Source organism: Cataglyphis hispanica, chromosome 10, assembly GCF_021464435.1.
Source record: "Cataglyphis hispanica isolate Lineage 1 chromosome 10, ULB_Chis1_1.0, whole genome shotgun sequence".
Classification (NCBI taxonomy): domain Eukaryota; kingdom Metazoa; phylum Arthropoda; class Insecta; order Hymenoptera; family Formicidae; genus Cataglyphis; species Cataglyphis hispanica.
Window position 1 is genome coordinate 1,041,814 of NC_065963.1, and position 72,089 is coordinate 1,113,902.

At 40.6% G+C, this 72,089-nt stretch overlaps 3 protein-coding genes, 1 long non-coding RNA gene and 1 pseudogene across 4 annotated transcripts; 4 read left to right on the forward strand and 1 right to left on the reverse strand.

Annotated features, from left to right (window-relative positions):
* The first annotated feature begins 7,844 nt into the window (after positions 1-7,844).
* On the forward strand, positions 7,845-8,990 carry LOC126852475 (uncharacterized). Its single transcript, XM_050597314.1, has one exon. The coding sequence runs from the start codon at positions 7,845-7,847 to the stop codon at positions 8,988-8,990; it is 1,146 nt and encodes a 381-aa protein (XP_050453271.1).
* Positions 8,991-17,621: 8,631 nt separating this feature from the next.
* Positions 17,622-18,922, forward strand: LOC126852476 (uncharacterized; annotated as a pseudogene).
* A 2,158-nt stretch (positions 18,923-21,080) lies between these two features.
* On the reverse strand, positions 21,081-21,991 carry LOC126852477 (uncharacterized). The gene is made up of 2 exons (XM_050597316.1): positions 21,812-21,991; positions 21,081-21,713 (listed from the first exon to the last, which is right to left on the reverse strand). Exons 1-2 carry the CDS (start codon positions 21,989-21,991, stop codon positions 21,081-21,083), a joined length of 813 nt encoding a protein of 270 aa, XP_050453273.1.
* Positions 21,992-24,250: 2,259 nt separating this feature from the next.
* On the forward strand, positions 24,251-25,294 carry LOC126852478 (uncharacterized). The gene has a single exon (XM_050597317.1). It carries the CDS (start codon positions 24,251-24,253, stop codon positions 25,292-25,294), a length of 1,044 nt encoding a protein of 347 aa, XP_050453274.1.
* Positions 25,295-57,055: 31,761 nt separating this feature from the next.
* On the forward strand, positions 57,056-57,683 carry LOC126852309 (uncharacterized). The gene is made up of 3 exons (XR_007687812.1): positions 57,056-57,193; positions 57,299-57,460; positions 57,557-57,683. It is a non-coding gene; the product is annotated as an uncharacterized LOC126852309 (long non-coding RNA).
* Positions 57,684-72,089: the final 14,406 nt, after the last annotated feature.

Below are 72,089 nucleotides of genomic sequence, written 5' to 3' on the forward strand. Positions count from 1 at the left end.
ATCAACAATTTTCTTTTAGCCTTCCAATTACCCTCTTTTGCCGCTACACGCCGTAAAATCGTTTTATGTTTGCCTAAATGCTTCTTATCGCTACAACGAAGCGGCACGTTGCCTTTGAGTGTATTGAAAATGCATTCTTGAATACACTTTACGAGATTAATATCGGCCGTACGTAAGAATGCTGTTCTTTGATTTTTTTTCAAATGACTCAAAGTTTTCAAAAGACATAAGTTTCTCTCACCGATAGAGCGTCTAGCATTCTTTATTGCTTTATCCGATGTCGAAGACGTCGAATTTTTATTACCCGCGTCTTTTTTCACCATTACGCTGCAATTACACGACTGACAAGCTGCGAACGCGAATATTGTCCTTTATACACCTCCTCCACTTCTATTATTCGATCTACGCGGAATGTAAGCGTAATGCAGAGTATCGTTGGGAAAGATACACGTGCGAAAACGATATTCGTCTGGAGTCGATTGTTTCAAATCGAGCAATAAATACCCGTGAGGTCTCGATGTAGCGTCGTAGTACGCTTCTTCCATAAATTTTGGATCATCGGGATATACTTGACGCGCTAGATGACGAATTTGTGCACGATCGCGTGGATTTTTAAAAACTACTATGTAATTCGCGTTCAGAGATATGTCGCGTTGTCCGCGTCCTTGATGAAAGAGATTTTGCGAGATGAGTATAACACTGAGATTCTTATGATGACTTCCTTTGGTAAATAGATCTACGATAGCGTCGCACGACGATGATTCTCTCATAAGATCGTCAATTATTATTAATTTTGGCGAGAGCGGATCGTTGGAATAATCTTCCGGACGCGGTAATCCTTCGCGAAATTCAATTATATTTTTCTTCGATTTTATCAAAACATTATTAACGTAATCCGTCTTTCGTGCTCTTTCCTCCACCTTTTCCTCCTCCTCCTCTTCTTTTGACGCACTTGCGGCGTACTGTAAACGCTGATACGCGTCTTGCCATTCTGCGTAATAAAATAAAATTCTCTCGAATCTAACATCGGACATGACGGATAAATATTGAAGAAACGTTTTTACGAAAATTGTTTTTCCACATCCCGTAGGACCGCAGACGATCGACGTCCACGGATGTTTCCACCGTACGTCCATTTTGCGAAATGAACGATTTGGCATTTGCGCGCGCTTTCATAAATATAAAAAAGTAGCCGATGATACTTAATGTTACGTAAAAAATATGTACATTCGAATATTGCTTTAATATTGCTCGTGTATGCGAGGAATAATAAGCTTATCCGCGCTCCGGGGGCCCACCGCGGCGGCCGCATGCTCGCGCTAGCGTTTCCGGTCGGCGAACGAGCGAAAAGTACCGCGGCCAATTAGCTGATAAGCAGCCGCGGAATCGACGCGAGTAAGCGTATTCGCGGAGGTGAGCTCGCGTCAGCGTTTTTTGAGCACCGCGGCTTACGAGCTTGTACGCGGTGCTCTATGCATGCTTATGCTAAAAATAAGATGTTCGTCTAACGCTCGGCTATCGCGCAATATTACTATGCGATAAAATTTTTTATGTTAATAGTAAAGAAGAGGGAGGAAGAGGGGAGAGGTGATTAATAGGAAAGAAGTGGGGTAAAAGAAAATATATTTAAGTTTTTAAGGTTAAAACATTCTATTTATTGAAAATAAAATTTTTCTTTTTTATAAAACTAACAATTGCGCTTTAGTAAAATTATACGTACAATTTCATTAAAACCTAGCGAAAGCAATTCTTCGAATACAATATTAAAATATACGTCTAAAAATGGTAAATTATTTATTTGTGTTCGTACATCACGCTCGATTTCTTCAAAATTACATCTAATTGTAAGTTTTATAATTTCACAATCTACGTAAGACGAGGGAAGTTTTAATTCTATTTCGTTAATCAGGTATTTGGAGCACTCGTTGACGGTGTCGGTAATGGGAATTAACCGTGCCAAATGAGCGTCCACACATCTTGCGATATCTTCCAGGCCGACAAAAGTAGTTTTCTGCATCACAATGGCGACGCTGTACGTTTTTTGCTTCTTCAACGGGGCTGCTCCTCCGTCTCGTTATTATTCGCCGGTTGTCCCGCATTTTCCTTATAACTCACTATCACTGCCCTTGTTCCGTAAGCGGTTGTGAAGCCGATGGAAATATTGTTGATAATAATCGGACTTGGTTTGGATTTTTGATTCTCGCACAAATACTGCTTCATCTGCTCCATGCTGATTTGAAATTGCTGCCAGGTGTCGGTGTCGAGACATATTCCATCTGCATAATTGCCTGTTAATTTTACAATCGGTACAAAGCAATTTTCGCTCGTCGCCTGCAATCCCACGTGAATCTTCTTAGTATACGATGCGTTAAGCCCGTACGTCGTCGATAATAATAAATATCGCTGATCGTTTCTTCTATCGAAGTCGGTCTTGAGGCCCGATTTGTTAATATCACAAACGTGAGTAGATTTAACAAAATCGGTTAGCTTTTCCGTTCACTGGATACTTTTTGCGCCGGCCATTTTATCACTTTTTTACCGAGAACTAGTTGAACACTGGTCACAACAACGACGAATACTTGTACCGAAGCCGAAATGAAGATTTCGAGCAAACTCAAATGAATAAAGTTCCGCGTTTTCTCGCCTTACTTATATACTGAAATATAAGGAAAAGAGGGGGAAAATATGCAGCTAAATAATTGAAAAAACAACGAATTCCCATATTTTCCATCCATTAAGAGTTAACATCTTTTTGTAAATGTTATAAATATTATATTTAAATGTAAGAAAATTGTACAAAACATTTCTGTAGCGTAAATAGAAATGTTAAATTTAATGTAAATATTAAAATATTAATTTTAAATATTACCTGAAAACGTTCAATTTTTTCCTTTTCTCTCCTTCCTTCTTTCCTTCCTAGACTCTGCGGCGCCATAGCTCTTTCAATCTCCGATAGCGTATCGCCTCCGATGACGACATCGCGTCTACCTGCGTTGCATGACTCGACCGGCGTGGACAATCATGTCCGATCATGAACGCTTCGTATTTCGTTTGTATACCTTGATATCAGATAATTCCGCACTAGACGATTTTTCTTTTTCAGCAAGAAGGAGAGACACGGGCGACGCGCTCGCTGCAGTTCGAAGTTTTTCCGTAAGGACGGTCGAAGGCGAGAGATGCCGTATGTCATGCGATATTTTTCGATTTTCCACAGGGCTGTGGAGAAGGAGGAGGAGGAGGAGGAGGAGGAGGAGGGGAATGCAATGGGACATCTCCGCTGTCTTCGGCGCCCGATATTTTACCGGCTGCTGACACCTCGGACATCTTGTCGACTTTCTCTCTCTCTCTCACTCTATTTTCTCTCTCGTTTTTCCAGCTCGTCGGAACCAATCAAACAGACGGCAACTATAGGACAAACCAATCGGAGCGCTCGGTCGCCGGGCCGGAGAGACCTACTCTTCGCTTAAATGCCCCATCTAACTCTCACTCTTGTAAGATTTCAGTTAGCCCACCGCACTAGGACCCCGACCAGAAAAGCAGAGGACCCAGGTTCCAGCCCGAGTATTTCCAGCCCAGGAAAAAATAAAAAATAAAAAAACTGCCTCGTGCACGTCCACGACTCCCCCCACTCTTAAAAAAATTTTATAATTAAAAATCGCCTCGTGGACGTCCACGAGTCCTCACTCTTTTTTTCTCTGGTACCTGCCCAGGGGGACAGGGGGGGAAGGGATCACAGCGGGGGGCTGGCGCCAAGGGGGAAAAGGGGGGACATTCCTGTCTCGCTATAGTTGCCCCTATACTACTATCATAATACAGTCATAATACAACAGTCAAAGGTAAGAACTAATTAAATTAAATAAAATTTAAGTAATACTTTTATATCATTACGTACTTATAACCTTTTTATTTTTTACAGGTTCAAAATTTTATAAAAATTAATTGGCTACTCTGATGCCGTATAGAGGCTACCGAAACCGCTGAAAATATTGGCTGCATTAGCGCTGAATATTGACTTGCTTTAAGCGCCCAATTAGAAATATTATCTATATCTGGGTTTATTAGATGTCCAAAGAAAAAATTAATCTGCTAGTATAGCATTGAATTTTATATATTATTATTAAAAATTAAAATTCATATATATATATAATATATATATATATATATATATATATATATATATATATATATATATACGTATAAAATATATTTAATATACGCATAGTATATAATAATATATAATATATATTAACATTAATTGTTTCTATTAAAAAGTCTATTAATAAATTTTTTAAAAGAATCATTATACATCTGTGTAACTGCTGCATCCTATATATATATATATATATATACATATATATATACAAGATGTCCCATTTTAAAAGTTCCACCCTCATAACTTTTCAAGACCAACGTTTGAAGGAAAAAGACTCGGATAAAACTTATAAGGAACAAAGGGGGCTATCTAATAATGACTTTGGATTTGACATGAAAGGTTATTTTCAAGGTCATTTGAAGGTCAACTTTCGTTTTTTAAATGGGAACCCCTATTTTTGATCCCGGATTCTGAAAGAGCGAAAAATTTTACATTAGAGTTGTAAGGAGTCAAATTGACTCTAGGGGTCATCTAAAGGTCAAATGTCTCTCCCGTATTTCCCAGACTATCTTGCCATGATAGCGATATATCGAAAGAATCATCTCCATAAAAATTGTCAAGGTCATCGGAAGCCACTACTTGGTGACCTTGAATTGTACCTTAACTCTCATTTTCAAAGTGTGAGAAAAATAAGACATTTGACAAAGATAATAACTCAGAATCCGGTTCAAAAAGTTACTAACTCAGAATACTCAGAAGTTTTCTTAAATTTTAATAATTTCTAGAAATGTTGAAAATTATTTGAAATTTATCATTAAAAATTTCTCAGTTCTTTTTCTCAATCAACTGATCATATTATTGATAGTTTATTGTACGTATGTATTGAAAATCTCTTTTATCTGTCACAGTGTGTACGTAACGTGAATTTATCTTTCTGAATTTCTCCAGGGAAACGTCTACGATATAATCGTTTTGTTGCACGATAATTATTACGACACTCTCCAAGAATTAATAGAATGTTAACAATCTCATTCCTGTGTAATCCAGCATGTTTACAAAGTACGGAGAAATTCAGAAAGATAAATTCATGTTACGTACACACTGTGACAGGTAGAAGAGATTTTCAATACATACATACAATAAATTATCAATATGATCACAATAAAAAAATTTCACAAAGGTAAAAAAAAGTACATAAAAAATATTCCTTGTACACAACAGAAAATTGAAAAGATACTTATCTCTAAAAAATAACTAAAAAAAAATTTTTTTTCTAAAAATAAAAAAACTCAATAAAATCAATAATTAACTGGCCAAATATTTACAAGTAATTCGGTTTGTAAAGATTTGTAATTTGAAATAGTAGATATCATAAAATCAATTTTTATAGAAGTGTTTTAAACAGATTTTCTCCTTAAAATTAAAACACATTTAATTTTTATTAACAAAATGATTTCCGAAATAAGTTCAATTTTAAATAGTGTTCGAGATTGCAGCAATCTCGAACTTCGCTTGTTGTTGCCGCGCGACCGCGTCATCGCCGCGCGCGCGATGCGACGCAGCGTTTCTGCGACCGAGCGAAAACGCGCGGCAACAACAAACATCGTCACCCTTCTCGAAGGATCTCAGATGAAATTGTGACAAACAAGTCACAGAAAAACTGTCGGCGGAAATGAGCGAATTTCGAGAACCTTCTGGATCCTTCGAAAAGGCGACGACTTGATAAAAGCGAGCCGATAACTGAGCTTGGGGCAATCCGCTAAAAGCAATGAACGCGTACACGCTATTCGAGTGATAATAGAAATTCGTTTTCGTGGAGAAATACTCGTATATTTCAATGACTACCGGAGTTATTCCGAGACAGACGATTTATCGCTATTCGTCCGCCGCGAATTATAGTTGTATGACACGTACAATTAATCTTATAAGCAGTGTACATAACATGTTCGTCATAGAATTAATCGCGTCTCGATACTCGCGGGTGTGTTTGTCCGTTGGCCGTCTTATTTCGCGCTTGTCTTTTCGGAGCATGCTCGCTCGCACGTTCACACATAACTTTCGCGCACATTTGCTTGTCCTTCGAGCCGGATCTCGCTGTCCGGTGCCTGTGGGTGTAGTGAGTGCAGTGCCTGTGGTGATTTTCGTCGGAGCTTCTTCGATCATCACATCCTAAAAGATAAAAAATGAGTAAAGACACGGTCTCAACCATACGGACACAATTGGAGCTGTACGGGCGTATTGCACGCTCGTACGAGAACTTGCGGAAGTCGGGGTCCGCCGATATTTCTATCGGGCTGGTGGAAGCACGACTCCAAGCCCTGGAAGCCAACTGGGCGAAATTCGAGTTCAACCACTATAAGCTCGACACATCCTGGGAGGCCTTACGCGAGACCGACTACGTCAAGAAGGACATGCTAGCGCTAACCGAGGAAGCTTACCTCACCCAGAAAGGCATGTTCCTGGATGCGCTCCGCCGTCTCAGATCCACGGAGAGAACCGAGGCTTCCGCTGCTGGCACACCAACATCACAGCCGCAAATGACCTTGCCGAGGATACAACTTCCTCAGTTCTCCGGGTTGTATGAGGTCTGGCCGTCGTTCCGAGATCTCTTTCATTCCCTCATTGGGAAGGATGCCTCGGCTACCAACGTCGAGAAACTTCACTACCTCAAAATGTGCCTGAAGGAAGAAGCGGAACTTCTTATCCGCAATCTGCCCACCACAGGCGAGAATTTTGATCGCGCATGGAAGGCTCTCACGGACTATTACGAATACAAGCGCCTGCTCGTGCAATTGTACATCGCGAGGTTCCTGGTGATTCAACGGGTAAAGGGTGAGTCGAGCACAGATTTGCGTAATTTTTACTACGGCGTCTTGAGCATCGGCTCCCTCGAGAGCATCGGTCGACCGATAACGAGCGGCGAGGACTTGATTGTCCATCTCGTTGTCGATCTCATGGACTCCCGATCCCGCCGAAAATGGGAGAATGCGATAGGTGATACAACGGATCCGCCGTCGTACGCGGAGTTGATTTAGTTCCTCGACCGACGGCTGCACATGGTCGAGTCGTTACTTTGTGCTTCCCGAGACAATTGAAGCACAACTGATGTCTCTCTACGTGCTGCCGTCGCTTCGATGCCGTCTTGGCCTTGTACGCGTCACAAAACATTATGTAATAATGTTTTCCGGCTTGGGCGAAACCGAGTGCCGCAAAACCGGGCGCGACTTCCGGACGTTCTTCGCGACTGCATCATGTGCGGAAACCGGAAAGCAATCGCGGCCGATGCTCCTTGTGTCACCAAGAACATTACATAATGTTTTGTGACGCGGACAAGGCCAAGACGGCATCGAAGCGACGGTAGCACGTAGAGACATCAGTTGTGCTTCAATTGTCTCGGGAAGCACAAAGTAAGTGACTGTTCGTCGAAGAAGACGTGCTCGATGTGCGATGCGCGTCATCACTCGACGCTTCACGACGCATGCAAGTCCACCGAAGTCGCCAAATCATCGCTTTCCGCGAACCGACTTGCGAAAGCCGTGTCGGCAGTGCTTCTCGCGACCACGCGCGTCCGCGTGACCGACAAGTTTGGCGTTCTTCACACCGCTCGAGCCCTCATCGACCAAAGATCCGAGGTATCAATCATCACCGAGTCATTGGTCCAGCGACTGCAATTGGCCCGGACTCCTGCCTCGACATCCATTGTCGGCATTGGCGGTCAACCTACAGGCGCACGGGAGTCGAGCTCGCGCTCATGCCGCTGCGCGACGGTCCGCCGTTGCGGGTTTCGGCGCTCATCCTCAGACACCTGACGCTCTACAATGGTGGCATCCGAGTGAGTCGCAACATGTGGCCGCACATCGACGGCATCGAACTCGCCGACCCGGACTTCTTCGCAGCCGACCCGGTAGAACTTCTCCTCGGTGCGGATGTGTGCGTAGCTATTTTGCAACCCGGTCTTCGACGTGGAAGACGTCGGCAACCTGTGGCCCAGAGGACAACGCTGGGTTGGATTTTGTCGAGTTCCATCGGCATTTCAGCCGCAACCCGATCTGCCCAAACTCACCACTGTTGCAGCGACGACGACCTTCACAGCTTGGTGCAGGAATTCTGGCGACAGGAGGAGGTCGTGGCCAAGACTATTCCACCCACCACGAACGAGCAGGAAGCTGAGGACCACTTCGTCCGAACACATTCGCGAGACGCCAGCGGCCGCTTTGTCGTGCGTCTGCCTCTCAGGCTGCCGCTCCCAGACCTCGCGGGAACGAAGCGCACCGCAGCCCGCCTGCTCGGGCACATGGAGCGCAGATTCGCCCGATATAATCAGTTGAAGCAGCTGTATAACGACTTCATGCGGAAGTATGAAGTCCTGGGGCACATGTCCCCTGCCCAGCCTAACGGCGCTGCAGGACTGGCCGATTGCTACCTGCCTCACCACGGCGTGATGCGCAAGGGGAGCTCGGCCAAGATTCGAGTCGTTTTTAATGGCTCGTCTACGGTTCCTTCAGGAGCCAGCTTCAACAGGCATCTCAAGATGGGCCCCAATCTGTTGCCCGTCTTGGAAGACGTTTTGCTGCGGTGGCGAGTCCATCACTTCGTGCTGGCGAGCGACATCGAGAAGATGTATCGCCAGATTCTCGTCGCCCCGGAGGATCGACATCTTCAGAGAATTCTGTGGCGCTACGAGGACCAGACTGCTCCGCAGACCTTGGAATTCAACACCGTGACGTACGGACTGGCCTGCGCTCCGTTCCTGGCGGTGCGCTCTCTGCGACAATTCGCCGACGACGAGGAGGCCCACTTCCCCCATGGATCAGCGGCGCTGCGCCGGGATGTCTACGTGGACGACATCCTCACGGGCGCACCCTCGAGGAAGCCATGGATCTCCAGCGGCAGCTAATGGAGCTGTGCACGGCGGGCGGGTTTCCGCTGAGGAAGTGGTCGGCCAACGATCCTCGCCTACTAGAGCGCATTGCGCCGGAGCATCGGACATAACGTGACTTGCTGTCATGGACGCCGCAGGAGAGTCACGCTACTTTCAGCCTCCACTGGCACCCGAGCGGGGACTGCTTTTTCTTCTCCACTCGGTCCACCAAGGTGTCAACTTACACGAAGCGGTCCGTCCTCTCGCCCGCCTCTTCAATCCACTGGGCTGGCTGGCTCCGACCATCATACGGGCAAAGATCCAGTTTCAGTCCACGTGGCTGCAAGGCTTGGACTGGGACACTCCATTGGACAAGGCCAACGCGCAACAATGGAGCAGGTTCCAAGCGGACCTCCCTCGTCTGGAGGAAATTCCAGCGACGCGTGCCCATCAGCGAAGCAGACGCCCGAGTCGAGCTGCATGGCTTTGCGGACGCATCCGAGCGGGCCTACGCCGCCGTTGTCTACGCGAGGACGGAAACCCGCCAAGGAGAAATCAAAGTTGTTCTTGTTTCAGCAAAGACTAAGGTAGCGCCGTTGAGGACGGTGTCACTACCTCGCTTGGAGCTCTGCGCGGTTTCGTTGCTCGCTAGGCTAGTGGCGCACCTCCACCAGGCTCTCGGCACAGGAGACGCGCCCATCCATCTGTGGACTGACTCGACGGTCGCATTAGGCTGGATCCGCGGCCACCCCTCACGCTGGAAGGTGTACGTCGCGAATCGCGTTGCCGAGATTCAGACGGCCTTGCCGGGAGCACACTGGCACCATCTCCCGGGGACGGAGAACCCCGCCGACTGTGCATCGCGGGGAATCTCCCCGAGCGAATTGGTCAGCCATTCACTCTGGTGGAGGGGTCCGCCCTGGCTTTCGAAGGACCCAACGTCGTGGCCGTCATCACGGGAGAAAGAGCCCATCGGTGACTAGCCGGAGGAGCGCGTCAGAGCGCACGCTGCCGCTGCGCCGTTGCCAGAGGTGACCGAACCGGAAGAGCTGAAGCGTTTCTCCTCGCTGAATCGCCTGTTGCGAGTGACCGCGTGGTGCCGGCGATAGAGGCGCGTGCTTCCGGCCAAGCATCCGCCGCCCATCGCAACTAGCCTGCTCTCGGCCAAGGACACCTGTCAGCCTCCGAATGCGACGACGCTCGCGTGGCATGGATTCGGGTGGTGCAGGCTGCAGCATACAAGGAGGAGTTAAGAACGCGGGGAGCGTCATTGCCGAGCAAAAACAGTTTCTTAAAGCTCACTCCGTTTACAGATCTCCTAGGCATCTTGAGGGTTGGCTGGCGGAGCACGCCCTCCTGGCGTATGATGAGAGGCACCCGATGATCCTGCCCAGCTCATCTCATTTCACGCAGCTCATCGTCGAGGGCGTGTCACCGGCGAATCATGCACGGAGGCGTGCAGCGCACCCTCGGGTCCATCAGGCAGCGCTACTGGATCCCTCGAGGACGGCAACTGGTGAAGGCCATGATCCAGCGGTGCGTCATCTGTATCCGCTGGCGGGCGGCCACGCAGCAGCAGCTCATGGGAGACCTACCACGGTTCCGCGTCACTCCTGCAAGCCGGCCATTCCTGCGCACCGGCGTAGATTACGCTGGCCCCATCCAGTTGCGCACGACGAAAGGTTGCGGACACCGCTCGTACAAGGCTTTTGTCGCGGTCTTTGTGTGCCTTAGCACGAAGGCCGTGCACCTCGAGGTTGTGTCCGACTACTCGGCCGACACCTTCCTGGCCGCATTGAGGAGGTTCACAGCGCGGCGCGGGCTGTATCGCAGTCTCCATAGCGACTGCGGCACAAACTTTGTCGGAGCCGACGCGCAGCTCCGAGTCTTTTTCGCCGCAAGCAACCCTGCGCAGCGCCAAATCGCCGATCAGCTGGCCAACGACCGCATCCAGTGGAACTTTAACTCACCTTCAGCTCCTCACTTTGGCGGCCTGTGGGAAGCAGCAGTGAAATCGCTCAAACATCACCTCCGGAGAATGCTGGGAGAGTCAACGCTCACCTATGAGGAGATGAGCACCCTCCTCACGCAGATTGAGGCCTGCATGAACTCGAGGCCGCTGCAAGCACTAACGGACACTCCGGACGACGTGGCGGCCTTGACTCCAGGACACTTCCTCGTGGGAGCCCTCAATGCCATCCCAGAGCCGCATCTCCTGGACGCTCCAATCGGCCGACTCTCGCGCTGGCAACTAATTCAAAAAATGCGCGATCATTTTTGGAGCAGATGGTCGCAGGAGTACCTCCACTCGCTCTCCCAGCGGACCAAATGGTTGGCCTCCAACAGCGAGATCCGCGTCGGGCGACTCATCCGGAGCGACAACACGCTGCCAACACGATGGCTTCTCACCCGGATCATCAGCGTGCACTCGGGAGACGACGGGAGAATCCGTGTGGTCACCATCTGCACTGCCACTTCAGAGCTGACGCGTCCTATCGCCAAAATCGTCCTCTTGCCGGAGAGCCGCTTCGACGAGCGAGAAGACAAACCCGCGCATCGCGGAAGCAATGCCTCTCTTGGCTAACCAAGGGCGCTCTTTCGCCGGAATCCCGGCGAGGCGGGCGGGATGTTCGAGATTGCAGCAATCTCGAACTTCGCATGTTGTTGCCGCGCGACCGCGTCATCGCCGCGCGCGCGATGCGAGGCGGCGTTTCTGCGACCGAGCGAAAACGCGCGCCAACAACAAACATCGTCGCCCTTCTCGAAGGATCTCAGATGAAGTTGTGACAAACAAGTCACAGAAAAACTGTCGGCGGAAATGAGCGAATTTCGAGAACCTTCTGGATCCTTCGAAAAGGCGATGACCTGATAAAAGCGAGCCGACAACCGAGCTCGGGGCAGTCCGCTAAAAACAATCGACGCGTACACGCTATTCGAGTGATAATAGAAATTCATTTTCGTGGAGAAATACTCGCATATTTCAATGACTACCGGAGTTATTTCGAGACAGACGATTTATCGCTGTTCGTCCGCCGCGAATTGTAGTTGTATGACACGTACAATTAATCTTATAAGCAGTGTACATAACATATTCGACGTAGAATTAATCGAGTCTCGATACTCGCGGGTGTGTTTGTCCGTCGGCCGTCTCATTTCGCGCTTGTCTTTTCGGAGCATGCTCGCTCGCACGTTCACACATAATTTTCGCGCACAAATAGTATATCACAAATTACATTACTTTAGAGTTTATTAAAGGTGTTATATACTATAATATCAAATCATATTGTTAATGTTAAGTGCAATTAGAATTCTTTTGATTTACAAAGTATATCTTACAGGATGTAAATTTGAAAGAAAATTTTTTTGTAAACTCTAAGTCGGGGCGCGCGTATAAAACAAACTTACATAAAATGTAAATAAATTACACAAAAATTTTTTTTCAAATTATATGTCTTGTAGGATATACTATGCAAAGAAATCTTAATCGTATTATGATATTGTAGCATATATATACATATACACACACACACACACACACACACACACACACACACACACACACACACACACACACATATATATATATATATATATATATATGTATATATATATATATATATACTGCGACGACTTTTCCCTCTGCGAATAGTCGAACGCTGCGCGCGTCTGCCGTCGCGATCTCTCCGTCGCGCGTGTGTTAGGTTGCGCCGACGAACGGGAGTAAAATTTGTCGTACGGGAGATGTGGGGAAAGGATCGTTGCCAAAAATACGGTGAGAGAGAAAAATATACGCGCGTCAACAAGGAATGGAAGGAGTTCCGCGCGTGCCGTGACAGAATCTTAGAATTCGCGACGATTTATTTTGGGCGCCTGATACAGTCTTTCACGTATCAAGTCGCTAGACTTGAAAGACGCGAAAGAAAGGAATAGATTTTGTCACTGGCGGACTAGCTCACCTAACGGTAGAGGGGCAGGGCATATGTTGAAATAACGCGATAATGAGGCAAGAGGCGACAAATACAAAGCGACGAACACGCAAAAAAAAATACTAGATATGTGTGATTAAACAAAAAGATAACAGATTTATTAATTTTGAATGCATGAGTGGATTGACATATGGATTGACAATAATGTACTATATGAATCACGCGAGTATTCGACGGTAAATTCGCGGAATCGAGACTGAGTAGCGATGCTTTTGCATCGCGGAAATGGTAAAGTTCGTAATTAATGATTGGTCAGGCCTTTGCCCGAGCGGAATTAGACAGAATCGATCATCGGACCCTCTCTGATCGAGAATATTTAGCTCCTTATTGTAACAAGCAGAACGCCACCCACATGTATCCAGTGCAACCACGAAGCATACGACTCGCAAATATAGCTCGCAATGCTGTAACGATACGACCATCATTACGCGGCCGTCCACCCGCCGGACGCCGCGAACCAACCGCCGTCCCACGCTCACCAGTCAAGGGACCATTTGAGCGAAGGCGCTACACGCCCTATTATATTTTAAAGCGGTGAGCGAAAATAAATATGTAATAATATTTGTTTACTTTTATAACCGGGTCGGCACACCGTACCGTCGACTCGCGCGCTCGGGAAACCGCTCCGACCGTTTCCGAAACTTCCCGAGCCGCGGTCGGGCTCAACCGAATTGTTGGATAAACAATTATCGCGCCGACGTGATACCGCCGACACCGGGTATAAAAAGGCGCTCCACCGGCTAAAAAGACAGAATCTCATCCGCGCTCTGAAGTCGACAAGACGCTCTGAGCAATCCAGAGACCTAGACGCTTACTCGCAAGATCGAGGTTGGGAGTACTCTGCCTCTGCTGGGCTTTCCCAGCATCTCGCCAAAAGTAAGCGCTCCTAACAAAATACCGAACGTCCGGCAACTACTCAAGCGGTGGGAAATTACCCGCCACCAACGGATATTCCCGTCGGCCGAACGCTCCTGATCCGCTGGAACCCATCCTTGCAAATCCGGAATAACTATCGCGAAGTATTTCGCGCGCCGGCATAAATCCGCCAGAGACTCGCCATTTATACGGCGACGGAATCCGCGCGCGTAGGGCCGTGAGACCGCCCTACGCACCGAATTTGGCAACACACGATTCGCTAAGACGCGAGGCTCCCGCCCCTCGCGTAGGCATTACCGCGCGCCATTACAATTACCCGGCCGACAGGTGCTACCACCCATCGACGCCGAGTATCGATAATCGCACGCGACCGTTCGATTTACCGCGTACGATCGCGCCGTTCACGAGTGCCCTACCGCGTGCACTCGAGCGCATCACGCACCGAAATCGCACCACCGCCGTGCATCCGCCGTTCCGCCTGACCGACGGACACGCACGCGCGCGTCACTCCCGGTCATCCGTAATATACACGCATCCATACGTTATATATTAGATACACATCCGACCCACATTGTATACGCGCACAACCATACGTCATCTATACGCACAGTCATACGCTATACCACATACACGCATCCGACACCCATTGCATACGTATACATTTATATTTTATACACGCCCACTCATACGTTGTACATACATTCATACGTCAATAAACACATTATTTATTTTACACCCGGCTACGGTACTTGCTATACCTTTCCGAGCCCTGATCCCGGCCGAGCTATCCAGAAACAGCGCTCGGGAAAATCCGACCGTTACAATGCCTTATACAATATTTCGTATAAATCGCGAGATCACGCTATCACTCACACATACAAAAGCATACAGTTCGATTAACAAAATAAAAACAAATATAGCGCGTAACACTCACACTCGACAGTGGACAAATCACGCATACATATCTTAGATGCTAAACGGGCGAAAATCTATGCGAACGCCGAATTAAGCCGTACTTGGAATCCCGAATTTCCAGAGGGACGATACATGCAGTATTAAACGCGAAATATTGTCTTAATCCACGGAAACCAATATTTTAGAAGCCTCGGGGCTCGAATCGCTTGTCGATGTGGCTGTGTCGCAATAGTAATTAAGCTAATGACGACGCTAAAAACACCAAAATTTCGAGCTTAGCACGAACGCGAAAATAACACGAAATCGCGGCCACGACGGCAGAACGACCGATTCCGATCGCGATCACGCGTGGCGATTATTTTGCGGGGTAATCTCACCGGTACGACAATGGCCTCTTGTCCTCAGGAATCGGAGAATAAAATCTCTCTCCGCCCAACCGCCCATTCAATAGATGTCGGTTATTCGCGGACAATACTAAATGTTTTATTCACTTGAATACCCATGCCGTCTGACCTGGGATCGTCGCGATCTAGAATCGGTAACGCAGGGCCAACCGGAAATGCGCACTCGGGGTGCGTTATTGCGATCAATCCCGTGATAACGCGCTAGGCAGCCATCGGGCGACATGCTCATGATTGCACCGGGGCGCATCTCCAGCATCGCGATCGATATTGTCTAATCTCGCTTAAAGGATCATCGTAGGATCTCGAACGGATGTCGCTCTCGAGATCACGGCTGCAGCCCTCTCCGGTCACTTTTTCGCTTGTCGCGCCTCGCGGCGACGGAGCTTGTCCTTGATCCTTCGGGGAGATGATTCCGCACGATCCTGCATTATGGCGCGAGGATCCCCTCGTCGTTTCGCACTCCTCGAAATTCGATTGTTGATTTACTTCCTCAAGCTCTCACGTTCTCTCGAAGGTCGCCTCTTCAGAGCTGTCTTAGATTGTTTTCTTCTCGGCCGCCTTCTCTCTCCTCCGGTAATGCTCCCATAGTATAACATCAAACGGAAAGAATATAAAATTAAAATAACGTAATTAAGTCAAACAATTAATAGCCTTCTGGAGATTTCAATATGGCTCTCGCGATTTTAGACTGGCGCGGTCACGCATCCTGCGCTCAGCGAAGATCAGGAAGAGTCCGGCGGACGCGCGCGGAGCGGCAACACAATACATATTGTAAAGAGTAGGAAATATAGGCCGCTTCTAGCCACTTGCTTCTTAAGAACCAGGTGAATAAGAGAGAAAGATATATGATAAAGTAAGATAGAAAGATATCTCAGGGGAGGAGTGACGGCACGGCGGAAGGACAGGGGGGGGTACGTATGGCAAGGGAGGCGTGGGGCGGCGGGGAGGCGTGCGCGCGGTCGTAGGCGTGGGGGCGCGGAGGGGCGAGGAGGGATTTTCGGAAGACGAGCCGCGGTTTCCTTATCGGCGCCGCTTAGAGCGCGATGCGTTAATAGCGTTTTTTTTATCGACGCCGCTTCGAGCGCGCGATTTATAAATAGCGTCACGGCGTCCGGTGAGCTTTAAGGAGCGGAGATAATGGTTTCGTTCGAATTTTTTCGTCGTTTCGCGATTAGGGGAGCCGTGGAGCGTCCGGCGACGGAGTTATCCGGCGCGATTAATCGAGATGCGCTCTTTTTCCATTGTTCTCGTCGTTATAAAAGGATGTCACTATCGCGAAATATTAGTTCGAGGATATTTCTTCGGAATGTCGCGATGAAGCGCGTACCTAGCGCTTTGACGATACTAGCCGGAAGAGTGGTTAATACTCATATTAAGAGTATCGATGATATACAGATTTTGGAAATTCCAACTTGTTTAAAGGAAGAACTACGTAAAAATTATATAGAGGACTCTTTATATTGCGCGGAGGAGATCAATTTCACGGAAGAATTCGTGCGAGAGGCGAGCGAGGCGCGGTTCGACGAACCCTTTGCGGACGTCGGAGCCGATCGCTATCTGCTTTATCGCAACTGGAAGTGGCGGTACGGCGTTCCGGATTTTTCTTGTGAAAAAAATCACGTCGTTGCTACTATCAATTCGGTTGCCTGTTCGATAATGGGAGATATATCGAGGAGGAGGAGAGATATTGCGCGGATTGCGCGCACCGACCGAGTTACGTCAGAAGCATGTCGACGCACTTGACGGAGGTAACGGTCGGCGGTGCGGGGGAGGAATCTCATCGACGAGATCTTCGACGTGTTGAGATATTGGTGTAGCGACTGCGAGACGAGAGCCTTGTTTTACATCGAGGAGTACGAGACAGGGGAAACGTAGTTCGTTTGTAGGAAGATTCTGCGTACATTGAGGAACGACTAATGAATCGAGGAATCGTGGAAAACTTTTTCGAAGCGTCGAGCGCTTTGACGAGGCTAGCCGGAAGAGTGATTAATACGCGAATTAAGAGTATCGTGTTCATCTCGAAGAGTTTAAGGAAGATACACGATTTATTATTAAAGAATCTGTGTATCTAACGATAAATGGATAGAGAAACGGAAGAGAGCGATCTTTTCAATAACGCGCGGATCGTCGCGACGACGGACGCGTATCTCGCGTGGGCGCGACGATGCGACGAGCGTCTCGAGTCTCTGCGAGAGAAGTGTCGAGAGGAGCGTCGAGGAAGATTCACCGGGACGATCAACTCTCTGATCGCTCGAATCGTTCGATTGACGGGCGCGAGAGACGATCTGTGTAGACGTTTCGAGCGCTCGGGTGGCGGCGAGAGGCACGAGGGACTCTCGTGGTCCGAGATCGAGACGGCTTTCGTTAGGCGCGTTTTAACTGGCGCCGTTATCAATCTCGATTAGATCGAACCATTGCGGTTTCTCGAGGTTGCTAGAGACATGGTGCTCGATCGAGTACGCGATGTTATGGGCGATGTTATTAGATACTACAGCGTCAAAGTCAATACCGCGTTCAATGGAGAGTTCGTCTCGGGCGACAAGATCGCTGTTAAGACTATTGTCACGAAGAATCATCCGCTTCTGCCTACGTCCGATTTGCGAGAGTGGTACGGGAAGCATATAGTCGATGCGATTTTAGCGTCGTTGGAAGAGTTTCAAGAGCGCGATAGCAGATGGGCGTTATCGCGAATATTGAATCTAACGGTGAACGTGAACAGATAATCCTATGCGCGCCGGATGTTATGTCGAAATTCCGCGAGAGATTAAGTTGAAAAAAGCTGTGATTAGCGTGCGATCTACGGACGATGCGTGTTTCGCGTGGGCGGTAGTCGCTGCTCTATACCCGGTCAAAAAGCACGCGGAGAGAAGTTCGCGGTACCCTCACTATACAGCGGTATTGAATCTGGAAGATGTCGAATTTCCTATGAATTTGAATCGCCAGGTTTGAGCGTCTCAACGATATATCTATTAACGTATATACCATTCGTGATAAGAAGAATAAGAAGGATGAGAAAAGAGATATAGTTCCTCTGCGTCTTACCAATAGCAAGAGGGAGAGACACGTTAATTTGTTGTATCTTAGCGACGCGACGCGACGAGGTAACGCGACGCACTTCGCGTGGATTAAGAATCTGTCCCGTCTCGTCGGCTCGCAATTGAGCGCTCGGCGACATAAAACGCATATATGCGATCGGTGAGTACGAACTAAAAAGTTTGTTAATAACGCACTATATAATGAATATACTATATAATAAATATTATATAATATTATATAATAAATATTTCGCAGATGCATGCACTATTTTCGGACGAGCGATAAGTTATCGGCTCATAGCGAGAATTGCTAGAGAATGAACGAGTGCGCTATCGTTCTTCCGACCGAAGAGGACAAATGGTTAAATTTTAACAATTACGAGAGAAAGGAGCGAGTTCCGTTCGTGGTGTATGCTGATTTGGAATGCGCGCTGGAGAGGAAGGAGCAGAGAAGAACGCCGAATACGTTCATCGTTCAACGTCATAAGGCTCACAGCATGAGATATTACGCGCGATGCGCGTTCGACGACACTAGATCGATGTACAGATCGCATTGCGGCGAGAACTGCGTGTCGTGGTTTATTCTGGAACTGCGAGATCTAGCGCTTCTCGCGAGAGACATTCTGAACGCTATCGCGCCTATGACGCCTCTCACGACGGACGAACGGGAGAGATTCCGCGACGCGACGAACTGTCACGTGTGCGAGAGACCGTTCGAGTTGGAGGACGTTCGCGTCCTCACTGTCATTTGACCGGGCGGTCCCGCGCATTTTAGTTGCAATCTAAATTATAAGGAGACTTACGTTATTCTTATATTCTTTCACAATTTATCGGGCTACAACGCGCATTTTATCATTAGAGACGTGGCTAACGCTTTTCCTGGAAGCGTCGAGCTGTTAATGCTAACGAAGGAAACGTACGTCTCTTTCGCGAAGAGCGTCGATGAAGCGTCGGACGAGGGAGGATAGTTCGCGCGCGGAAGACGCGTGAAGTTGCGTTTCGTGGATTCTTTTAAATTTCTTAGTGCGTCTCAAAAAATTGGCGTCTTATCTCGATAAGAGCGAGTTAAAGATCGCGCGGTCGGAATTTCCCGATCTCGTCTACGCCGATTTTGAGCTTCTCACGCGAAAAGGTGTATTTCCGTACGAGTACGTCGACGATATCGATAAGTTGCGCGAGACTCGTTTACCACCACGCGAGGCGTTCTACAGTTCGTTGACCAGCGATATCGTATCCGGTAGCGATTACGAGCGAGCGATAAAAGTCTGGGAGCGATTTCGCATCTAGACGCTGGGCGAATATAGCGATCTGTATTTAAAAACCGACGTTCTTTTATTAGCTGATATCTTCGAAAATTTTCGTGACGCGAGTATGAGGAGTTACGGTTTAGATCCCGCGCATTATTACACCTTACCCGGATATACGTGAGACGCTATGTTAAAGTACATAGGCGTTTGATTCGAGCTTTTAACCGACATCGATATGGTGATATTTGTGGAACGCGGAATACGCGGCGGGCTGAGTCAATGTTTCAATAGATACGCGCGCGCTAATAACAAATACTTACAGTCGTATAATCCTTTGGAAATATCGTCGTATCTTATGTATTTCGACGTGAATAATTTATACGGATGGGCGATGTGTCAATCGTTGCCTTACGAGAATTGTCGATGGGTCGAGGACGTTTCGAGTATCGATTTAATGTCCGTGATGTCGAATTCGCCTATCGATTATATTTTAGAAGTCGACCTTGCGTATCCATCCAATCTTCACGACTCTCACACTGACTTGCCGTTTTGCCCGACGCGCGATAAGCCGCCCGGAAAACGGCAGGACAAACTCCTCGCCACACTGTACGATAAGCGTCGTTATGTGACGCACTATCGTAACTTGCAACAATGTGTTAAACACGGATTACGTGTTACGAAAATACATAAAATATTACAATTCGCGCAATCTTCGTGGTTGCGCGAATACGTCAAACTGAACACGCGATTGCGAATTAGCGCTAAAAATAAGTTCGAGAAAAATCTGTACAAATTAATGAACAACGCCGTGTTCGGTAAAACTATGGAGAACGTGCGTAATCACTCGGACGTTCGATTAGTGACCCGATGCGATACGGCGCGGAAGCGATGATCGCTAAACCTAACTTTCATAGTAGGAGCGTCTTCGCGGAAGATTTAATAGCTGTAGAATTGCGCAAACTGGAAGTTAAATTTTACAAACTGATCTACGTAGGTATGTGTATCCTCGATATATCAAAGATTCGTTTGTACGAATTTCATTACGAGTATATGTTATCGTTGTATCGAGATAAGTGCGAAATAATGTACACCGACACGGACAGTCTTATCTATCGCGTCGAGTGCGAAGACGTGTACGAGGATATGAAGCGCGATATCGATAGATTCGACACGAGCGATTACGCGACGAACAATGTGTACGATATGCCTCTTGTTAATAAAAGAGTACCGGGTTTAATGAAAGACGAGAATAATGGCGCGATTATGACGGAATTTGTCGGACTTAGAGCAAAAATGTACGCGCTGCGAGTAGACGGTAGAAGCGAGACGAAGAAGATCAAAGGCGTGAAGAGCGCCGTCGTCGCGAGAACGATAACGTTCGACGATTACGTGCGCTGTTTGCAACGAGATATCGAGATGACGCGCGAGCAGTCGTGCTTAAGATCAAAGTTACACGAGGTGTACACGATCAGAGTCAAAGATCGCGCTTAGTCCGTACGACGACAAGCGGTACGTCGTACCCGGAACGACGTCTACTCTACCGTAGGACCATTATAAAATACCGCTGTAATAATTTTTATTTTTTAGTTCATAGAATTTTATTAAATTATGTAATAAATATATAATGTATAATAAATACAATTATTTTATTAATAAATACATTTTATCGTAATATGGCTGCTTTGTTCATCCAGGAATTGTGCGTTTCATCCATCCCCAACAATTTCACGTAAACCTTGTCGCCCCTTCGACGCAGCACCTTCTCTACGAAATATACATCGGAGACGCGAAGCAACTCGTGTTCGTAGAATCCTCTGGCGATCGGTTCGTTTCGCGAATCTTTTAATAGATACGTCACTGGATTGGTTCGTTGTACCTTGGTTATTCGAAATATCTCGGTGGTCCAATTGGGCGTGAAACCTTTCTCGAAGATCGTCTTAAATTTGCTGACGCGTACCGGATCGATCGGCTTAAATTTGGCGGGAGCGGCTATCTTTATATTGCTGTATACCGTGTTTAAAAGTTTATCGGCGATCGCGGGAGTCACATCGACGGGTCTCATACCGATAGTGCGATGCTTTCGCGCGTTGTACTCTTTCACGAGACGAGGTAGCGCGTCGATCCACTTGTACGTTCCGTTTAACGTGAAATACTTCCACATGGAATTCTTAAGCGTGCGATTGAATCTCTCGACGATCGACGCTTTCATCACCGAGTACATCGAGTAATGATTCACCCTATGCTTCTCCGCGAACTTTCGCACCTCGGCGTTGTAGAATTCTTTTTCTTTATCGGTCTGCAGATTTTTCGGACACCGTTTAGATTCTCGCGTTATCTTAGGCTCGGGCGACCTCGCCAGCGCTCTTGCTTTTGAGCGGTACGGCCCACGCGTACTTGCTCAACGCGTCGATAACGGTGAGTATGTAGTTGTGGCCTTTGTTGAGTCTCGCGTAAGGACGCATCTCGACCATATCCGCCTGCCATAGGTCGTCGTACCCGCGCACCGCGACGCGGGAAGTTTCTTCTCGCGGGCGCGTGCAACTCCTCCACCAGTCTTCGTTTTTCGGCGCTCATTCTATCTTTATCGAAGTAACATCTTTTTACAGTCTTTTTCCTCTCGCGTTTCGAGATGTTATCGAGCTCGCTTTATCGGAGGATCAGCTCGCGATTTTCTCCAAATCCTTTATACGTTCGTTCAACTCGTTCGATTCTTTCGCTAATCGCGACATCGATTCTTCCAACTTCTGTATCCTCTCTACGGAATTCGCCGCGATCTGCGATTTCTCGTTCAGTTTCTGTAACGTTTTGTTAAGTTCTACGTTTTTCGCAGAGATACTCGATTCGATCCTCGAAATGTTTCTCACCGCGGCGTCTACTCGTTGATCTAAAATGTTTTCGGCCGTAGCTATTTTCGAGAAATTTTGCGCGATTTGCTTGTCAAAATTTTCGCTCTGTTTTTTCAGATAGTCGGCGTTCGTCTTGATCTTCGAATCGGCCGTAGTTATTTTCGAGAAATTTTGCGCGATTCGCTTGTCAAAATTTTCGCTCTGTTTTTTCAAAGAGTCGGCATTCGTCTTGATCTTCGAAATGGAGCTCTCCGCGACATCTAATCGTTTACTTAAAACGCTTTCGAGCTGAGCTAATCTCGTGAACAACAGCACGATGCTTTGTCCTGCTTCGTCCGCGTCCTTTCTCAATTGCGACGCGATCTTCTCGGCGTTCTCGCGATGCTCGATTTCGTCCTTTCTAGCGGCGCGTAACGCGAGGTCGACGTAACTTTTGCTCGTCGTGTCGGTGTCCTCCTTCAGCGAGGCCAAGCGTCTTATCTTGCGCCCTTTAGCGTCGTACTCGTCGGCGGAACTCGCGCACAGCGCGTTATCGCGCACGTAATTTCGCAAGGATTCGATAGCCGGACGTAGTCTTCCATCATTGTCGCGTTTCTTCAGAGCTATGCCGAACTCTCGCGCGTGCCTCACTTTAGAGGCGTGTTTATGCGCGACGCTCTTCCGATGCGAGTGCGCCGTAATGAAAGCGGTATCGTTAATTTAGACGACGCGTCGAAACCGAGCACTCATTGAGTGGCGTACGCGAAAAAGGGCGACGACGCGATCTACTACGACAGCTTCGGCAATCTTCGTCCGCCGCGCGAACTCGAACGATATCTCGGACGCGATACGACTATTCGATACAATCGTGAATCTCAACAAACGAGCGATCAGAGTATCTGCGGACAATTGTGCCTGAGATTTCTTCGAGAGATCGATTGGAAAAATTTTCGGTTATAATATCGAATCGTTCGTCGATGGAAGGCAGTTCGCTCGCGCTCATCGATCATGTCTCTGACTCTCACGCTATCCGGACGAAGCAGCGATCTCAAGGCGAGTTATTTCCCACCTTTGGATCTAAGCGATGGCGATTACGAATTAGGTCTCACTAATTTCGAAACTTACAATACGATACCGAATGTGAATTCTACGAATAATAAATTTTACTTTGACGATAACGATGAAGTTATCGCGATTCCCGTCGGATCTTACGAGTTAAATGCTATAAACGCGTATCTAAAAACCGCGATTCGTCGCAAACGACCAACTAAAGAAGAGGAGCGAAGACGAGACGAGAGCGAAGAACCGAAAACGAGAGATGAGGATGACGATTACATATACGATGTCGACGACCGCGATGATGATCTTTTCGACGAAAATGACGAAAGGAGCGTCATAGCGCTTCGCGGAAACGATAACACCATGAGAAGCGAGATCAAATGCGCGTATCGCGTAAATTTTACTAAACCTAACAACATTGGTTCGTTATTAGGTTTCTCGTCTCGTATATTACAACCGAATAAATGGTACGCCTCCGATAAACTGGTGAATGGCCGTTAATGTTATTCGCGTAGAGTGCAACGTCACAACAGGGGCGTATCACAATGACAAATCCGTCCACACCATACACGAGTTCGCGCCCAACGTTCCGCCTGGATATAAAGTGTCGGAAGTTCCCGCGTGAATCATTTACCTCCCGATCATCGCGCAAATCATAACCGATATAACCGTGCGCGTCGTGGACCAGAACGGAAAGTCGATCGATTTTCGAGGTGAGGAGATAACGATTCGTCTGCACGCGCGACGAAGAAGATAGACAGCGATAGCGCGCGATGCTCGTCGTGAACGAGTCGAACGCGAGAAGCGCGCCCATCGTCACCGTAGCGTCGTCCCTAGACGCGAAGAGAAGGAAGGGAAGGAGAGACGGAAGATTAACCGTCGCTAACGCGACTTTTCTGCGCTCCCTGGGTTTCGTCGTTCCGAAAACGGCTTACGCGTGAAAGTGAAAATGAGCGACATCTTGAGTATCGCCGGAGAACCGATCTTCGACGATCGCATCGTGAAGATCGAAACTCACACGTACAACCCTTACGCTAATACCACATTTGGAAATAGCGATGAGATACGAATTCCTATACAACAACAGGATCTGTACACGTTACCTTGCGAGAGTTTCCTCTACATCGAGGGCAGACTCGAGTCGAAGAAACCATCCGGCGCGGAGGGCGAAAGCTCGACGAGACTAGTGAACAATTGCGCCGCGTTTATGTTCGAGGAAATTCGCTACGAGCTCGATGGGGTGGAGATCGATCGAAGCAGAAACGTCGGAATAACGAGCACGATCAAGAATTACGCGTCGTTGACGGTCGAAAGAAGCAGTATATTGCAGAACGCCGGATGGGACTTCGCGGCGAAGAGTCATGCGATCGACGATTTTAACTTTTACGTACCTCTCAGCGTGTTGCTAGGTTTCTGCGAGGATTTCAAGCGCGTCGTGATTAACGCGCGACACGAACTTATCTTGATACGAGCGCGCAATGATCACAATTGTCTCGTATCGCGTGAATCGCACGAACCTAAGATCGTTCTATTAAAGATACAATGGCAAATGCCTCACGTAGTGTTAAACGATGTTAATAAATTAGCGTTATTGCGCACATTAGATAGCGGAAGATATCTGAGCGTCGCTTTTCGTTCGTGGGATCTTTACGAGTTTCCGCTTCTGCAGAGCACGACCAAACACTCCTGGGCTGTCAAAGCGGCAACCCAGCTCGAGAAACCGCGATACGTTATCTTCGTGCTGCAATCCGGAAGGAAGAACGTTCTACCTCAGGATTCCTCTATATTCGACGATTGTAAACTAACTAATGTCAAATTGTATCTTAATTCCGATTTTTATCTTTACGATGATATGAATCTAAATTTCGAAAAAAATAAAATCGCGGTACTATACAACATGTACTCGAAATTTCGAAAAACGTATTACGGATGCGACGATAAAGACGAAGCGCTCTCTTTAATTTGGCTAAATTTAAAACGTTCGGTCCGATAGTAGTCATCGATTGTTCTTGACAAAACGAATCTATTAAGAGCGCCACCGTGGACGTTCGTATAGAATTCGACTGCAAGGAGAACGTCTCCTCTAATACCACAGCCTACTGTCTCATTATTCACGATCGAGTGGTAGAGTATAATCCGCTCACCAACGTTGTACGCAGAATCGTGTAGAATAATCTAGTACAGCGATAAATAAAAAAATATGGAGGAAGAATGAAATGCTTAAAAGGAGGAAATTTAGAGAAGCGAGTATTCTAACTTCGACTCGCAACGAAGATGGACACACCGATCTTTGCCGACCTCCAAGGTTTTATTGTTAATGAAAAATTTATTGCGAAAGAGATCGCTATATTGAAAAACGGCAAAGAGTTAACGCATCACATTTTCCGCGCGCCGATGTCGTGGAATTTACTAACGAAAGCGGAAAAAACACAAGCTTGTTGGTTAATCGCAAATTACCATCAATTAAAGTGGAATGGTGGACATGTTAATTATGGATCAATGAAGAGACTCGTTCGAGATGCTGTTTGCTGTGGAACTAGCCCCGATTTCATGGTACGTGTATACGTAAAGGGCTACGAGAAGAAGAAGTGACTCATCGAGATCCTAGAAAATGCCGAGGATCGCGATGTCATCGTCGAGACCATCGATGCCGACTTCGATGACATCAATCGACTGGAAACATTGAACGTTTCGCGGGCCCTTCGCTGTGGATATCACGCTAAAAATTGTGCGTTGGAGAACGTATGTAAATTACACGACTGGTGGTTAGAGCGAAACAACAGTTTGAACAATATTTAATTTTTAATGCACTATAAATTACATTATAAATTACATTATATATTATTAAATTATATATTGTGTCATAAATTATAAACTACATTTTATATACTATTAAATTGTATATTATACCATGTTATTTATCATCTTATATTATATCATATTATATCATATTATAAACCGTATAATATATCATTATATATTTTTTAATTATATATCATTATAAATTACATTCTATATTATTAAATTATATATTGTGTTATAAATTATAAACTACATTTATATATCATTAAAATGTATATTATGTTATTTATCATATATCGCATTATTTATCATATTTATCATATTATATCATACTATATCATATTATAAACCATATAATATATTATTATATACTTTTTAATTATATATCATATTATAAACCATATAATATACTTTTTAATTATATATCATTATAAACTTTTTTAATTATATATCATTATATACTTTTTTAATTATATATCATTATATACTTTTTTAATTATATATCATTATAAACTTTTTTAATTATATATTTTATTTAAAAAAATGTATTTGTTTTTTAAATATACATATTAATACAACAATAATTGTTCACCGCATATCTTCTACCCTCGTAACACTTATTACGCATCGCGCGATAAAAAAATAAAAAAATTTATTTATTTTTAAAATATACATATTCATACAACGATAATTGTTCACCGCATATCTTCTATCTCCGTAACGCTTATTACGCATCGCGCGATAAAAAAATATATTTTTAAGAAATAAAATTTATACGTATTATTGCGTGAACGAATCTTTCTTTACTTATCGCGACCGCGATAAGAGTAAAACGTAACGTGAGACAAGAACGAGACGAGATACGACATTTTCACGAGACTAATAAGAAAAGGATAGACTATGCGTGGGAAAGGAAGTGATAACGTGGAGAGTTAAATCACATCGTTTAAAAATTATAAATGATTTTATTTTATATGATAATATTTGTAATAAATGTATATAACAAAATATATAATATTTATAATAAAATATAATTTATAATTTATAATAAAATATAATTATAATATATAATAATTATAATATAATTATAATATATAATAATTATAATATAATTATAATATATAATAATTATAATATAATTTATAATAAAATATAATTATAATATAATTTATAATAATTATAATGTATAATGTATAATGTATAATAATTATAATATGATTTATAATATAATTTATAATAAAATATATAATTTATATTAAACGCGTATATATAATAAAATATAAATGTAATTATAACATATATAAGAAAAAATATATAATAAAATATACGCAAACGCGCGCGAGAAACTCCATTTTTTTCTCTGAAAATAAAACAACCGTTATTAACGAATAAAATTTTTATATTATAGATGGTTTAAGTTATAAAATCGCGCAAATACTCACCGCCCTACGCGTCCTCGCTCGCAAACGCTTCGACCTCCTCGAAAAATTCACGCGTCCTCGCTGTCGTTAGCAGATACCTCAACCTCTTCAAAACTCACCGACGGTCCGGTCTCCTCGTCGCCGCGATCGCGAGAGTCGCGTAACGCTTCGCGAACTCTTTTAGCCTGCGCCCCTATCGCTCTCGATTTAGTAATTAAATCAAAAAGCGTCTCCCGCGCGATCTTAACGGAATCCTCTATTTTATTTCTAAAAAATAAAAAAGCAAATAAATAGATAAAAAGATATAAAAAATATAAAAAATAAACATTTTTCACGCGTCTAATACTTACATTTGCTCCAGAATTTCGTCGCGTCCCTCCACGCGAAATTCGATCTTGAAAAATTCAGAACTTTCCTGTAACACTCCTTCGGCTTCCTCGCGTAAATCCGTCGCGATATCTTGTAATATGTTAGATTTAATAGCAATCAAATCGGCATTTATAATTACATATTCCGATGATTTTATAATGCGATTTATTAAATCCATATTATTAATATATTACTTCTTGACAGCTTCGCGAATAAAAACACTTTTGACGTTCTCAACGCTGATCGCGCATCTTATAAGGATTAGTACGCGGATATAACTCGAACCGCATTTTCCTTTTAAGATAATAATACTGAAAATAGAAAATTGCGAAGACAAAAGAGTCTCGAGAATTTTCTAAATATTCGAATCGTTGTAAGAAGGAAAGCTAAATTTAATAAAAAAATTTTACTAGATATACATTTTAATTATATTTATTGCAAATCTATACACATTTTTTTTACTCGCATCGCGAAACGCAAGCGATCAACGAACGCGAAGAACCGCATCTCTGAAAGAGAAAAGAAAAAACGATCGTTATCGAACAATTAATCTTTACGCGTTACAACGCATACGATACTCACGATATCACTCCTCCTCTTCACCCTTCGACGATTCACCGACCCCTCTAGTCGCGCGTTTCGCTCGCGCGACCGCGTTCCTCGTCTTCGTCATAAATTGGAGATAGATCTTCTCCATGGTTTTAAAAGACTCGTGGATCGAAGCAATCTCTCTTCTCGTTTTCGCGTCGAGCGGTCCCTTCGCTCGTTCTCTCTCTAACGAACGATTATATTCCGCTAACATCTTCTCCACAGCGACGCAGATCTCCGTCATCCTGACGAGCATATTAGCATCGAACGGTTCATCGATCCGTTTACTCCTAGGCAATCGAGAATGCTTCGCGAGCAACTCCCGCGCGGCTCTCACGGATTCTTCGATCTTCGCCATCTGCTCGAGCAAATCCATATCGAGTATACTTCTTATCTTCGCGAACGAGAACACTCTTTAACGTTTTTCTCGAAGCGATCGCGCATCTTATAAAGATCAACGCGCGAATGACGCGATACAACCACATTCTATTTTCCGGGATAATTGTTAACTATGACTATTCCTTCTTTAATCCTCAATATCCTTTCTTAAAGATAAAATAATAAAAATAGAAAAAACTTGAAAATTTCTTAGAAAAGGCGTACACCGGATACCCAACCGATCTTCGTCACCGTCGAAGAAAATCTATTTCCTCGAACAAATCATCGGCGCATCCGCGTCTACTCCTCTCTCTTTTCTCGCTCTAATATCCCCTTCCCCACCATGCATCCAATTTCGAAGAGGATAAAAATAGATGTATCCTCTAAAGCGCGAATCAATCGCGTCCGTTATCTCGCGATCGATCGTCTCTCGCGCGTCGCTCTCGATCTACGCGATGACTACTCTTCTCGTCCTAACGATGACGCTCATCGCCGCGACGTCCGCGACGCCGGTTGACCCGGTAAGGACGGAGGCGTTCCGCTTTCTGCGAGCGTACGGTTTTCTGAGATAGCGGGGAATTGCTGTCGTCCGATAACGCGACGTCTCCTCGCGCTGTCACTGTTTCAAGAATATTATCAACTACCTGGTAATGGCGCGCTAAACGTCGATACGCTCAATCTTATGCGCAAACCGCGATGCGTTCTAGCGGACATTCCCGCGTGTACAGCTCACGTCGTACTTTCAACCCGACGAGCGCGAAGAGACGCGCCCTCCGGCACCGATATACATCGGGCAATTGACGCTTCGATTCGGCAGACTAAACAATCTTCGAATTCTCCGTCTCCAAACGTCTAAGGTTCGTCTGGCTATATCGAGAAACACCGTCGTATACGTATTACATCTGGAACATTGCGTCAACTGCCTCATTACGTCCTTGATCTGTTTAATCGCCTATACCGACAACAAACTGGCTCGTTTCCTCGACGTCGTGGCGGGCGTTCGCGATCCCGCGCTCATCCACGATACGCGACGACGAGCACTTCGACCGCAACAAGCCGATCGACTGCGAACTACAGGCTCTGTTCTTCGGTAACGCGTCCATGTACCAGCACCTTTGCATTATTAATATATTATGTATTAAAAGAATAAATATATTTTAAAAAAGTATACACGCGAATTATATTTTCCTAGTAATACGTCTATCTACGTACCTTTGTATCATCGATATATCGTAAAAGAATAAACAAGCGAATTATACTTCGCGTTATAAAAACACACTCTCACGAATCGATCGCCCTTCACCGACACTCCGTTCCATTCCTTCGCTCGAGATATCCCATTCAAAAAGCGCGCTCGAAGCGGCGCCGATAAGGAAACCGCGGCTCGTCCTCCGAAAATCCTCCCTCGCCCCTCCTCGCCCCCTCGCCAACGACCGCGCGCGCGCCTCCCCCCCGCCTCACGCCTCCCTCGTCATACGTACCCCCCCTGTCCTTCCGCCGTGCCGTCGCTCCTCCCCTGAGATATCTTTCTATCTTACTTTATCATATATCTTTCTCTCTTACTCTTACACCTGGTTCTTAAGAAGCAAGTGGGCTAGAAACGGCCTATATTTCCTACTGTAAAGATATTGTAGCACATACAGGGTGTCCTATAATAATCGCCCCACCGGAAATATGCAGATAGAGTGAATTAAACTGAGTAGAAAAGTCCTGTACCATTTTGCGATTTTCGCAATAATTATTGAGAAATTAATTAAAAAAGATCGGCCAATGCACGCGAATATTTAGCGCGTTGCGAGAAAGGACGGGCCTCGCGGCATCGCGGTTATTAGGCGCGCCACGAAGTGAAGGAGGAGCGAGAGGAGCGGATAGCAACGTTTACATACGAGCGTCGCAAAATGAATTCTCGTAAATAGAAAATATTATTATGCTATTATTATGCTATCATTTCCACACCTTGCGGTAGATAGATGGCGCCCTTTTTTTAAGTGGTATCCCCAATAGGTCTAATCCACTCTCATATTTAATGTAATAATTGTTCGAAGTACCTTCTCCTTCACATACACAGAGTTCGGCCCTTCGAATAAAATTACGTGTTGCGCGATACGCCATTTCCGGGGTGATGGTATTAAAAGTTGCGAGAATCGCTTCTCGTGCTTCTCGTGTTTCTGTACCATCACGCCTGTGCTTGACTAAATTTTTAATATGACTCCGTATATAATAGTCAAGCACATTCAGATCTGGCGACCGCGGCGGCCAAACGATTGAGCCACCTCGACCCATCCATCCATTTGGATAATGCGCATTTAAAAATTCGCGTACTTCATGCGAAAAATGTGCACGAGCCCCGTCTTCTTAGTAAATGAGTTCTGTTCTTAGACGAAGAGAAATATCCTCGAGCAGAGTTGGTAAATCATTTTGAAGAAAATTTAAGTATATTTCTCTATTTAAGCGTGGCGGTAGGAAGTAAGGACCGATCTGAAAATCGCCGAGAGAAAGTGATTTGTTAAAGCTGCAAAAGAAAATTTCTTAATTTAAATAAATTTATTGTTTACGATTCGGTTCGCTGTTATTCCCGCCTATACGTTTGTCCACCGATTGAAACGCACGTTACCGAATGGCGTGCGGGTTTTCTTCCGCTCATAATAAAAAATTGCTACTATTGAACATACCGTTCGGTGTAAAGGTAGCTTCATCTGTCCATAAAAATGCGATCGGGGAAAAAATCATTTCTCCGACACTGAGCAAGAAATCCTATGTGTGTTTTCGACAATTAATATTTGCTTTTTTTTTAATAACGCGGGAACATTAAAAATATTAGAAATACCTTCACAAAAATAGATGCGCTGTTCTAGATCTCTTGCCAAAAGTTGTTGTATTCGTCGATAATGATACGGATGTAATCCGTTCTGCTCTAAAATATGGTGCACTATGTATCGCGAGAGACCAAGCATCTTAGTCACACGGTGTACTGGAAGTTCTCCTTGAATGTTTTCAGGATTCTCTCCTCTTCGTTTACACGACAATGCACCAGGTTTGGTCGATTCAATAGAAAAACTCCTGTTTCTCTGGCGCGTCGGATACATCTCAAAATTATCTTATGGTTGCTCACGTTCGGGGAATCGCTTCGCGTAAAGATGAGTCGCAGCACAATCGTTTCCTCCGGCTACTCCGAATACGATAATTATCTTTTATGTTCAAAATGTAATTAAATAATTATAAGTAACAATTCATAGTTTTTTTTTCACGGATCAAATTATAAGCATTTGAAACAAATTAACGTTTGTAAAAATTCAACAGTATTCATTTGTTATCAATTTTGTTTTCTCTTGTTATTTGTTGCCACAACAAGTTGATGATCAGCATCTGACGTGTATGTGTCGTGAAAAATCTTTTAAGGAATTGTTAAGAAATGGCGGAATATACTGCAAGGGAGTATACCGATATGATTATCGCATACGGAGCAGTCGGAGAAAATGCACGTGCTGCTGCTCGTCTTTACGCGAAGCGATTCCCTGAGCGTAAGCGACATCCCGACCATAAGATAATTTTGAGATGTATCCGACGCGCCCAAGAGACAGGAAATCTTCTATTGGATCGACAAAACGCTGGTGCATTATCGTGTAGACAAAGAGGAGAGTATTCTGAGAGTGTTCGAGGAAAACCCCCAAAACAGAGTGCGTCGTGTGGCTTGGATGCTCGGTCTCTCGAAATATGTGGTGCACCGTGTCCTGCGGCAGAACGGATTGCTTCCGTATCATTATCAACGAGTGCAATAACTTTTGGCGAGAGATCTAGAACAGCGCATCTATTTTTGTGAACGTATTTCTAGTATTTTTAATTTAATGTTCCTGCATTATTAAAAAAAAGCAAATATTAATTGTCGGAAACACACATAGGATTTCTTGCTCAGTGTCGGAGAAATGATTTTTCCCCGATCGCATTTTATGGACAGATGAAGCCACCTTTGCACCGAACGGTGTGTTCAATAGCAACTTTTTAATATGGGTGAAAGAAAATCAGCACGCCGTTCGGCAGCGTGCGTTCCAATATCGGTGGACAATAAACGTATGGGCGGGAATAACAGCGAACCGAATCGTAAATAATAAATTTATTTAAATTAAGGAATTTTCTTTTGTAGTGTTCGAGATTGCAGCAATCTCGAACTTAGCATGTTGTTGCCGCGTGACCGCGTCGTCGCCGCGCGCGCGATGCGAGGCGGCATTTCTGCGATCGAGCGAAAACACGCGGCATCAATAATCACCGTCGCCCTTCTCGAAGGATCTAAGATGAAATTGTGACAAACAAGTTACATAAAAACTGTCGGCGGAAGTGAGCGAATTTCGGGAACCTTCTGGATCCTTCGAGAAGGCGACGACCTTATAAAAGTGAGCCGACAACCGAGCTCGGCGCAGTCCGCTGAAAACAATCGACGCGTACACGCTATCAAAAGAGATAATACAGGCTCGTTTTCGTGGAGAAATAATCGTATATTTCAGTGTGACTATCGGAGTGATTCCGAGACAGACGATTTATCGCTGTTCATCCGCCGCGTGCGAATTACAGTCGTATGACACGTATAATTAATCTTGTAAGCAGTGTACATATCATATTTGTCGTAGATTTAATCGCGTCTCGATACTCGCGGGTGTGTCTGTCCGTCGACCGTCTCATTTCGCGCTTGTCTTTTGGGAGCACGCTCGCTCGCACGTTCAAACATAACATTCACGCACATGCAGCTTTAACAAATCACTTTCTCTCGGCAATTTTCAGATCGGTCCTTACTTCCTACCGCCACGCTTAAATGGAGAAATATACTTAAATTTTCTTCAAAGTAATTTACCAGCTTTGTTCGAGGATATTCCTCTTCGTCTAAGAACAGAACTCATTTACCAACAAGACGGGGCACCTGCGCATTTTTCGCGTGAAGTACGCGAATTTTTAAATGCGCATTATCCAAATAGATGGATGGGTCGAGGGATCCCAATCGTTTGGCCTCCGCGGTCGCCAGATCTGAATGTGCTCGATTATTTTGTATGGGGTCATATTAAAAATTTAGTCGAGCACAGGCGTGATGGTACAGAAGTTGAAGCACGAGAAGCGATTCTCGCAGTTTTTAATACCATCATCCCGGAAATGGCGTATCGCGCAATACGTAATATTGTTCGAAGGGCCGAACTTTGTGTACGTGAAGGAGGAAGGCACTTCGAATAATTATTACGTTAAATATGAGAGTGGATTAGACCTATTGGGGATATCACTTAAAAAAAAATGCGCCATGCTATCTACCGCAAGATGGTGTGGAAATGATAGCATAATAATATTTTCTATTTACGAGAATTCATTTTGCGACGCTCGTATGTAAACGTTGCTATTCGCTCCTCTCGCCCCTCCTTCACGGCGCACCTAGTAACCGCGATGCCATGAGGGCCGTCCTTTCTCGTGCGAAATATTCGCGTGCATTGGGCGATCTTTTTTAATTAATTTCTCAATAATTATTGCGAAAATCGCAAAATGATACAAGACTTTTCTACTCGGTTTAATTCACTCTACCTGCACATTTCCGGTGAGACGATTATTATCGGACACCCTGTATATATATATATATATATATATATATATATATATATATATATATATATAATATATACATAACTATACTTATTAATACAATATATCTATGCTAGCTTATATATATATATATATATATATATATATATATATATAAGTTATATATATATATATATATATATATATATATATATATATATATATATATATATATATATATATATATATAGTTATATATATATATATATATATATATATATATATATAAGTTAGCATAGATATATTGTATTAATAAGTATAGTTTATGTATATATTATTTATTGTTTAAGTATAAGTAAACATATGTTTACATGTACCTTTTCGATAAATATTCAGATTAGGTTACATCGCACCGATGACCTTGACCTTGACATATGTTGTCAAGGACATGACCCTGACATTTTCTTATATATTTATCGGCGGTTTCTTATAGTTTTTTAGATATTTAAATTTTGACAATTTTAATGTATTTTCGGTAATTATTTACTTGTAGAGGAGTATTTTGATGTTTAGAACGATCTTGACCTTGATATATAATATTTTATACCACTAATATTTTATATCAATAAAACATAAAACATTTAAAAAAAATTTTAATTTTGAGAATTTTCACGGTGTTTTCAAAAAAATATTGTTATCATTATATTGTTACGTCCACCTTTTGTTTGTCCGTCCCTGCGTGTCGTCTGTGCTGGAGTGCTGTACCGTCTTCGGGAGATGATTCCCTGACGCGTCGCTAAGGGAGATGTTATTAAACAACAGCTGACATTTGAATGTTTTGAGCCGCTATCTTAGTCTCTCGGCGGATTCGATTCCGTGCGGACGTTTCCGCGATTGATCCCGTTTTCCTTTGTAAACGAGTTTATCTGTTTCGTGTTCTGTTTTCTGTGTTCTGTTCTTATATTAAAGCTTTTTCTGTTATTTATAATAAGTATTGTTAATTACGACGCGGAGTGCGAATTGTGATGTGCGCGATCCGATAAAACTCGAAGTCGACGCGCGGACGTAACATTTTGGGGGCTCGTCCGGGATAATAGGACAATGAAAAGGAATGAAAAACGAGCTATGGCATCAGAGCGATAGAAACTTCCGTCAGGAGTCGTGACGCGCAAAAGATTGCGAGCTGAGACTCCGCTTCGAGCTTCTCCGGAAGCCACGGCAACAGGACCGACGTTGGAAGCGTTAACACTTCAATCTGCGCTGCGTGAGATTCGTCAGCTGCGGGAGGAGCGTTTGCAGGAGCGAGCCAAATTTGAGGCACAGATCTAACAGCGGAACGAGATGCACCGCGAAATGGAAGAAAAGATGCGCCAGCTAGATGCCGATATACAGCTAAGTAGTTTAAATAATAGAAATAGCTCTAGAGCGGGTAGCTTTCAGGAGGCGGGGGCGCGTGTAGAAATCGGAGCGCAGGAATCGCGAGAGTCTATTAATAGGGAATTAGGTTACAAATTAAAGCCGGATATTTTTGATGGTAGTGTTCCGCTGATAGAATTCTTTTCACAATTCGAGTTGATCGCGCGAGCTAACCAATGGAGTAATGCGACAAAAACTAGCGTTAATTTCCTATTTGAGAGGAAAAGCGCGGGCGATTTTAGAATGCGTTGATGAAATTGAAAGTTTAGATTACGAAGAGTTGAAATCCAAATTAGAGTTACGTTTCGGAGAGGAATGTTGCTCCCAGTCTTATTACTCGCAATTTACAAACAGAAAACAAAAATCGGGAGAGGATGAGGCAACTTTGGGCTCCGAAATTGAACGGTTATCAAAGTTAGCGTATCCGGAATGCTCTCATCAAGTGCGTGATAAAATCGCTTGCGCACAATTTGTTACAGCTTTATCAAATAATTTTATAAGAAGGACTTTACAATTAGAGGGGTCACTTTTTTGAAAATGGCCATACAAAGAGCAATGACAATAAAGATGATTCAGGAAAGTAATTTTGAAAGAAAAAAAGATTTTAACAGCGATAACAATAGTAGTAATAATTATAAGAAAAACAATTTTAAGAGAAAGAGATTTTCTAATTTCAAATGAAAGTAAGAAATATTATAATAAAAATACAGACAAAAAAAATGATAGAAATGATGGGAGGAAATTTGTAAATAAAAATGATAAAAAAAAGAAATATTCGAAAAAAATGTTGGCAGTGTGGCAGTGCAGGCTATTTTCGAGCGGATTGTCCTTCCTTTAAGGAAAAGGGAAACGAGGATTAGTCGAGCTGATCGGGGCGAGTTCGGCGATTAAACAAAAAGCTCCGATAGGATTAAGCAATTATTTTAAAAGCTGTAGAAATTTAAATGTTGAAAATAGAGGAAAATTATTTTATTTTAAGGATTATGTTGATGAACAGATTTGTACAATTAAAATTGATACGGGCTCGGATGTATCACTGATTAAGCAATTTGGTTAGAATGCCTAGGCGGCGAATTTCTCTCGATCGATTTTCTCAAATTATATACCCGACGGGGGAAGAAGTCGAACCTGTCGAATTTAAGATTATTGTAAAGATTAGAATAAGGGAATGTTGTGTGGAGCTTCCGGTTTTTGTAGCTGAAATGACAGAAGATTGCTTATTAGAGGCTGATTTTCTCTCGAATTTGGAAAATGTTTTTGAGTCGGTGTTTAGAAATCCTAATTTAAGAGATACAGGAAAAAATGTTTGTTCGCGCATAGGAAATTATAAACAGGAAATTCCTCAATTTTTTGTCGAACTTTTTGAAAGGGAGATAGAAGGACTTACGCAGAATCAGGAGGATCTTTTTGCTCGTTTTCTGGTGGATTTTCAGGATGTATTTTCGGAGGAAATTGTAGTTGGGAATTGTGACGTAAAACATGCCATTAATGTTAATGATTCAAATCCTATCAAACAGGTTCCCCGTCGAATACTTTTAAAGATGCGAGGAGAGGTCGATAGAATCATCGAAGACATGAGACATCAGGGAGTAATAGAAGAGTCACAAAGTCCATGGGTTTCACCCGCCGTTATGGTTAGGAAAAAAGACGGATCGATTAGATTCTGTGTCGATTATAGAAAGTTGAATGCGGTTACGGTAAAAGATTCCTACCTAATACCTCGAATTGATGATATTCTCGATCGATTAGATGGTAGCTCTTGGTTCTCCATTTTGGACCTCAAAAGCGGGTATTGGCAAATAAAAATTTGTCAAGAAGACAAGGAGAAGGCGGCATTCTCGATTGGAAATGATTTGTGGCAATTCACTGTTATGTCCTTTGGACTCTGCAATGCTCCCGCCACTTTCATACAATTAATGGAGAAAGATTTAAAGGTCTTCTCGCGATTACGTTTTGTGAATTTAAAGTTAAATCCAAAGAAATGTTCTTTCTTTAAACGAGAAATAAAGTATTTAGGACATGTGGTTTCTCAGCAGAGTATTATCACTGAACCTAAGAAGATTTCCACTATTGAGAATTGGCCAGTTCCTTGGACCAAAAAGCAAGTTCGTAATTTCCTAGATTTTTGTTCTTATTATAGGAAATTCGTGAAAAGATTTTCGTTGATAGCGAAGCCATTGTTCGCGCTAACTGAAAATCTTACGAAATTTGTGTGGACTAAGCAGTGCGAGATAGCTTTTGTATAGATAGAATTGAAGAAGCGTTTAGTGTCTTCTCCTATTTTATCATTTCCTAGGGATGAAGGGCAGTTTATTTTTGACACTGATGCATCTAATCATGGAATCGGTGCTTTTTTATCTCAGATTCAAGATGGAGTAGAGAGTTATAGCATATTATAGTCGAGTGTTAAATAAAAGAAGGGAATTATTGTGTTACGCGTCGGGAATTGTTAGCCATAATTGATTCGTTGAAATCGTTTCATTATTATTTGTATGGAAGTAAATTTGTAATTAGGTCCGATCATATTTCTTTGCGTTGGCTGATGTCGTTTAAGAATTTAGAAGGCCACATGGCGCATTGGCTGGAACGGATTCAACAATATAATTTTAGAGTCATTCATCGGAGAGGGAAACTTCATGGTAACGCCGACGGTTTATCAAGGCGTCCTTGTGAAGAAACAAATTATAATTATTGTAATAAATTAGATACGAAGAAAAAAGAGTTGGAAGAATGATTTTTAGGGAGAATAATTGTGAGGGTTGGAGAAAAGATCAGTTAGAAGATTCGGCAATCGTAAAGATTCTTTGTGGAAAGGAAAAAGGGCAGCGTCCTTCCTGGCAGGAAATCGTTTCGGAAGGTTCTTCCGCTAAAATTTATTGGTCACAATGGGATTCTCTGGAGTTGAGAGATGGTATTCTGTTTAGGAAGTGGGAATCTCCGAGTTTGAAGAGTTGTGTTTCAGATCATAGTTCCGAAAAAAAGAGTTAAACAAATCTTAGAAGAAGCTTGATGATTCTCCTTCAGATGGCTATTTCGGGGTAAATAAGACTCTTGAGAAAATTCGGAAGGGATTTTACTGAGCCACTTATAAACAAGATGTGGAGGATTGGTGTAGATCCTGCCGGGTTTGCATCGCTAAGAAGGGACCTTCTGATAAAAGAAGATCTGAAATGCAAATCTACAATGCCGGAGTTCCTTTTGAAAGGATTCAGATAGATGTTGTAGGTCCATTCCCTACGTCTTCCGGGAATAAATATTTGCTAGTTATTACAGATTGTTTTACTAAGAGGGTAGAAGTATTTTCATTAAAAAATGTTAGAGCGAAGACTGTTGCGGAGACTTTTATAAATCAGGTAAGATTTGGAGTTCCGTCGGAAGTTCATACAAAACAGGGAAGAAATTTTGATTCGCGATTGTTCCGATAGTTGTCGAATTTCTTGGGCATTAAAAAGACAAGAACAACTCCGTTTCATCCTCAATCAAATGGTTTAGTCGAACGGCAACACCAGACGATAGTTAATTATTTAGCAAAGTTTGTTGTAGATAATCAACGAGATTGGGATAAATGGATAGGGATGTGTTTATTAGCATATAGATCTGCTAGACATGAGACCACAGGAGTCTCTCTTGCTGAATCGTGTTTCGGCCGAGGTTTGAAGTTACCTTTGGATCTTTTTTGCGATATTCCTCCAGAGAATGAGGTAAATTTGTCGGAAGGAAGTTTTGTTTGAAAGTTAAGAGGAAAATTGAATGAAATTCATGATGGGGTTAAGCGACGTATGAATATGAAGTCTTTAAGGTCGAAGGCTTTTTATGATCGAAAGGCTCGTCACTTACGTTTTGAACCTGGTTTGATTGCAATCCTCGACGAATTATAGGAAGAACTCCCAAATTACAGAGTAATTGGGAAGGCCCTTATGAGATAGTTAAAATATTAAACGACGTGGTATATTGTATTCGGAAGTCCAAGAAGCATAGGAATAAGATATTTCATTTAGATAGACTAGCCTCTCATCATGAGAGACATATTTAGATATTTCTTGTTACATCCGAATATTACTTGTTTCGATTAATTTCTTTTACTTTCGAAAGAATTCAATGATGAAGATGAGACATCGTACGCTGAAAGAGACTATGGTGTGGAAAATACAGAGAAGTACATCGTTTATTGTTGAAGACTGCCTCACCCGCGGTTTTTGAGCCGTGGTTTTCCTGAAGGGACTTAGGGCGAATGCCGAGGCAGGGGCTTGGGGAGTCCTCTTTGAGAATGCCGGGTCCACGGTAAATATCCCCCTCTCCCTTGAAGATTTCCCTATGAAGCGACATCTCAAGTTATAACCACGAGTAACGCGAGGAGCAGAGGACAAGAGGAAAGGAAAAGAGTTTGACGACAATATTCTACAAATTCCTGAAGGACGTATGATTGGGGCCTGCAAATATGGTGCTCAGTAACCTGTAGCGGCAGCTCAGGGTAGAGCAGGAAGCCATTGGGGTACCCTGAAGCCTACGTTTTGGAAGAACAGAAGAACAGTCAACCTTTAAGCCTATTTTTTTAGATTGTTGGGACGACAATCTTATCGAAGAGGGGGGCAGTGTTATGTCCGCCTTCTGTTTGTCCGTCCCTGCGTGTCGTCTGTGCTGATGTGTTGTACCGTCTTCGGGAGATGATTCCCTGACGCGTCGCTAAGGGAGATGTTATTAAACAACAGCTGACATTTGGATGTTTTGAGCCGCCATCTTAGTCGGATTCGATTCCGTGCGGACATTTCCGCGATTGATCCTGTTTTCCTTTGTAAACGAGTTTATCTGTTCCGTGTTCTGTTCTTATATTAAAGTTCCTTCTGTTATTTATAATAAGTGTTGTTATTTACGACGCGAGCGTGTGTGCGAATTGTGATGTGCGCAATTCGATAAAACTCAAAATCGACGCGCGGACGTAACAATATTTAGGCATTCTTACATGCGGACACTTCTGAGACATAGCGTTGCGCTCCTTAGTTACGCGTCTGATGATTCGTTGCTAACGCGCGAGCGAGGAGTGGGAGGGCAATAGGCGTGAGCCACAAAATCCGGCCAAAATGTGCAAGTAAATCCCAGCACTGGAGTAGAGCACAAAAAAAGAAAAAAATTGAATAAAAATAAATTGAATAAATTGAATAAAAAAATCCTTTACCATTTTGTCCTATAACGCAATAAAAGAATTATTATTGATAAGTAAAGTCTGGTCAACCATCGTCGATCTTTAGTTAGTCACGTCTGAGAGTCGCATCATAACAGTTGAGCGGTCACGCACACTACTAGGCGCGCGGCTCACCGACATGCGGCGATGATTAATGAGACTTTCTTGAATAATAACTTTTTTGGCGTTATAGAACAAAATGATAAAGGACTTTTCTGTTTAATTTATTGTGCTCATACCCGCTCACGAGCGTAGACACAATCTTTACAAGACACCCTGTCTACATTATATATATAAGTAATTAAAGTATCTTAATTTAAATTTTTATTTAAATTACAAAAAATTGATTTTAATATTTTTTGTAAATAATTATTATAAAATTATTTTACATTTATTTTCTTAGTAAATTTTGTAAATTGGAGAAAACTTGACAAAAACATGTTTTGAATAGAAATTATAAAATTTCTGAAATAAAAAAAATCAAATAAAATAACTTATTTAATATTTAAATTTATATTTATTTCTATTGTTTTACTTTAATTAAAATTATTATTAATTTTATTTACATTTATAAATTTTATATAATGATTTCATTATATAAACACAGATATTAAAATCAATTTATATATATACATGATCACAAATTTTATATAATACTAATGTATTGTAGGAGTAAAATAGAATCAAAAATGCAAAAATATCAAGATTGCAATAATTTTTTAATTATAAGTGATTATTGCTAATAATATTGCATGCATTTCATATTCTCAAGTTCTGAATTACATTGATACATCTACTGATCTGTTATTCAGTCATCTGTTATTGCTAACAGATAAAAAGATAAATATATTCGTACAAAACTTGCCCATATAATCAAAATAAATAATAATATAATAATTAATCAATAATTTAAATTGTTATTTGATAAAGAATTAAATATTTTATGTACAGTATATTTTGTTAATATGAGCTAATTGTCATACATAATACTCATATACATGAAAAACAATAAAATCGGCTGTGCTGAAAATCAATATTACCTGATTTGTAAAATCAATAACAAATGATAGATCAGTACGCGTGTATATGCACGAGATGTATGCGATATCATGATAAACTTTAATAATTTATAATTCCAAAACACTGCAGCCTCAAAATCTTTGTATAATTTTACACAATTTTAGACTCTATTTTATCCCTAGAATATATTATTGTATGGAGATGGTGAGACAAGTTACGTAGAAATATATATATATATATATATATATATGGTGTGACGTTACCGTCCCGCGCACGTCCGCCGGATCCCTCTCCGATCGCTGAGCGCGGAAAACACATCCGCGCCAGTCTCAAAACATTAGAGCCGTACCGAAATCTCCAGAGGGGACGTTATTTGTCGGATTTATTTCATCTTTTAATTATGTTATTATTTCCTTATTTCGATACAACACGGGAGCCTTACCAGAGAAGCGAACACTGCCGCAGCAAAAACAAAGATAACAACAACTTGGAAGAGGACCTTCGGGAGGACGAAAGAAAAACAGCAAAGGAATTATCAACCACCGAATTCAGCAGCGTGGCGAGAAGCGCGAGAGGACGAGGGGGATCCTCGCGCCTCGACGCAGGACCGTGCGGAGACGTACCCCGAAGGATCCCGAAGGAGCTTCACCGCCGCGAGACACGGCGGGAAAAAGAGGAGGTCGGCGAGGGACACCGTTGCGTTCCTCGTTTCCGAGATCCCGGCGGAACTCGCTAAGGCCCTCTCCGAAGGGCCCCGTGGAAAATATATTGATCGCGATCTCGGGGGTGCGCGAGCCCCCGATACAATCATGAGCGGGCCGCCAAGCGGCTGCCTCGCGTGTTATCGCGTGATTGGCCGTGATAACACGCACCCCGGTCGCGCATCCCTGGCTGGCCCGGCGTTACCAATTCTAGATCGCGGTGCTCCCGGGTCAGACTGGCGCGAGCGTAAGAAGGCGAAAGACGTGTTTTGGGCGAAAGAGAGTTCGAGAGCAAGTTTGTGAAGCGTGAGCGAGAGCGAGGAGGGATCCCGGCCGAGAGATAAGCGGGTGCGAGGGATAGCGGCAGGACCTCGAGAGGCCGAACAGAGAGAAGCTGCCGAGCCCCCGGATTCCCGAGGGAAGAGCATCGTTACCGGTGAGGTTATCCCGCTATAAAATAGCCACGCGCGATCGCGATCGGAATCCTTCGTTCTGCCGTCGTGGCCGCGATTTCGCGTTAATTGTGCTCGGCTCGAAATTATTGGTGTTTATCGCGTTGGCATTAGCGTAAGTGCGATTGTGACACGGCCACGTCGGCAAGCGAAGCGAGCCCCGAAGCGTCTGGATCATTGGTTTCGCGGATTCGATTGTTACCGTGCGTTAGAGTCAGCGTAAGTCGTCTCTCTGGAGATCGCGGTTCGATAATACGGCGTAATCTGATAGTCGCGAAATCTGTCGCCCGTCTAGCGTCTAAGTCCGGTATGTGTGAGTAGTCTGTCGTGCCGTGTGAGTGCGTTTCGCGATCCTGTATATCGTCGGTTAGTCATCGAGTGTGAATGTGTTTCGCGCGAAAATAATTCGGTTTGTGTGTGTCTAATGCCTCGTTTGAAGTGGATTAGCGATCGAGTGAATTCGCGATTAATGCATAATAGTGTATGGAGCGTTTCGAGCAATGTCTGCGCGGTGCATGTTAGAGGTGCACCGGATGCATGTGGTACTTGCATAGCGTGTCCGAACAGCGAGCGGAATATTATCGATCCACGAGGGGTCCGATAATCGACCTGGTATAATGCGCTCGGACCCCGGCCCGATCTATTATGATTTAACGGCGTCTTAGTTTCGGTGGCGCTAAGTCGTTTCGAATACCCAGTCTCGCTTCGGCAAAATTATCGACATCGGGCATAACTCCGTTTATCTTTGTTCATCATTCGGACGCACCGTTTCCAAATTAATAAAGTTGTTATTCCTTTGTTATGCTTGATGAACTTAATTTCTTTTTCGCGTGTCTGTCGATCTATCTGTGTCGCCTCTTGCTTCCATATCGCGTAAGTTCAACATCCGCTCTGCCCCTCTACCGTTAGGTGAGCTAGTCCGTCCGTGACGAAATCGACTTCTTTCTTCGCGTCTTTTCCGCGTTTATCTCGTGTATTCGACGAAAATTGATACGTGCAAGACCGTATCTGGCGCCCAGTTGCAATTCTCGCGAGTATTAACCCCTTCCCGTGCTTTAACGAGTCTGGCTCGTGATGAAAATTTTGGCCCAAAAATGAATATGACGAGCCAGGCTCGTGAATAGATAGTCGGCCCAAACGTAAACATCACGAGCCAGACTCGTAAGTAGATAGTCGGCCCAAACGTAAACATCATGAGCCAAGCTCGTGAATAGATTGTAGGACCCAACAAAGACGTGCAAAGTTTGTTCTAAGCATGGAATACGAAGCGAAACGAAATGGGAGTGTGAGAAATGTAAAGTAGCTTTACATCTACCAGAGTGTTTCAGGAAGTATCATACCATGGAGGATTTTTAGAGTTGTTAGTATTTTCTTATTAGATATTGATTCAAGGTGAACATTTATAATAATTAAATTTTTTGTTTACAATATGCTATTTATTTTTAGGCGTGGTATTATTACATTCCTTTGAACAAACCCACAGTTGAAGATGCAAGGATTTCTATTGAACTATTGTTAATTCATGCAATATAATTTTGTAACTGTTATCGATTATTATTAAATAATATATGTTTATAATGTCTGCAAAAGGGAAAAGGTATTAGATTTTATTTCCACAACAGCAGTATCGTGGAAAAGTGTCTATATCTGAGGTATTTACACTTCGGCTCGTATTGTAACCTTTCTCGACCATCAGCTTAAGAAGCGTTAACGCCTAACACTTGGGCCCAAGTTTCGTCGAGCTAAATGGCACGGGAAGGGGTTAAAGCTTCGTCACGGCACGCGCGGAACACCTTCCATCCCGTTCCTTCCCGGCGTGTAACCATTTCTCGATTTCTTTGTGTTTTTGACGACGATCGAACCTTTTCCCGTATCTCCCGACCGGCGAATCGTACTCCCGTTCGCCGGCGCAACGAAACATCCGCGCGACGGAGAGATCGCGACGGCGGACGCGCTCCGAGCTCGCGAAGGGAAAAGTCGTCGCAATATATATATATATATATATATATATATATATATATATATATTTATTTATTATTATCGAAAAAGTGGTACAGGACTTTTTTTCTTAGTTTTATCTGCACGACGGATGATACGATTGACGCCGGACATCCTATATATATATATATATATATATATAGGATGTCCGGCGTCAATCGTATCATCCGTCGTGCAGATAAAACTAAGAAAAAAAGTCCTGTACCACTTTTTTCGATAACGCTTAATAAAAAAGTTATTATTGAGTGAAGTCTGGCAATTCAGCGCAGACCTTTAGCTGAACGCACGTCAATGAGCCGCGTGCCTGGCATATGTGCGTGAACGTTCAGCTGTTTACAATGCCTCACTGATGTGCGTCTGGCTAAAGATCGGCGATGATTGGCCAGACTTTACTCAATAATAACTCTCTTATTAAGCGTTATAAAAAAAAATTGTGCATGACTTTTCTCCTCAGTTTTATCTGCTCTGTCTGCATACGACAGGTGATGCGGTTGACACCGGACACCCTGTATATATATATATATATATATATATATATATATATATATATTGTTGCATCCCTGGATTATGCCCGTCTCCGAGAGATCGTCTCTAAGCGCGTTAGCGAGGAGTTTATTGATATAACAACAGCGGACATCTTGTGTTTCGAGTCGCCATCTTAGTCTTGTGACGGAATCCGCGCGGACGTGTTTTTAATTTAAAAGCGATATTATTTGTTCTCTATTCCTACTCAGTTTATATTGTTCTGTGTTGCATTAAAATTCTCGTTCTTTTACAAATAAGTGTAATTATTTATCGACGCGAAGCGTGAGTGCCGGTTGTGTCGTGCGCGATTTGATTCGATATCTCGAAGTCATCGCGCTGACGCAACAATATATATATAGATCTGTGTGTGTTTGTTTGTTTGTGTGTGTGAGTATGTGTGTGTGTGTGTAAGTAATGCCAAAAATATAATAATCTCTGAAAAATAAGAACGCAGTCTTTTGTTTACCTTTATATTTTATTAAAGTTTATAATATTTGTATTTTAAAATAGTAGTTAGTGGAAGAGTAATTAGTTAACCAGAGGCGATTCGTGAGCTGATTTTTTTAAGAATATTTCACACCAAATGCGTTTTGCATGTGCGCATTGATTAAAAAATATATGCCAAAGGCGATCAATTCGTAAGCTGGTTATTTTACACAAGATACGATTTACATGTGTGTTAAAAAATAAATGACACAGGCAATAAATTCGTGAGCTGGTTGTTTTACATGTGCGTAATGGTTGTTATTAAATATTTTAGAGGCCTTTTTGTTATCAAAATATTTTCTATTGTATTATATAATAGCATTATAACTAATTTTTAATAGCACTTAGAAAAAATTTATAAACAAAAGACTGCACTTGTTTTTCAGAGATTGAATTTGTTCCAAGAATATATAAAATAATAAAATAAATGATCTTATTTTTGTAGCTATGTTTTACAAAATATTTATCCATTAAGTTTTTTTTGCAGGCGACAATTATTGAAGTAAAGGCTCAAGAAGCAAATGACTCTCGGCACACTAGCATTACTGAGAATACTAATGAACTCTATCAATTTGCAAAAATTGTTTGAATTAATTCCCGATATAATGAATTCGATAATTAGTACTCAAACAATGCCGTGCCTTGAGTCAACTTCAAATACAAGTATTTGTGAAAATGTTGAATTTTGCGAAGATAACAATAATTTTGTTATCGAAAATAGCCTTCTTGATTCAAATCGTACTCAGGAAAGTATGCCTAAAAGCCGTCGCATTGTCAACATTCTTTTATGTGAAATAAAATCCACAGAACTTTCGATAATCATACGCGAGGAATAGAATGCCAATTTAAAGATTGAAAATTCTTGTCGCCGTGGGTTAACCCTTTCGCTCCGACGGGCGTATATATACGCCCTCGAAGAATGACCATTCATGTACGAAGAGCGTATATATACGCTCTGGAAAAGTGGGCGCGTGGGTACGAAGAGCGTATATATACGCTCTGGAAAAGTGGGCGCGTGAGTACGAAGAGCGTATATATACGCTCTGGAAAAGTGGGCGCGTGGGTACGAAGAGCGTATATATACGTTCATACCATATATACTTTGATTTCATACTTTACATGAGATACTTTTGTTAATCGAGTATCTGGCAACGCTGCATGCCTTAAGCAATTGACTATCATGAAATAAAACACGATTGACAAGACAATATTGTGTTTTGTTTTAACGATACACAGTTTCAGTCTTCTTTAGAACATTGCCAGCGACGGATATATACCAGCAGTTTATAATAGTGGTGATTAAAAGGTTTACTCGAATTTATAATTCAACAATAATTTTGTTAGCTTAATTTTAATAATTCACAGGTAAATATTCAATTTCTGCCTTTGTGATAATATGTTGAGTTTTAAAGTATTTAATTTTTAGACCCATTATCAAAGCATGGGGAAAAGAAAATTTAAGAGAATATTTTTCGCAAGTGATAGTGGACACGATTCCACGTCCGTACTTCAGTGTCAACTACTCAGTAATGCGGTCCGTTCACAGCGATCACATTGTGGCGCAAGCGCTCCGTAGCGAGTGGGTTAATGACACAATTGTTCTTCAAATACCAAATGTGCAATTATGAAGCCAACATCTGGTCAGAACCCACAAAGCGGGAAACATTGAACATTAATACAGCCGCTGTAGCAGAAACTGTTACAACGGGAATTGGTTTTGTCCAGCTGGAAGAGCTGTATGTAGCCATGAATGTTTCTTGTATGTCCGAGCCGAGTTATATAAAATATAGAGAAAATTTAGTCGATGATTTTCAAGAAACAGCCATGGAAAATATGAAATTGACTTGGCGAAGTTGAAAAGCAACTCGCTATTGACAAAAATGAAGTTATAAGTCATATTCCATACATAACAGTTGTAGCGGATGGTAGTTGGATGAAGAGATCGTACGGCAATGCCTACGATTTTCTTTCCGGTATTGTAGCCATAATTGGTTACCGCACGGGAAATAAATATTCTCTATGTTGATATTTGCAATAAATTTTGCACACTATGTAATGTAGCAGAGCGAAAAGGTATAGAACCAAATGCTCACAAATGCTACAAAAATTTTAATCGGAACGCAAGTTCCACAAGCAATGGAGAGCGATGCCAGTAGAAGTTTTCAAATGTAGCTTCCAAATGCATGGTCTGATTTATAAAACGATTGTTGATGACAATAGTTTTATCAGGCCATTCTTGATAACAGACCATTCCCTTTGGTTAGAGTAAAGAAAATAGGATGCACTAATCATTTGCTTCGTAATTTATGCAAGAAGCTAAAAGCTGTGGCTGAAATGACTCAACCTAAAATGCGTAGACAGCGTTGTAGAACGTAGACAGGCTTTGTAGAAATTGCGAAATATTGTACAAAAAAATATTTAAAAAATACGAAAAGGAATAATAAAAGCAGCCGCTCTACGAAGAGAAGAAAGGCAACCTCAACATTGTCAGGCTATGAAATTACAAAAAGATCTATTGAACATTCCTACCCATATTTTTGATGAAGATAAGCGATGTGAAGCACGTGGTCGTACATGTAAAGAGAATTGTGATAAAACGGAAAAAAATTATGTACCGTTTCTAAAATTACATGGTCTCTATAAACAAATAAAAAATGCTGTCAAATATTTAAATGGTTATTCCAACAGTTTATTATTAAATTTGACAAATAATTCAGTAGAATAGTTTAATTCGATAATCTTCAAACAAATTGGCGGAAAGCATAATAATTTTGGCAAACGAGGTTCCTATAATGCTAGAATTGCGGGAGCAGTTGTGCAATACAATACGCAACAAGTACTTGCACAAATATATCAAAGCATGTGTAAGACTGTTTCGCTTATTGTCGAGAACCTGGAAAAGCGACGACAAATAAAATTGCAAAAACCAGAGAAGCACAAGGAAGAAAAAAAATTCAAACGAGAGCCAGAAACGGATCGTTATTACGGTTCGCATTCGCAAAAACCGGATCTTTCATCTGATAAAATCTAACAACTTCAGCAAAATCATTTAGAAAAATTATTGGAAAATGCGATAAATTGGCAGAAAATTTAATTTGATACAAGAAAGCAGAGTGAATCTGAATTATGGTTATCATTGAGACGAGAAATGATGACGGTATCCAATTTTATGAACCTATGTCGTATGAGATCGACAACGTCTTGCGCAGCAACAGTAAAAGCCATTTTATATCCTTCATTTATTGATACCGCTGCCAAAAATATAGTCGCAAGAATGAAAAAATAGCAAGGAAAGAATTGGCCATACAATTAAATAAAGAAATAAAACCTTGTGGATTATTCATCGATATTGAAAATCTATGTTTGGGTGGTTTCTCTGACGGACTTATTGATGATAATGGTCTAGTGGAAATCAAATGTCCTTTGTCAGCTGATAATTTAATAGTGAAAAAAGTCATTGAAACATTGCCTTCTTTAAAAAATATTTTTGAAAAAAATAATCCACACAAAATGAATCGGAAGCACCGATATTATTATCAAAATCAAGGTCAGCTAAATATTACATAGCGAGAATATTGTATTGGGTTGGCAAGAAAGTAATTTCGGTTTTTTAGTGTGAAATAAAACTCAATTTTTTTCTATACAAAAAATTTTGTTTTTGTATCTTTACAAAAAATTTTGCTATCTCTCGCACATAGTTATATGACGATTCGATTCAATTATGGCTTTCATTTTGTCATCAACTTCAAAAGGTCGACCAGAACGTTAGTCATCTTTAAGTGAAAAATCTCCAGAACAAAATTTTTTAAACTAATTCTGATACATGCGTTCTGTTAAGCAATCAACACCATAACTTCACATATCTCTTTGTGAGCCTCAGTCGTTTTCTTGCCTTTATGAAAATAAAAAAGTAAAATATGTCAAAAATGTTTATTTTTGCACTCCATGTTAAAATTGACCGTAAACTAACAGTTGTAAACAAAATTACAAGGAATTTGTTTCTATAGTAACCTAAAAATGTCAACTACCAAATTTCAAAAGAAAAAAATTATAACATTGACAGAAAAATAACAAAACAAACATAACGCTATCTATTTGTGCAAACCGAAATTACTTTCTTGCCAACCCAATATTTTTGCTGTTTGGATTCCAAAAAGCATGAAAATATTGTGTATTGATAAAGACAATAATTTTTGGAGAAATGAAATGTTGCCTTTCTTAACACGCTTCTATAACGAATGCATGCTTCCAGAAATCTTGGACAGTCGTTATAATAGACATATGTAAATAAGAAATCCGAGATATATTATGGAAGCTAAAGAAAATGCAGCAAAAAAATTACATAATCAAAGTAGACGAAATATTATAAAAAGTGAAAATGGCATGGAAGAGAGCAAACTATTAAAATCGAACGTTTCACCAATGGAAATAACAATGACTGATACTGTTACTATTGCTCTAAATAAAGAGCAAGATGATGACTGCATTATAATAAGTCATTCGAGTAAAAGAGAATATATATAAAAGAGGATATATATAACTGAAGAGGATAAGACATACAAATGTCTTAGATCATACGTTTGCTTTTTTTTCTTCAGTAAAAAATAATATCTTGTCTGTAATAAGTCAATTAAATGAGGAATCATTGGATTTATTTTTACGCATTATAAGAAAATTTTTTTCTTTCGAAACATAAAGTATGCTATATTTAGAATATTCTCACATAATTGTAGCTAATCATAGTGACAAAAGCGTACAAATAATTGGAGGAAATTGTAGTAATCACTGGAGATGTATTTTCTTTGATGGCATCAAACTTTCATGTACAATAGTTTACATGGCTGTACATATGCTAAATTGATAGCGAAAGAAAAAAGTTATATACGTCTTCGTTATCCGACTGTAAGTAACTCAAATGACATAATTTTTGAAAAAGTTGAAACACAATCTGATGAGACGAGTTGTGGAATTTATGCTGCAGCATTTGCCACAACAGTAGTCTTAAGAGGCAATCCTTGCGAAGAAAAATATTCCAAAAATATTAAATGCATGAGAGAACATTTTTGGAAAATTATAGAAGACAATAAACTGTTGCCTTTTCCAAAGTGATAAATAATTTATCATTTAAAAATATATCCTAATACTCGTAAGAGTATATGAACAAAAAAAATGCCTCAATGTTTAAAAATTAAAATCGGAGAGATGAAATAAATAAATAATATATTTTGGTTGCGTTCTCACGAGAATGGGCGATGGAGGGACCCTTTCTATATTATAAATATCCAAAATATTTTAATTGTCAAAAATTTTGTTGTAATATTTTGGAGAGGATATATTTTGACAAATATCACATGTGTACTTATGTCCTACTAATATATACACATTCACATTTATGTGATGAAAAAATTTATAATACTAAGCTCTCGATAATATCGATTATATCGATGTACTAAAGATGATAAAGATTTATTATTATATTCATAAAGTTTATCATGATGTGCAATAAAATATCAAGAAAAAAATCTCAATGCGAAGATTATCTTTATTGGAGAGACAAAAAAAATCATATGGTTGTGTCTCACAAGAATAGGCGATGGAGGAGATTATTCTTTATTTACAATATTCAAGATATTGAATATTCATAGAAATTCAATATTCAAAATATTGTAAATTCATTATTCTGTCGCGATTGAGATAAATATATAATGTATTGTAAATGTTTGTAAATTTATACTACAAACACATAAAAACATTTACATATACAACAATTATATATATATTATGTATTTACATATATATATATATATATATATATATATATATATATAATGATTCCATTTTCATGACTATATATATATATATATATATATATATATATATATATATATATATATAGTCATGAAAATGGAATCGTCTAATATATTTTCAATTTGAAATTTTTGCTTATAAGTGCTTTGGCTCAGTGATGCCAGAATGCCCACGCTAGCAACATGCAACCGTAGTGGAAGGGATAGCGCAACAAACGCAAACCGCGTACGTGTGAGCTTGGCGCTTCGGCTGGCTTCGGACAGCAGAAGAGGACAGATATATTGTTTTCTGTCTCTTTCCTTCTTATCGAGTCGGCAACGAAGACGGGCAGCTGGCCGGGCGGGCGGTACGCGACGCGCGACACTGCTTGCTTCTTGCTTCTCGATTTTCACTTCTTGCTATGTCTTAAATGTTTTTTTTTCAGTCTTTTTGTATGAGATATATATTATCTATTATATATCTATTATGTAACATAGTTATTATATATAATAATATATTATAGAGTTATTATATATAATATTGTATTTATTATACATATATAATATATTATGATAATATTATGATTAAAGATATGTATATAAATTACTTAAAGTTTTTAATTCACGTAAAAATGCATCTCAAATCGATGATTTGAAAGAAGAAATATTCGTGTGGAAACAACAAAAGCAAAAATCACACATTTTGTATGAGAAATTACGCACAAATGTATATATGGATTACGTAATATTACATTTGTGTCAAACAATAATAAATGAAATAAAACAATAATGAATGTGGTGATTTTCCACACCACCTATATGAGGTACCACCAATGGCGCGTTAGATTTTTTTAACGTGGATCTTCGTCTATAGCTATATCATACCACATTATATTATATAATGTGCTCTATTGAATCTACGATTTATAGAATATTTTTTACACACTTGCTTTTGCAAGTGTGATGTCAATTAGTGACAACAATTTTTTTACACACTTGCTTTTATAAGTGTGATGCCGATTAGCGACAACAATTTTTTTACACACTTGCTTTTGCAAGTGTGATGTCAATTAGTGACAACATTTGTTTGCACATTTATATTGCTTTTATATGTAACGGGCCGCTTCACGAGCGGTTTCGCGTGCGCGGACAGCGCAATCGGGATCAGGGTTCGTGAAGAGATTGAAACACAATTGCGAGACGTGAGTTGAAAGATACGTCGTTTATTTGCCACTCGATGGCAATGGTCAGCTGTTACAATGATACGAGTCGATACAATAATATTCGCACTGTTGTGACGCCGGTCTAGACAGTGTTTTTGCGTGTCTTGTTAAAGGGCCCGGCTCGAAGCGTGGGGCGCGTGCGGTGAGACGGGCGCGTGCTTGCCGGTGCGTGCCTGTAGGCGCGAGGTGTGCGCGGTAAGGCGGGCGCGTGTTGACAACGTATGTCAATGGGCACGAAGTCCTATGCGAGAGTATTATCGATATCTCACGGTGTGATATCGTTACAGCTATGCGCGGTAAGGCGCGTACAATATGTGGCCAGGTGGTCGGCGCGAACTGCAGGGTAGCGACCTGTAGTTGATGTATGCGTCGGTATCGGTGACGCGGCGCGTGTTCCCAGAAAGGGTTCGTGGGATGCGACGTTGCGCGGAGTTCGGACGGTCAGGTGTACGGATCGTAAGGCTTGAGAATACTCGAGGAGACCGGCGAACTCGTCCATTCTCGGTCCTTTACGGAGGTTTGGTGATAGGATTCGTCTCTAGAGCAGATAGTCGAGAATTCTCGACGGAGGCTGCGAACACGTCAACCTCCGGTTTACTGTCTTTCGACGTTTTCTGGAGCGGTTTCTGGATGTGTCTCGGGCGTACGGCTCGAACGGATTCAGTTGCCGGTTTGGTCTGGTCTGGTACAGATCTGTGATCTGTCGGGCTTTTTATATCCTTTCGGTTACGGAGTGGTTGCGACACCCGCGCCGTTTACATCCTCCTCGGGGTGAGGGAAACGACGCGGGGCCTCCGGCGTGGGGCGTTCGGCGTTCGCCGGAAACGCTCGGTGCCGCTGCGACAAACACCGTTGGTGTTTGTTTTTAGTTTAAAAATAGGGCGCTAAGCGCCTCTGCCCCTGCCCGGCTGGTGTTCGCCGGGTGGCAGATTTCCGACGGGCGACGTGTCGGGAACGATGGGGGATGCATCGTTACAAGTATATAATGTCTATTATAGATAAAATTTGTTTTACAAACATCCCGGGGAAAAAAAGCCATATATAAATATATATAAAATATGCCCATATACAAATATAATTATATATATATATATATATATATATATATATATATATATATATAAATTATATATGATTATATATAATTATGTGTGATATCATACATAATTATATATAATCAAGATCATACATAATTATATATAATCACATATAATTTATATATATATATATTTATATATATGAGCTTTTTTCCTAGGATATCATAACGCGAGGAAAGTTCTTTACTTTATTATATGAATTATTATTATATAAATAATGCCCATAAATAACTTATAATACTATTTATTTAATTTTTAACATTATTATTGTATATTAGTGGCCGAGGTACTAGTAATATCATTATCAGCAGCATATAATGTTAAACTGCTTTTTTTCTTAGGACAATTAGCATATAATTTGTCCAACGACATGCGAGATAAATGATTTTCATTTATCTCCATATCTAAAATAGTTTCCTTTCTTGCTTTGAATGCTGATTTTAACACACAACTAGCATTTATACATGCAGACAAGAGTTTATTTCTTTTTTTTGTTTTTAAATCTGTTAGCAAAGAAAACGTTCTTTCTGGGTCGGTATTTGAATTTGGAAGTGATCTAATAGCATTCAAAAGAGACTTTATGTTGGGATATATACGTTTTAAAATTCCACATCTCATCAAAGTTTAATTTTGAAAGATGTTCTTTTTTTACTGTTGTAAAATCTAGATGTAAAACATTCCACTCTTTTTTTAAAGCACTTTCGTCAAAGCCACCGAGAGTTTGAGCAACAAAAGAAACATCATTAAATGATGTTTCTTTGTCAATACTACATAATGCTGTATTGAATTGGAAAACTGTTAATTTAGATAAAAATTTATCTTTAATTGGCAATCTTTTACTAATTTCCTCGGCTGCAGTCATATAAAATTGCAGACAATTATCTCGAACGTTTTCAATTATGTCTGCGTGTCCTTTTTTCATTAAATTTTCGAGATATTCTTGACATTCAGATCTTAAATTTATATCATTTAAAGGTTTTTGGTTTTCTTTTTCAGAAAATGTAAAATTATCATTACATACATTTTTTACAAGCTCTGATTTCAAAAAATGTTTAGAAATTTTTATTAAAAGTTCCAATGACTTTGGCTGCAACAAGTGAACTCTTGTTTCCAGAGCTTGAAAAAATGCATTAAAAGAATTAAAGAAATTTAAAATATGCTTTAAAAATAACAAATATGCTTTTACATCCGGATTTTCCATCACAGATAATAAATTGTCTTCTGATTTTGACTTATCACTTATAACCATTTCAGTCAAAAAAGCTTTGTAGTATCCCAAAAAACCACAAGTCTCACAACACACGAATGGTAAGATAGCTATCGTGTATTGAATAATTTTAAAATTTTACGGTTTGTTTCCTGAAAACATTCGGTAAATTCTTCATAAATAGCAACGCGCTTAGGACTACTATTAATATAATTTGCTATCTTTTTTAAAAAATCTTCGCAATATTCTGGTATTTTAACACATGCAGCATGTGCAGCTAATGCCGCAGAATGGGCATGGAAATGTTAATAAATTTGAACAAAATTCTTCTAACTTTTTTTTAAATGAAAGATGTTTACCTGTCATAACAGAAGCATTGTCGCATGACAAGGCAACAATATTTCTAAATGGAATGTTTAATTTCCATATTTCACATTTAAATGCATTAAATAATTTTTCCGCGCTAATATTTCTTGCATCAATATTAATTAATTTAATTAATTGCGTGCGAACGTCTAATGTTTCAGAATCAACAAACCGTACAAGAAATGTCATCCATTTTTCATTAGAAATATCAGACGTTTCATTAATAAAAATGGAAAATTTTGTATTTTGAATGCTGTTGACCACACGGTCCGTTTCGACCGGACAAAATACATTACAAATAATATTTTTACATTTTGTTCGACCCATATTCATACTTTTTAACACGTTAGGATCTTTTCCTATTTGTTGAAAAATGTTGAGGACATCTTTCGCCATTTGATGCGGAATATTCTTATTAGCAATTAATGCAGCATATCGAATTTCGGCTGATTTTTTTCGCTCTTCAAATGGCAAAAGTGAATCATCCATCATGTTTATATTTTCATTCATGTTCTTTGTGTCTGTCTTTTTTTCTATTTTTATATGTGCTTCGGATTCTGCGTGACGATAAATGTGAGATAAATCACCAATCATAGATTTCTTACAAAATGAGCAAAAAAATGTATTTATGCCATTTGATATTTCACGTAACCATGGCTTAAATAATTCGATGTCTAGCCATTGTGGTTGAAATTTATATTTTGGTGATATATTTTTATGTGAATTTTTATTAGTATTGTTTAATAAAGTATTTTCTTTAATATTATTTTTGTAACACGCAGAATTCGCATGTCTTAAAACATGTGTGTTGCACGAAATATTTTTATTACATATAATGCAATGATAGAAACCATCATCAGAAGATACTTTACGTATCCACGATTTAATTCTATCATCACTGAGCCAAGCTTCTGAAAAACTTCGCTTAGATTTTTTTCTTAATTCATCACACATTTTTATGTACAACAAATAGATATTAGATTTATATACAAAAAATAGACAGAAACAAAAAATTAAAGAAGAATGAATAAAAAAAAGATAAGCAATAAAAAAGAAGAAACGGAAATAATATAAAAATAAATATAGATATTTCTAATAATCGGGACTTACAATCACAATTGCTTCAGTTTCTTGGATACCAAGATTTTACAAGACACGTATATAAAAATACATTGACTCACAAAAAGCAACAAGATTACAGAAGCGTCGTAAAACATTAGCAGTACAACGTATAAAACAAATGCACGGCACACAAAATAAATGAAATAATACCGAGCTTCAGTTCGCTGTGAAACATTAATGCGACACAACGTAAATCATTATGTCCCGTAAGTAGTAAATCAAATTATTATTATGTGTATTTCTTAAAAAAGATTAATATTTAATTTTTATTTTCTCCTTTCTCTCATATAATATATCTTTTATTCTTATAGAAGAAATAAATGAAGATGCTGCAAATATGCAACAGTTGATGCAACAACTGTTGCATCAACAAAAATTGCAGGAAGAGAGGCAACAACTGTTGCATCAACAATTGCAATATATACAAGAACAACAGCAGCAGCAGCAGCGGTAGCTGCTGCAAGAGAAAAATGGTATATTTTTTTTTATTGAAATATTAATAAATACGCATAGTGTTATATTATCATTCATTGTTTATTAATTATCTGTATATATCTCTATTTTTTCAGATATTCATAAAAAAAGAGCAGGAGGCCGAACCCGCGCCCGTTGGTACCATCAAGCATGCCACCAGCGTGGTGGCCGAGGACGAGGCGGCCCTGGCGGCCGAGGAAGAGGCGGCCGTGAAAATACGTGGAGCCGTCCCACAATAAATAAAAATTATTTTTTTAATTAATAATTTTTGTAATAAATAATATAATAAAAATTAATTTAAAACAATATATAATTGGGGAATAATTATTTAAAAATTTTTTTCCTTTGTATAAAATAGAGCATATTATATAATGTGGTATGATATAGCTACAGGCAGAAGATCCATGTTAAAAAAATCTAACGCGCCATTGGTGATACCTCATCTAGGTGGTGTGGAAAATCACCACATTGTTTTATTCATTATTGTTTGATAACACATTATTGTTTGACAGAAACGTATATATGTGGTCCATATATACGTTTATTTGCATAATTTCTCATACAATATAATATGTGACTTTTTGTTGTTTCCACAAGGATCGGATATCCCTTCTTTCAGATCATTTGAGATGCCTTTTTATGTAGATTAAAAACTTCAAGTAATTTATAATATACGTATCTTTAATCATAATTTTATATATAATAACTATAATATTATATATAATATTATATATAATAACTATATATATAATATAATAAATAATATATCTCATAATATAATAAATAATATATCTCATACAAAAAAGCTGAAAAAAACATTTAACGCATAGCAAGAAGCGAAAATCGAGAAGCAAGCAGCGTCGCGCGTCACGTGCGGCCCGATCTTCGTTGCCGGCGCGGTAAGAAGCAGAGAGACAGAAAACGGTATATCTATCCTCTTCTACTGTCCGAAGTCAACCGAAGCGCCGAGCTCACACGTACGCGGTTTGCGCTTGTATGCGCTATCCCTTCCACTACGGTTGCATGTTACTAGCGTGGGCATTCTGGCATCACTGCTTTGGCTCGAAACGCCATCAAAATCCCACTTGCAAATTAATGTAAAGTCCATGGAACAATCTAAATTTTGTTTACAAACTTCTACTAATCTGGCACTTGTTAGACGCAAAAGTGCTTGCAGTATAATCGTACCGATATTCTCAGTTATTTTTATTGTATCTTTTGGTGGATAACATTCTAATTTTGCTTGTTGAATATTATAATAAGATACATATTGATTTGTGCCACTTTCAATACAAGTTTCTTTTAAATTTATATATTGTGATTTTGAAAGATTCAAACTGAGAAGATAGCTAAACGTTTTTCTTTCGAGGATAAAGATACATCTATTCGATTTTCACAGAAAGCTCTCATTCTTTTAAATTCATCTGGATTTTTTATAAGATAATCTAATATCTTTGCCATATCTTAATCATGATTTGCTAATTTTTGTTTGGTCGCAGGGAGAAGAAATTCAGTTGAATTAGAATCTTGTACATATTGCGTTTGTCTTCGTTTGTGTCTTTGGATACTATCACTGAAAGATTTCTGGTGAGATGTTGAACTAATGGACATAGATTCATCAGAATGCCCATGAATTAGTTCAACAGAAATTTTAAATTTTAATAAAATCTTAATAAATTTTATTAATACATCATTCATCATTCTTTTTTTCAAATTTTTTGTGTTTTATTCGATTTCTGCCATCGAGAATAAGCATTACTGCAAAACGACCGTAAGCAAATTTTCAATTGACTTTCAGATTTTTCAGATAATTTAATATCTAATTTTTTTATAACAAAATCGTACAATTGTTCTTGATACATTTGTGCTTCCATTAATTTATCATTCTGTGTGAAAGTGTTCGGTGAAAATGGTATTAAGTGAAGAACAACTATCTCTCTTGTTAATTTGGAATTTCTCTCGTTATTTTGGAACGATGCATCCCCCCCATTGTTCCCGACACGTCGCCCGTCGGAAGTCCGCCGTCTGGCGAACACCAGCCGAGCAAAGACAGAGGCGCTTAGCGCCCTATTTTTGATAATAATAAACACGGCCGGTAAATAAACAACCGACCGCCGAGCAGCCCTAAACGCTCCCGAAAAGCGCCGAGCGCTCCAGCTAAAAATCCCGCGCCGTTTCTCCACCCCGAGGGGGACATTAAACAACGCGTGCCGTAACCGATAGGTATAAAAAGCCCAACAGATCGCAGAGCTGTACCAGATCAGTGCCTGATTCCACTCGAGCAGTACGCACGAGACAATTCCAGAAACCGCTCCAAAACCGTCAAAAGACAGGGAATCGGAGGTTGACGTGTTCGTAGCCTCCGTCGAGAATTCTCGACTATCTGCTCCAGAGACGACTCCTGTCACGAAACCTCTGTAGAGACCGAGAGTGGACGAGTTCGCCGCTCTCCTCGAGTATTCTCGAGCTTTACGGTTCTCACATCCGACCGTCCGAACTCTGCGCAACGACGCATCCCACGAACCTTTCTCTGAGAACACGCGCCGCGTCACCGATACCGACGCTTACACCAACTGCAGGTCGCTGTCCTGCAGTTCGCGCCGACCACCCGGCAAAATATTGTACGCGCCTTCGCGCCTGCTTGTAAATCTATCGCACCGCAAAATATCGAATATAATCTCGCATAGATCACTCGCAAAAATACAGTATAACGGCATCACCGCCCGCACCACCGCGTGCTTCGCGCTCGTAAGCACACACTGACAACACGCGCCCGCCTTAGCGCGCGCGCCTCGCGCCACAAGCAGGCACTGGCAAACACACGCCCGTCTTACCGCACGCGCCACGAGCCGGGCCCTTTAACAAGACGCACAAAAACACCGTCTAGACCGGCGTCACAACATAGCGAATACTATAAACATATATCATTGTAACAGCTGACCATTGCCACCGAGAGGCAAATAAACGACGTATCTTTTACCTATCGTCTCATAATTGTGTTTCGACCCTTCACGAATCCTGATTCCGATTGCGCTGTCCGCGCACGCGAAACCGCTCGTAAAGCGGCCCGTTACAATTTCATTTTTTAATATAAAATCATTTCCAGTACAATGTTCACATGATTCATTGTATGATTGATATCAATGTGAAAATATACAATATTTAATAAATTATTAAGATTATAACTTTTGTTCTTCAAATTATTAATAAGAATCGAAATAATATTATTATTAACAATAGTTTTTGTATTAGCAAGAGACACGGTAGTGTCTCGCGCCAAGATAGCGAGGCATACCGTTTATTTATATGTGAGTCAGTCAGTTGCAAGTACCTCATAATTACGGTTCTCAGTAACGGCTGGGCCGATCGAGTTTTTAATAGGCTTAATGGATAGCTTGGGTCTTAATTATATAACGAAAATGTCTTTATTTTTGCTCTACATGATCTACGATCAAAGATATTACGATGCAAAATTTCATTTGTGAAAATTTTATTTAAGAAAAGTCCATGTCATTATCATCGTTATAATCGATATATATAATATAATATAAATAAAACATCAAGTCCTTTTATGTTTTCGATGAAAGATTGCGTTGTTCTAAGTTATATTAGCAACGCTCTACAGTTAGCGATTGATTGATTGAAAAATTACCATGGTAACTGCATCTAAACTAAAAGCCTACATTTGTGTAAGTCTGAATTGAATCTGGTCATAGTTCCTTTTTATTGGTTGAAACAAAGTTTAGAAAAACATGGTAGAATAGAAATTGTTAGGGAAAACATAATTAAAAAAAAAAAAATAAAATTACAAACAATTTATATTAATTTATAAAAAAATTACGAATAGCTTGTACTTTTTTATAAATTTTTAAATTAAAGAATAAAAAAGATTAACTTAAATATAACAATAATATAACTATATTCAATATAATATTTTAAGAATACTCAATAATAATATAAGGATATTATAAAATTATAAACTATATAATAAAAATATAAATTTTTTAACTTTTTAACTTTATTTTGTAGCAGTCGGTTTTTCCGAGCGCTGTCGCGGGATAGTTCGGCCGAGATCAGGGCTCGGAAGGGTAGCAAATACGAAATGCGAGTGTTTATATAAATAAATAGTTGTCTTTATTCGAGTAGTGGTTTACAGAGTGTATGGGTGTATGATTGTGCGCGAATGAATCTGTACGTGTATGTGTGTACGCGAATAAATGAGTGTATATGTGAGCGGCGCGGGCGGGTGCCCGTGCGAGATTCCGCGTGTTATAAACGGCGTGTACAGATACACCTCGGAGGTGCGTTCGGGTGCGTGACGAGCTCGGGTGCACGCCTAGAATGTACCCGGACAGTGCGCAAGAATCGATGCTCGCAATCGATAGGAGGTGTCACCCGTCGGATAGATAGCGCGAGGGCGCGCGGTAATGTCTCCGCGAGGGGCGGGAGCCTCGCAGCTTGACGAATCGTGTGCTGATAATTTCGGTGCGTAGAGCGGTCTTACGGCCCTCGGCGTGCGGTTTCAGTCGCCGTAATAATGGCTAGTCTCGGTCGGCCTGTGACGGCTCGCGAGATACCTCGGGATGATTCGAGATCAGCGGGAGCGGTTCGCGGTCGGAATAGGAGCGTCCGGCAGACGGGAATATCCGTCGGTGGCGGGTAAATTCCCACCGCTAGAAATATTGCCGGACGATCGGAAGTTCGGTCGGAAACGCTTTGCTTGCGGGATGCTGGGAAAGCCCAGCAGAGGCGGAGTACTCCCAACCTCGATTTCGCTTTTCAAGCGTGCGGATTTTTCAGGATGCTCTGAGCGCCGTACTGACTTCAAAGCGGTGGAGAAGATTCTGATCTTTTTACCGGGTGAAGCGCTTATTTATACCCGGTATCGGCGGTATCGCGTCGGCGCGATAATTGTTTGTTAAATAATTCGGTTGAGCCCGTTCGCGGCTCGGGAATATTCGGAAACGGTCGGAGCGGTTTCCCGAGCGTGCGACTCGTGCTCCGGTACAATATGCCAACCCGGTGGTATAAACGTAAACATATACAAATATCAACAAAATATTTATGCTCGCTCACCGGTTTAAATACAAAGGGGCGCATAGCGCCTTCGCTTTACGGTCCCGTGACGGCTGGGTGTGGGACGGCGGTCTTTTACGCGCGCTGGCCCGACCGATGATCGTCGGGCGGTGGCGTCCGGCGGGTGGACGGCCGGGTAACGATGTACGCATCATTACAATTTAATTATAGAATGTATGGTCATTATTTTGCTATTGTATATTGTATAAACAAAAAGAATTGTCGTATTTTGATGACAAAAAATGATATTCCTAAAAAAATTACCTTTTAAAAACAAAAAACGTTAAAAAAAGGCGCCAAGTACACGCGCTGTGAAAAAATATTATATTTAAATAATAACATTTTAAATAAATATACTTTTGTATAAAATAATTATTTAAATTTCCTATAAAAATAATGATATCAAAAAATGCGTCAAAAGCATAAAAATTTATGCTATAAAATATTTTTATTTTATTGTTTCCAATATTAAGAAAAATAATATTTAATAAATTGCATTATAATTAAAGTAATAGTACAGCTAAAATAAAAGTTATTTTCTAAATAACTAAATGCACAATATACGCATCTAAAGCTGTGAATATAATTATTGAAAGAAAATTTCTCATAAATTCTAAATCGCATAAGACAAATTTACACTAAAGCAAGGTATAAAAACTTGGCACGTCCGGGTCGCATTAAAACGTGTACATTTTACAAATATGTACATTATTTTGATAATTTTAATATAATATATGTAGATAATATAAATGTAAATATATTTATAAATTACGTATATTGTAAATTTGTATATATGCTATTTGTATAAAACTTAATAAAATTTAATATATAAATATTCAATATAATAATATTTTTATCATATGATTGATGCAACTAATTTTCACATAATATGAAATGTTGTACAACACAAATAAATTTAAGACAATATGTTTTAATGCGACCCGGGCACGCCAAGTTTTCATACCTTGCTTTGATGTAAGTTTATGCGATTTAGAATTTATGAAAAATTTTCTTTCAATAATTATATCCCAAAGCCTTAGATGCATACATTGTGCATTTAATTATTTAGAAAATAACTTTTATTTTAGCTATACTACTACTTCAATTATAATGCGATTTATTAAATATAATTTTTCTTAATATTGGAAACAATAAAATAAAAATATTTTATAATATAAATTTTTATGCTTTTGGCGCAATTGTTGATATCATTATTTTTATAGGAAATTTAAATAATTATTTTATACAAAAGTATATTTATTTTAAATGTTATTATTTAAATATAATATTTTTTTCACATAGCGCGTGTACTTTTTCTACCTTTTTTTACCTTTTTTTTAAAAAAGGTAATTTTTTTAGGTTAGCCAATTACCCCAATCACTATACTTTTGTATATGAGCTTTAAATTAATCAAACTTTTTAATTATGAATTTATTATTAAATGTCGTTTGATATCTAAACATCCGTAGTACAGCTTAAATCAACAATATTTATTTTATTTATTAAACAATGCGAATATTCATCAGTTAAGTTGTGGAATTTATCATAAAATGAACATAACCAATCTGCGAGTTCGTTATACCGCAGTAGAATATTTAGAAAAGTGTCGAAAGAATAGTTGCAATCTAATTTGAGTACAATATTTGCCACACTTTGAAACACAAAACAATATTGGCGTAAACTAGAAGAAGCTATTTAAATTATAGGACGCTGCATTATGCATTATGCGACATGATTTTTAACATTAAGTTCAAGTGAGTGATTGTAGGAAGATTTAGGTGAATATATTCATGAGATAAATGAATGGTACTTGATACTTCCTTACGTATTAGCATATTTGTTGCTAGAGAGTATCAACATCCAAGCATCTCAATAGTAAATTTCGGGCAATACTTGATTTCATTAGCTCTAAAAATTATCCAATTAGAAAAGTAACGCACTATTTCTGGTGACAAGAATACCAAGATAGAACTATACAGCATTATATTTTTATTTATTAATATGGATTAAAAATATATTGATTTTCGTTGAATCAATAATTAAAGAAAACACTAAATTTATTTTATAATGTAAAATGTTGGCTCAAAATATTTCACCATTATTGTACAAGCGTGTTAATACGCATCGGTAATATATACAGGGTGTATCAAAATAAGTGTAGTGTCCTTAAAGAATCGTATTCCTGAATGAATTCTAAAACAATTTTTCCTTTACAAAAATTTGATCTGAAGCTTAGTTTTTAAATTATAAAAGGAAATAGTTAGCGAATTACGGGACGGGTACATATGGTAGGCAGGGGCAGCGCAACTTACCATTCAATGCAGGCGCTTACGCGAGGCGCTCGCTACAGCTGACTCGAGCGCTACTCATCCCGTAAATCGCTCACTATTTCCTTTTATAATTTAAAAACTAAGCTTCAGACGAAATTTTCGTAAAGGAAAAATGATCTTAGAAATCATTCAAGAATACGATCCTTTAAAAATGAACGATTGTTCTAAATCACCCCGCTACAGCGCTCGATCAGCTGTTTGCTATACGCTGAGTGTGTGTGTGTGTGTGTGTGTGTGTGTGTGTGTGTGTGTGTGTGTGTGCGTGCGTGCGCTTGTGCGTGCGTGCGTGCGTGCGCTTGTGCGTGCGTGCGTGCGTGCGTGGATGCGTGTGTGTGTGTGTGTGTGTGTGTGTCTATGTATGAGAACGTGTATGCGTATTACATGCATACATACACGTTTACACACATACACACACAACACACACACACACACTCTCTCTCTCTCTCTCTCTCTCTCTCTCTCTCTCTTACTCACTCACTCTTTCTCACTCTCTAATGCTGTTTGCTTGCACGCTCGCTCGCTCACTCATTCATTCGCCCTCCCACTCGTTCACTCACACACTTATTCTTAACTTGTAGAGATTCTTCATACATAAAATAATTAAACAAATAATTATTGCACGGCCGCGTACAGCACGAGTTTTTTATCGATTATTTTGTATCGATACTTTTACACTTTTACACTCACGCACTGAATCGATAAATTGATTAACGATTATAACGATTATGATGATCGCGATTATTCACAATGTATCACTATCGATTCACTCAATCACTTGAAAAAACGCGTTATACGTGTACGTATTATTTAACACGGAGAGCGCGCGACAACACAAGCAGATTATTTCGATACTAGCGGTGTTTGCAATCGACAGCGGGCTTTTGCTTTTGTGATCTTTTTTATTGAATCTTTCGAGAGTACTGGATATTTACAAAGTCCATAATATTTCCGTGCCCTGTTTTTCCCTCGTATTGATGTGAAGAGAACATTTTACCTTGGCTTTTTTCATGTCACTTCGGGTCCAGCTTCCATCCTCCCAACACAGAGGGGAAAATGCAGTGTTAGGTTGTTTCAGTTTTTAGTGGTTTTCCATAAGGTCGTTACAATAGAATCTAGATTTTGCAAGTACTTTTATACGCTGAAATTTCTTTCTGCGTTGAGGAGTCGTTTGAGTTCTTTTGTAACGCGATTTAAACGAGTTTTATGGAGATATCTGGTTAGCCATTATTTCCGAATGCTTCTTTTTCTGACATTTTTTCTAGAATTGTTTTAGTGAATTTAGTGAATTTTAGTGAATTTGTTTTAGTGAATTTTACCTTGGTTTTACTGGTTTCATACATTGGGATAGACTTTCAAGCGGCCTTTTAAACTGACATGTTAAAGTCTTCAATAGTGCTAACTATTCTCTGTCTACTCCTCTGTCTTCGATGATATATTATTGAATGATGCGTTAAGATCCCGAAAGAACAACCAATCTGTTTTTGTATTGTGAAGCGTGCATATCATTAATTATTATTTCACTAGTTATTATTATTAATATTGAAGTATGATCTGAAGGTAATTCCAGGCTTTAAATTAAAGTTCGATTTTTTTACATTTCATATAGTTTTTAGAAATGCCTTTTGTAATGCAAAAGTCTATTAAGTCAGGAAGTTTTGCTCTGTCTATAGGCCAGTATGTTGCATGTCCTGAGGATACAATTGAGCCCTAAAGTTTCTTGAATAATTCTCTTCCTTTAGATTGTGAAGGTTCGACCTCTCCAATGAGTATGATTGGCGTTGTAATCACCAATAAACCAATTTTTTAGAGATTTGAAAAATTTTGTCTTCTTCTTTAAATATTGTGTTTCGGGAAACAGCATGCAGCTATAATAGTTATAGGACTAAACCAGTCTTCTACAATTATACTTCTATAATTAGTTTGAATTTGTTCCTCACGTGTGGAGTTATAATAAAGAGGAAATTGCAGACTTACGATCGTTAACCGAAATTACTTTGGCAATCGAGTTATGCGTCGAAATTGTTTTATTATTATCAGACAAAACCATTGCAACAGTATTGTTTGAGCCTTTATCTTCCTTTACTACTGACACCATGGTCTCTGTTGAAGGTTGACTGCATTGGGATTTCTTCTCCTTTTTCTTTAATTTGAAGCCATCCTCTCCGGAATAATTATTCTTATGATAATAAGTGTAGAAACACTCCTTATTAACTTCAGCACGTTGCTCTTTTTTGTTATCTAATTTTTCGAAGAGTAGATAGTTGCTGTTGTCCCTGAAGTTTCCAAACTTTATTTTCATTGTAAATGACTTGTGGATCATCGATATCTTTTTTAAAAATTGATCGAGAGAATTTGTTTTTAGTGATGTAGCTGTAGCGTGTAAAGCAAAACTACCTATTCCTATGGTTATAAACTGAATGGAGTCTGCGGCCGACAACTTGAGATTCCTCATTCATTTTATTCATGGCGTATTCTTGAAAACTTTCCTTGGAAAATCCATTTTCTGGCTTCAACTTTTTGAATAACTTCACTGAAAAGAGAAAATTTTTTCTTTAAAAGACTTCCATGAATCATTTATAGGACCAGAACTTAAATCGAATTATCTTCGAGCTGTTTTTGATAATTTAAAAGTAGCTGCAATCAGCATTACAACGGATGAGAGTCTATGAAGTTCCACTTTCAATCATTTCTTTCCAGAGCTCTACGTCATTTTTAGTATTGTTAAAGTATAGAATCTGCGCACTCAGAAATTTAACAGCGTTGGCTGACATTGATGGAAAAAATCTCCTTATGCCCTCTCTTGCTGTTCTATTTCTTGTGATGAGACGACAGGAATTTCATATTCTAAATGAACTTGAGAAGATCTCTGATTAATTGTTATAGTGCTCACTAATTTATTAATCAATTCCTGCTGCATTCGCATTGACTTTTATCATAGAACAGAATTGTGGCATATCTGATAGATAATTTGTATTGAGCATCTGAACATACGGTATATACCGGCATATATGGTAGTTGTTTTTGTTATAACTGTATCAGAATAAGCTTGTTCAATTCGCTGCTATCTTGATTAATATAAAAAATTATATTTAAAAAACAAGAAAAGAGGCACTATGATTTAATACCATATAGTAAAAGTTTAAATACCACTAAAAATTATTCTGATAATATTATAAATGTTTTAAACCACACAAATCAAATGCGAAAAACTATTTAAACAAAATATTTCATAGAATGCAAACATTTTCTGCGCAGAATTACTCGACACACATTGCGCGCAGCGAGATACCTGTTGTCTGTGCCAATATAGATGCCGAAGAATTCGAGACAAAGCACGTACATCGGACAAAGAGATGACATCATCCGTTTTCTTTATTGCAGAATGACTATTTTTATACTTTATAATGAAATCTTATCAGAAAAACAAAAGATCCTATTGTTGAGGCTGTAAAGGAGTCTCACGAATTCTATCTGTTAAACCCCTCTAAGTGTTAGATCGGGGTTAGCTCAGAAGGATCTTCTGGTTGAAAATATATTCGAATAAAATATATTGAATAATCACAACACTTGTAGAGTTAATGTATAATAGGGTTAATGTATAAATATATACAGGGTGTCATTTTAATCAATACACGCAAATATCTCGTAAAGTAAGCAAGGAAAAAAATATTTTAGACAAAAGTTGTAGGGTTTAGAGGGGAGCACCTGATGATGACCTTGACCCTGACTTTGGAGTCAAATTTAGGGGTCATTTTAAGATCAAATTGATCTTATCTTAATGGAACAACCATATCATATTCTTGTAGCTGGCGTCAAAATCTTTTCAAAACAATTTAATAAAATATTTTTTTATAAAGTACTTTTTGAGTTATGAGACTTGAAAAATCGTATGCTGCGCATATATAGCAGACATGAGGCGCCAGCAAGTACCAGCAGTTCAATGGCGTTATCGCTACGCAGCGCAACATACAATCATTTTCTCGCAAAATTCAGCTTGGAGATTATAATTATGACATTCCTAATCAAACCGAGTTTTCTAAAATTACGTTTTATGTTAATTTTATGTGTACTTATGATTACATATTCATTTAAATGAGAAATTCGATGCTTAATTTATTCCAGCACTAAAGAAAGATGTTTTTCAGCAACACACTCATAGGTCATCTGAACGCATTCGTTTTTAATTCTAAAAAGCGGTAAACTGTCTAATTTCACTTTTTGAAAACTGATTCCCTTTTTGAAAATTGATATTGCTTTCAATTACATCGCGATATTCCTAACTAATATAAGCAAGTTTTGTTTCCAAACTATTCTATCAAATTTTAGACAGGGCAGATTATATACTCTTTTAAAAATCAATATTTTACTATTATTTTACTTTTGAGAGGATTTTTTGGCAATTACCGTGAAGTTGAGAGACTTTACCGAAATCGGTACCCAAGCAGACGACATCCGAATGCTTCTATCATTTAGACTTAAAATTAGAGCCCAACAGGGTCAGTTGGCCCATCATCGCGTTAAACGTGATTATGATATTGATGATATGTGTGTCTTAGAGGCTGTCAACATTAATCCTCATATTAGTACTCGTGAAATAGCAAGACAAATAAATATATCTCAGAGAACGGTTGAAAATTTTGAGGAAAAATTCGTATCATCCATATCATATCATACTAGTGCAGTTTTTAACTCCAAATGATATGCGACAGCGTGTACTGTTTGTCAATGGGCTGAAAGGATGATTGTGCGTGATGCAGATTTTTTCAAATATGTTCTCTTCTCTAATGAATCGACATTTAAAAATACTGGAGATTTAAACATACATAAATGTCATTATTGGTTAGATGGTATAGGCAATTAGATAATCAACATCGTTGGAGTAATATTTTAGTGTGAAATTGTCAATGGTTATCTAATTGGTCGTATATTTTTTTTATGAAAATGTGAACAGACATAACTTTCTGGAGTTCTTCAGAGATCACTTACCCGCCTTACTCGAAGAAATCAATTTAGAGACAAGGCAAAAAATGTGGCTTCAACTGGATGGTGCAGCACTACATTAAAAACATAAAGCGTTAGTATTATAGTAAGAGAGACATTGTGATATTAGTATTATAGTAAGAGAGACATTGTGATAATAAGCAATTGTCCAGGAGGGCTATCCCGAGCAGGTGGTGATTCCTGAGCAGTTGAACTTGCTGCGGGTGGTGATTGTGGATGAGCTGGTGGGGATTGGAGAAGGTTCCCTGCCTCGCTTCTCGGGGATTGCGGTGCTGCGTAATGGCGCCGTAGTCATAAGAGCGGGGGAGGATGAGATGGCGCTCAATTGGCTTTCGGTATGAATTAGGGATATCTTTCTATGGGAGGGCGTCAAACTCAGGGTGGTGGGCTTGGATGCGCTTCAAAGGTGGCACAGAGCGGCTATCTGGGTTCCGGGAGTCTGCGACTGCGGTTCTAGGGCTGCTGGAGAGGCATCACCACGGCTATTTGGCAGGTTTTTGCCGAGAATGTTGGGGCTTTCCCAGAGGGGAGAAATTTTATTCTCGGTATCCCGAAGCTCAGCGTCTTTAAGCTGAAAGCACGGAATTTTAGGCTTAGCTATGAACTCGAGCAGATCACTGTGGGTCTTTTCGGAGCTCGTAGCGAAGCGATGGGGCAGGGAGAATTCCAGCCAACGTCAGACTCTCAATAAAGTGGGCATGGCGACGGTGGAATTTACTGAGATTAACTTGCACCATAGCAAGGGTGCCTCGGTTGTTCTGCCAGGAGCATGGCTGTGGCGGATATATGTATCACCCTGATCCAGGAACCCTGGGTTTAAAGGAGATGCATTAAAAGCATTGCGGTCTGTGGTAGACTTTTTAAGTCTCTCACAATGTCCAATCGCAGGACCGCAATTGCGGTAAAGGGATTGGAAGCGCAGCTCATGCCAGAGTTTTGTTCCAAGAATGTTGCGGCGATATTGGTGGATTTTCGCAGATCCAACACGGGTGAAATCATGAAGATAGTGATAAGCTCAGTGCACTTCCCGCATAAGGAGGGGGGCTCACTTCGGCCAGGTCCTGCGATCAGCTGGTGGAGTACTGTTAGGACAAGGGTGTCGCTGATTGTGAGGTGCGACGCTAATGCGCATCTCAATTTGGGGTAGCACCAATATCATCGATCGGAGCAGAAGGCTTCTAAAATACCTAGTAGTCATTGACCTGAAGATCCTGAACAAGGGTAACGAACCAACATTTCAGAAAATGCTTAGGAGTGCTTCTTGACTTCACCCTATGCACTAGGAATTTGCGGAGTTTGTCGGGTGGCAGATTTCATCCGAGTCTTCCATCTTTGACCACAGGCAGATTATCTTCAGACTCGCCAATGTAAAGCCGAGGCAATCTAGAGGCAATCTAGATATAGAAGAAATCCGAGAAGGACGAAATAGGACTCATTTCGAGAGGATCATTCCACTAAGATGATGGATGTGTAGCTTCCTTAAGAGGCACGAGACCTATGCCAATGTGAACCTCTGCGTGGAACATCTACAAAGAGATTTAGTAGGCAACTTCGAGAAGAACTCCAACGGTTCCGCTCTAATAAGAAAGTCTCTTGGTGGAGACCGGGACTGCAGAAGCTCAGAGAGGGAGCTCGGAGTGACTGGAACAGACCCAGGAACATGGGTCGTCCGCTCGACTGGGATCTCTATCGAAGGGACCAGAAGATCTATAGAAATTCTGTGATAGCCGGCAAGAGAAAAAGCTGGAGGAGGTTCTGTGAATCTATGGAAGAAATTCCGGAAGTCTCTAAAGCTCTGCAAAATTCAGGCAAGAAACCCGACCTACTCAAACCTACAGGAAATACACTTACCGGATAGGGGCATAGTTTACAGAGAACGATGTTTGGTTCATTTTCTGGAGACTAATTTTCCAGGCATCAGGAGAGGACCTTGACTCTGACGCTTAAACCGCGGAGCCTAAATTAAAGATCAAGGGTACGTGGCTGTGATTGAGAACTGTGGCTAGCATTGTAAAACCTGAGAGGGTAAAGTGGACCGTCAAAACCTTCAAACCATTCAAGTCCGCTGGACCAGATAGAATTTTTTTTCCGACGCTCCTACAAGAGAGAACAGATCAGCGGACCGCTTCCGCGGACCCTGAGAGTTTTTTTTTTTTTGTAACGGGAAAATATGTTTACGCATACCCCGCCTCGATGGGGTTCGAAGCGGGGTTATGTGGAA

What these genes read in the sequence shown, in the direction of transcription:
- LOC126852478 (XM_050597317.1), top strand. Translation starts at nt 24,251, where the DNA reads ATGAGCGACATCTTGAGTATCGCCGGAGAACCGATCTTCGACGATCGC.
- LOC126852477 (XM_050597316.1), bottom strand. Translation starts at nt 21,991, where the DNA reads ATGAGCGCCGAAAAACGAAGACTGGTGGAGGAGTTGCACGCGCCCGCG. An exon ending in GTTATCGACGCGTTGAGCAA is followed by an intron (nt 21,714 to 21,811) that starts GTACGCGTGGGC and finishes AAAAATCTGCAG; the next exon opens with ACCGATAAAGAAAAAGAATT.
- LOC126852475 (XM_050597314.1), top strand. Translation starts at nt 7,845, where the DNA reads ATGCCGCTGCGCGACGGTCCGCCGTTGCGGGTTTCGGCGCTCATCCTC.